We start from the raw sequence: 72089 nt of genomic DNA, 5'->3' as shown, positions 1-72089 counted from the left end.
TACAAACATATTGAGACCTAAAAGAAGCTGTGAATACTGCATGCTACACTCAGAACATTTCTTTGATTAATCAAGCAAAGTGTATGACACCCTACCAATTGTTCAAGAACAAGAAACCAACTCTAAATTTTCTTCATGTCTTTGGCTGCAAATGTTATATCTTGAGAAATCAAAATGATCAACATGGGAAGTTTGATGCTAAAGCAGGTGAAGGAATTTTTGTTGGATATGTTGTGAGAGAAGCATACAGGGTCTATAATCTGAGAACCAACATTGTTATGGAATCAATACATATTGTCTTTGATGATAAAAAGATTGAAGGACTGCAAGATGAAGATTCTCATGAGAGTCTCAAACTTGATAAGGTGGAGATGGTTAGTGATGATAGTAATGATGAAAGTGATCAGGAAACAATGGCAAAGGATAATGCAGAAAAATATACTACAAATGAAGCACAAAATTCAACATCTGTCGAGTTGGAAAATGCTTCATCCATCGGGAGACAATCTGCTTTATCCGTCGGGAGACAATCAGCCTCATCCGTCGGAACACAAAGTGCACCATCCGTCGGGTCATCAAAAGAAGCTGAAAGTCAGAATAGATCACTTATAGAAAATTCTCCTTTCTCAAATCAAAGATTCACAAACTCAGGGGAGGTTTCTAATAATCAAGAAACTCAGTCACACATCAAGAAAACAATGAGGCCTCTTCATCTAGAGCTAATCTACCTCAACAAAAAAAATGGACAAAAGATCACCCCTTTGAGCTCATCATTGGTGATGTGTCTTCTAGAGTTCAAACAAGGAGAGCAACTCAAGAAGAATGTCTATATAGCAGCTTTCTATCTAAGGAAGAACCAAAGAAGATAGAAGAAGCTTTGTTGGATCCTGATTGGATTTTAGCTATGTAGGAGGAGCTAAACCAATTTGAAATGAATAAAGTATAGAAGCCGGTACCCAAGCCTAAAGGAAAGAATCCAATTGACACCAAATAGGTATTCAGAAACAAGATGGATGAAAATGGCATAGTAGTAAGGAACAAAGCTAGATTGGTTGCTAAGGGCTATTGTCAACAAGAAGGAATAGATTTTGATGAAACTTTTGCTCCTGTTGCAAGACTTGAAGCCATCTAATTTTTTTAGCCTATGCAGCTCATGCCAATTTCAAGGTCTATCAAATGGATGTCAAAAGTGCTTTTCTGAATGGAGATTTGGAGGAGGAAGTCTATGTTAGTCAGCCTCCTGGTTTTGAAGATCCAAATTTCCCAAATCATGTCTACTATCTTTTAAAAGCACTTTATGGACTGAAGCAAGTACCTAGAGCCTGGTATGACACTTTATCAAAATTTCTTTTGGAAAATCACTTCACAAGAGAATATGCAGGTTGTAAAATATACATAAAAAGTACAACATGAACCTGTCAATTTTTAGGGAACAAGCTTGTGTCCTGGTTCAGTAAAAAGTAAAATTCAGTTTCTACTTCTACAGCTGAAGCTGAATATATTATTGCTGGTAGTTGCTATGCACAGATTTTATGGATGAAAAACCAATTGTTGGACTATGGTCTACAAGTGGATAGGATTCCTATTTTCTATGATAACACAAGTGCAATTGCCATCACTGAAAATCCAGTACAGCATTCAAGAACAAAACACATAGACATCAAGTACCACTTCATAAGGGAACATGTGATGAATGGTACTGTGGAACTGCATTTTGTTCCAAGTGAAAAGCAGCTTGCAGATATATTTACCAAGCCACTTGATGAATCCACCTTTTCAAGGTTGGTAAGTGAGTTAGGTATGCTTAATTTTTCTTGAATCATTTCAGATATTTTTGCAAGTTGCAATGTAGCCAGAAATTTAATTGATTTTTCTATTTTGGATGAAATTTTGGCTAAGTCAAAATTTATATCCCGACGGATATCATTATCCATCGAGTTTGATCATCCGTCGGAATACAATTTGTCAATAAAAATCAATTATTTTTCTGGAATATTTTATAACTCGACGGATAACTGTTTTATCTTCATCCGTCGAATTATCTCAATCCTAGCCGTTAATTCTCTGAACATTATCCATCGAGTATACTTACAGTTTGTAAGCATGACACGACGGATAAGTGACAGAATTTTTACAGTTTATTTCTTTAAACGGCTATTTTGGGCTTTATTGGTCCTTTATTTCACTTTATTATTTTTGTCAGTTTATCTCTGAGATAGTATAAAAGCTAAATTCTTTTTCATTCTTTTCTTTTATCATTCTCAAGATTCAATTGCTCTAATTTCTTTCTTCTCAAAAGCAAATTTTCTCTCTGCAAACTTTCAAATCTTTAGCAATGGCACCTGTAGTGAAAATCATGTCTCAAACCGGTTACATCTATGAGAAAAACAACTTCTCGGCTTTAGTAAACAATGAGATTCAACAGTCTGGTGATTATCACAAAATGATGGATTTTGTGAAGAACTGCAAACTCAACTATGCCATGCTAGAATCACCCATCATTTACTGTGAGGTTGTAGAGGAGATGTGGACAACTGCAGTGTACAACTCAATAGACAAGACCATCACTTTCACACTCTAAAAGGTAAGCAGTTTTGCATAAATTGTGATATTATCAAAGCATGCTTTAGGATTCCTCATAATACTATAACTGCTTCACACACAGACACTGACATTGTTAACATGCTTTACTCTATGGGCTATGCACTCACTACCTCTAAGTTAAGTGAAATAAGAAGGCTGGGTCTTAGGAAAGAATGGAATTATCTGTGTGATGTGGTAACTAAAGTGTTTTCTGGTAAAATTAGCAATTTTAATTCTATCAATATATCCATACTCAACATGCTTTACATGCTAGTTACTGATAAGTACTTTAATTTCAGTGACTTGGTTTTGTTAGGTCCCGAATTATCGTAGGGGGGGTTAAATATGATAATCACTAAATTAAAAATTCTTTCGAATCTTTAGCGGATAAAATATTTAGTGCTCGGTTAGTGGTTTCGTGTTCTTAAGAGGAATAGTATTTGGAACGATAAAAATGAGGAACACAAGATATTTGGGGAAATATATATTCGTATATAAATCCTCGAGGGTGTTGCTACACTCCGGTAAATAAATTAACCGGCTACAATCTAAGAACAACAAAGTTTCTAGCTTCTACAAAGATTTACAAATCAAATCATATATAATGATCTAGCTTTTGTTTGTCTAGGATTTAATTATCGGGTAACGATTATAATGCCCCTAAGAATATACAAGAATTAAATTGGGCATTATAACGTTACTTCGGTGAGAAGTTAAACGGATATACAAAAAGCTTGAGTTTCTCTGTAAATCAATGCTGCCATTTTCACTTCTCTTTTGGGAGAGAAGATGAACAGAAAATTGATCCAAAAATCAATGGCTCTTTTTCTTCTGTTGCAATTGTGTAGACTTTATCAATAAAATGTGTGGCTGAGGATTTTCTGGCGACAGGTGCTGTGTGGCGACAAGTGATGCTCTGTCTTGTTCTGTAGCGACAAGGTAGGCTCTGTGGCGACAAGGTAGTACAGGAGGGTGTAATTGATTTATGTGGCGACATCTACTAGTACATGCAAAATTGATTATTAATAAACTAACTCCCCTGTGGCGACACAGGGGGTTACTAGTTGATTGCCTGTGGCGACTAACTTAATCAAGTACCTATATTTGTACTTAACTGAAAACAACAAAAACAAAATAACAAACTTGTACGCTTTTGTCATTCCTATTATTTTTCTATTTTCTTTTTTTCTATTTTTTTTTCTATTTTCTTTTTCTTTTTCTCTTTTCCTTTTTTTGTTTCTTTTTCCTTTTTTTTCTTTTTTTTTCTTTTTTTTTCTTTTTGTTTTTTCCTTTTTAAGTTTAAATTGAAACTAAATTACCTTTTAAAATTAACTTAAAGATAATTTAAATAAATAAACTAATTTAGATTTATAAAATAAACTTATTTAAATTTTATAAGATAAATAATTTTAAGTTTATTAAATAAATTATATTAAAGTCCATTAAATAAATTTATTTAATTCAATAATTAAACTTTGAGCTTCGCCAGTCCCCTGAGCTGTTTAGTTGTATACCCCGCGCACCTCTTGTCGTACTTTAACATATAAACGTTCAATCCAAGTACGTTCCTCAACTTAACAATCCTTCTATAAATAATACCCAGATTCCTTTCACGAGCTGTTGACGCCTAGTGCAACTGGTGTGGTTCACAGACGACTAACCCCGATTCAGGTCTTCGTATTATTACATTGATTACATTGTTAAGCTTGCCTCAACTTTATTGCTTCAGACACTGACTGTCAATAAACAACTGTACTTTCACTGGAATCCTTTCTGATACTTTAGATAACGTCTTCATTAACCCCTGTCTATACCCTGTCTTCAATTCTTCAGATTCCTATGCTTCGAACACTGTTTATCTTCAATTAATGCCAATACACTAAAATCTTCCGGTAGCACTTGTATACTGAATCTTCAACATTTCTGAAACCCTGAAAGTCTTTAACCTTTGTTCTTCACTGAGGCATGATCATATTAATGAACTTCTTTCAGTGACAGTTAGACAGATTTCAGGCTTTCTTCTAATCTTCTGATTCTTTGTATTTGCCTTGTCTTCATTCTTCCTGATTTCTTGTGTAGACATAGTATTATTAACCTGTCTTGTTCTAGTGTTATTATTGTGTTGAGTTATCACGTAACTGTTCATACAACTACATAGTCTCACCAACAATCTCCCCCTATTTGATTGTTAAACTTAACAAACAAATTAAATAGAGAGGATAACTCAACTAAAAACTAGAAAAAGTAATGTACCAGGACTTGTAAATAATGCTACTGGTTTTCTGGATCAAATACTGCATTTCCAGATTTCTTGAGTAACCGAAATGGAAGATGCTTGTTCCTCTAGCACTAAACTGATCTTCAAGAAGTTTCATCTTCATTTCCTTGGTTTTTCAACTCTCTTCCAGATAATACTTCTCAGTCTTAAAGTAATGATCATCAGCTTCTTTTGTACAACCACATTTCCTGTTGAGAAGCACACATCTCTCTTGCTTCTCCCCTATGAGAATCAACTACTTAAAAGAGATCACCTTCGTCTACCACCTCTCCTGTACAATAGGATTCGCAGATAAGAACTGATGGTACTTCCCTTTTGGAAGACAGCTTCTCCCCTTATGAAGAATAGTGATGGACCAAACCACTTCTTCTGATGTTGTGTGATGTACATGTGCTTTACCTTTTTCCTCCTCCCTGCTATTTCTCCCCCTTAGTTGAGGAATCCTCCAAACCATTACTTAAGCTTTTATCTCCCCCTTAGAGAAGAAATGTATGATGTTGTGTGAAGGAGTTCTCATATGTTACTTGGTTGGAAAAGAAATAACAAGTCAGAGTCTGATCAACTATGTCCCTTTAAATTCTGCAAAATGGCATCACTGTTGATCATCCTATTCATCAATCTTCCCAACTCCTTATACCTCCCAAATATGAAATCACCAAGTGTTAACAATTGTGAGCTCCCAAAGGTCCCGAAGTATTCTAATTCAATATGTAAATGTTAGGTTCCTAAGAGTTAAGTTCCAATCATAAACAGAATCGAGACCCGAAGTATCAAGAACCATGTTTAAGGATAGGGAATGGGATATGGTGTTTCTGTCTTTCTTCCTCAATGTGAATGTGTGATTTTGTTTCGTGTACCTCACAAGTGTTTCACTCTTCTCTCCACTCGTGTTTACACTCATTCTCACAAGTGTATCACTCCTCTCATAGCTCCAAAATCCAGCTGTACCTGCAAGGAAAATCACCTTAGCCATCCTTAAGGAGGTCACAGGTGGTGCAATGGGAGTTCGCAAATCCCCAACCTTGTTAGACTCGTCAGATGAATCTGAGTCATAATCTACAATTTGCTAGTTTCCCTTTTAGGGTTCCATATTTGAACTCTGGGAAGGTAAACAATGATCCAAAGAATTTAGCATAAAGATTAAAGTTTCCTTCTAATGTCTGTGAAGACATTTCTTTGTGACTCATCAGGTAATATCTGAATCATTGTCGACAAGTTGCCGATCCGCACCTATGTCAGATCTACTATCCGTAGATGCATCCAGGTTTATTAGTCCTGGGGAGGTAGACACTGACCACTGACACATGGCTATTGGATCAGTATCCTCTCATAACACCTGTAAAGGCAATTGGTCCATTAAAGAACCTTGAACAATCGAATCTGACCGTAAAATGACCGAAACTCTTATTTCTGTCAACTCATCCTTTGTGTGTGTAACCTTTCCTTGTGCATCAAGAATTGTTTATGTTTGAGGTGGTGACACTACATCGGATATCCTGGCCGACAGGCGAATTTCAATAGACGCACCCTGTTGAGAGGATGAATCTAGTAACTGTTTAAGTGCCTTTTCAGCCATTACATCTTTTTGAGAAGATGTATGGGAGCTAGCAGTTGTCTTGCTTTAAATACTACTCATTTTTGTAGGAGACAGAGCTGTTGGGTTGACGTCAGAACCTTCCTTATGTGGTGAACTAAGACACTTTCTCCCTCACGCTCATTCATACTTCATTTTAGTGGTAAGAGAGTGTTGGTTGGTTCTGTTTCCGTGTTTGTCTTTACAGTCTGGGATAGAAGTTGTGGGTTTTCAACCTCATGACTATCAATGAAAGAATACCATTGGAGGCTGAACATGTATCACAAAGCATATGGAAATATAGAGATAAAATTCACTTAAGATCTATAATGAATGAAAAGTATGCATTTAATCTTTGAGAGAAATGATGTATAATAGTGATTTCAAAAAGATTTTAATGAAATAAGAAATCACCAATGTAGAAAAAAGTTTGATTTTCTCCTAAAATTGTTCGAGTGCACAAGTCTGTTTTTATGCCTAAAAAGATAAATGATTTGATAAGACACAGACTGATGACCTAGCAGTATTAAGAAGAGAAAGAGAGATTTTGTCTTTCAACATGAATGAGTTATTGTAAAAGCATTGATCACTTAGGGTAAAGTCCAAGTATTTCTCATTCATGTCAAAAGCTCCATAATCTATCTTTATAAGATTATAATCAACAAAATTGTTTATTGATAAATAACCTTAATAAGACTGATTATGATGCTGATTTCAAATTGTAGTGAATTTGTTAGATGTAGCAACTCATATAAATCTACTAGAACTTAAAATCTCACAATTATCTACAACAAAATATTAACAATGTATCATTGTCTGATACTTGTTAAGTACTTTTGATACCAATAATTATGTTGCATCCTATTTTAAATATTAAAATAAGATATCAATGAATTAAATACCAATTATCTATCAAAAAGACATCAGCATTCAATTTCATATATCGTACAATTGTTAACTCCTAACAACTGTAATATCTTAAACAATATTGGTTCGATAAATAAAGTAACATTAACCAACATTGACTTGTTTGCAATCCTAGAAAAATATTCTAAGTTCCATATACTTTGATCTATTGAGTATTGCATCTATTATCAAAGTGATTAAGAATTTGCAAATAAGTATAAAAATTATTCTAGGTGAACAATATATGGTTACTTCTAATATAGCAAAATCTTCATTGACCATAGTTGTACTGCAAGAGATATTTTTACACTTTTTATATTAGTATAAGTGACTGAGGATAAACATTGATTACTTAGAGGAGTTCCAAGTAATGTCACAAATACTAATACTTCACAATTAGTTCATAGTTAAACTCTTAACTAAGTATCATTGACTGATATGAGTCAAGAATTAGCACATAACTAATCATGTTACAATTATATTCTGATTTTAGTGAATTCTTGAGATATAAGCATTTCTAAATTCACTAAAACCAAAATCTCATGATTAACTTATAACACATAAGTTACAATCAATATACTAGATATCAACTGTTGACAAATTTAGTTATAATCAATCATACTGCTTATTTTATTTTAAGTTAGTTTGAATTATGGAGCAAAAAAAATCATTGAATTGCTTCAATTTCCATAATCCAAACTACCCAAAATAAATACTAAATAAATAAATACTAAATATCTATAAATTAGTTACTAGCACTTAAATATTTATAATTACCCTTGAATAATCACCAATAGGATATATGATTTATATACATGGCAATCACTCTCTAGATAATTAGTAATTTTAGAAATACTTTCTAAGCATATAAAATATTGAGAGTTTTATACACATGACTTAGAAAATACTTCAACTTTCAATATCATTGATTTTAGAAATAAGCATTGATTACTTTAGAACAAAAATTCTAAATAATATCACTAATACTAAAAGTATCATAATTATTCGTACAGGATACAAATAACTATGCTACATATTATTTTAACATAATTTAAATTATAAGACTGATAAGGAATAGAATTGTCTACAGTCATAATTTAAATCAATTAAAATAATATTCAAACTTAATGCTATAATACTTAACTACCATAAATGTATATGATATTGTAATCATGATAATCAAGATAGCAGCACTAAGTACGAGGTACTGGATTACTGATAAATTTACAAGTCCTTTAAATATTGAAGATTTAATACTTGTGAACTTATATTAAGAATTCCTTATAGATGGGATTTCCAACTAATATGCAATGAATGATATCCCACACTTACAAACCAGTGTTGAAAAATTAACTTTAACAAGTGATTTAGTAAATGTTTCCGCAAGTAATTCTTTAACTAAAAGACATGCTCTCGAAATAAATGATACATGGTGTGAAGGTGCCTTGTCATAGAGTGTTCACAGAGTTGTTGGATTTGAGGTTGTTTCTCATCATAACAAGAAATCAATCTTCTTCCACGAAGTTGACAGCTTCCTGAGATGCTTCTCCTGTCACTTAAGTTGACAGCTTTAGAGATGCTTCTCCTGTCTTTCTTACAACCTGCATAATCTGTATCTATATAGCCAAACATGTTAAGCATAATATCTTTAGGGTACTTTACTCCAAGAGTTGGTAGTCCATTAAGATATCTAATAATCTTGTTAATAGCTATAAGATTGGATTCTCTAGGATCCACTTGGAACCTTGCACATTGGCATCTTAAAAACATTACATATTGTCTATTAGCATTTGAGTAAAAGAGTGAGCTCGTCATACCTCAATAGCTTGTCATTATACCTGAGTTGCACTGATCAAGCTTTAGTGATTTCTGTTGGTAAGTAGTCTTAGCATGTTCAGAATCTTCCAAATTTTGCATCTTCAAAAGATCCTTAACTTACTTGTATTGCCATCATTCTTTTGTTTACTTGTGCTCCTAAAAGAATTGTTCTTTTGGCTTGTTTGAGCTCCTAAAAGAATTATTCTAATGGCCTGCTTAAAGTAATCCCAAAAAGAATTGCAACTTTCCAACATGCTCCTCCATACCTACTCTGCAATTACTTAGCAAATAATCTTGCACAAGTCTTTGTTAGTAGACCAACATATAACATTATCATTATATCACTGCACATATAAAACAATATGTTTGTGTCTAGTGATACGAGAGTTATTAATATGACGACTCTACTATTTCATATTTAACTACAACTTCAGTTAGAGTGCCATACCATGTCCTTGACGATTGCTTGAGTAGTATACTAGTTCATACCAACCTGAAGTGAGCTTATGAAGAAGAGATATACGTAGTCCAATAGATCTGCAACTGCAAAGTCCATGAACTATTGTGCATTGACTTCCTCTTTTGACTCACCAACCAGGAGTGCACTTGTACACATCTACTAGAGTCCAATTCCAAGTGTAATGTGCATCAGGTGCCTGATATGTCGTAAAATCCTCAAGTCTCGTCACTGGTGCTATCTGTTAGATACTGCTTCCTGATAATAACCTATCATCCAGTTTGGCCTTGTCCCTCGTAACAATGCCATTGTCATCCAGTTTGACTTCTGGTTATCCTTGTACCAATTACAATATTGTCATTTGATTTGGATACCGGCTTCCCTACAATTTGCTTGCTGACTGATTGAGTTCATCTTGCTTTGCAATCACCCAATCAATTCGGATCTATCAGAGCTTCTGTAACTTTATTAGTTTCTTCTTCAGATAGAAAACTAGAGAAATAATCATTCATACTCAGTAGCCCTGCTAATCATTACTCCACCATTTGGAACACTTAAGAACTAGACTCTGGGAATAATATTGACATCAAACCCTTTGTCTCAGCAGATATGTTCTTTAGTGTCCTCTAATATTCAATGTGGTGTTGTGTCTGACCAGTTGATCCTTCTTTTGCTCCCCCTAAGCTGTTGCTGGGATTTCCTGAAAATCCTTACCCTTGTTGACTGGCTTCATTAAAATAATGAGTTGTGTTATACGCTGCCATTCCACTGCTTGGATATGAATCATCAATACCATTAATTTCTCCTTTAACAACTTGGAGCATGGAGTTATTGAAATATGCATTTAGACTTTCAATCACCTTCTGTTGATCAACCACAAATTCCCTGTAGGTTGTAAACTCCACTGAGTAGCCATGGAAAATATTCTAACTGTTGAACATTCTCTCCAAACACTTTGAGGTTATCCAGTGTTTGCTCATGTTGGCCATTAACTCATTAGTGGTCTTCATGTATACATCCAGATCAAGGCTTGATCTTACTTGTTGCAAACTGTTTTAACTGCTCCAACTCTTTGGTATTTAGAAAGTCTTGATTAGATTGATATTTCTCTTGTAGCTTTAATCAAGTTCTAGTTCTTTCTTTGTACCACTCCATTCTGACACGGAGCTCCCAGTGCTGAATATGTCTCTACAGTTGCTTCCAGTTTGATCTCCTGATATGATCAATCACCATATGTGATGTCTTGTCTTGAGAACGCATGAACAACAACTTTGTTTGATAAGAGTAGTCAACCACCATCACTGAGGTATATCTTTACTTTGATGTGATATTGTCTTTGACTTCTCTTTCTGACATGCCTCATATTTATCATCTTCTGAATTTCTGATGAGGCAGTCCTCTCACTAAGCCCTTTTTACAAAAGAGTTCCTTGTGTTGATGTTCAAGGGTGAGAGCTTCTAACTTACTCTTAATCAGAGCAAGCTTCTCAATCTTCCTACTTCAGATGAGACACTAATCCTTCATTGAATTGATAATTTTGTCCTTTGATGCAGAACTGTCTGATAAGAGGATTTGTGCCTTGCTTCTCCAGCAAGGAAGTTGCTTCAATTGTTATCAGTGACTCCAATGATTAGTTGTTATCAGTGATAGCAATTGTTGAATCCATGATGACATCCCTTTTCTGCATAGCTTGTCCCGTAGTGAGAACCTTTGTTGTCATGTCCAAAGATTACTGACGGAATAGCTTTTGTTGATCACATTTGATTGTGAGGCTCTGTCTTTGATCATGTGCCTTGAGTATTAATTACCAAGAATACATATGAATCAATTAACCTGTTATGTCCTGTACTCACAAATGGATTAACAGTTCTTGGTACCTAACTTATCAGTTTGGGTCCAGATGGATTAGAGATATTATTATAAACAGAGATAACAACAGCTGCAGCCTTATCATGCTAAATCTTATCTTTGACTGACCATTTTCTCCATTTTAATACCCTTGACAGATTTGTCTCTAGGTTAGGGGAAAAATGGTTCCAACCTTATATAAGGAGGACTAGCAGTCTTTGCCCTATTGTAATCCTAATCATGCTTTTTCTACAATTAATGCAAGTACTAAGAGATGCATTCATTGCATTAAGAATAAGCAAACATTGTATTGGAAATACATGACATTCATTCAGAAACATTACACATAAGAATTAAGCAATATAGGCATGATATGGGAACAAACAGAATTAACAAATAAATCACTAATTCTATCTAGTCCAATCCTGTTGAAGAATCTCATCTAGTTATCTCAATCCAATTATAAACTAAACATCTTAACAAACAATTCAGAATAAATGAATAAATCACGATGTAATAGGATACATAGATTAAGTATTAACAAAGGTCTTATATGCTGGAAAACATCTATCTCACTAAAGCAATTAATCATGTTCAACAAGTATTTAAACACATTTTTAAGATCATCTAAAGTAACATGCACAAGTTAAACATCAGTCCTAGTTACCAGAAAAATAATCTAGTGAACTAATTCAGCATTATCTATGTGTGATGCTATCATGCTTGTGCGAGTGTTAAACATTTAAACACTAAGATCTTATCATGCATTGAATATTGAGAACAAAGTATTGCAGTGGTTCAAGAATTTGAAACCTGAGATATGTGAGTTGGACCATCTTCAGAGATTGCTATGAAAGCAAGATATTCATGATTTTCGTCAGTTGATCCATCCCAACTCTTTCCCGTGCACTATAAGTTTTGACTGGATGCTTCCCTAAGAAAACATTCCACCTTTGTCTCAACTCTTCAACTGAATCCCTACTCATCCTTGTTTGTCAAGCTTCTTGTTCTGTTGTAGCAAAACCCCTGATAGTTACTTGACACATATTGCTTGTCAAACCTGTAGCTATCAAATCTTGTTTATGTCCCATTCTCAGTCTTGTAATCACCCCTTGAATTGAATCTATAAGAATCACTGCTTTGGAATAGATAGGCTTGATCCTTGGATGTAGCTTATGTACTCCTTGTGAATCTGATGCGACTAAACTTCCCTGACAAGTGAAACACGGCCCTGACGTCCAGTCCCTCAAGTACTTCTACCTGAGCTTCCTCTGATTCAGCCATCAGTAACTCTTACATTTTGTCCTGAGGTTCCAACTATACTGCATGTAACTAAGATATTTGTTTGTCCCCGCTATTCTCTCTGACCTCCACAAGTCCTGTTCTTTCTGACCTCCACAACTCCTGCCTGTATGATCTCATTGATTCCCGGATAAATATAGCATTGGTACAAACCACTGTGTGACTGTATAATCTGGAATCATAGAGTTGTCTTAAAATCTCCAAGAAAAATTATACCCGTAGAAATTTCATTCAATTCCTGCATCTGAAAACCCAGTGGTATCCTATGGAGTAAGCCTTTGAGGAGGTTCCACAATTTTCATCTGTAGGTCTTGAAATCAGTTTCATTGGAGTAAGAAAACCATTATAAATAATTTTCGTATTCGGGAATTTTCCGTCTGAATAACACATGGTCTTCGTTTTCTTCAAAAGATTAAAATCCACTTTAAAAGCCCGGAGGAATCCTGAGTCTACAAATCCTTGAGTACCCTTAATTTAATATTTAAGAAAAATTTAAATTTCTAATATTTTTAATTTATAGAAAATAAATTAATCAAAAATAAATATTTACGTAAAATCTAATTTTCAAGAATTTCGCATTTTCTTAAAAATTAAATAGAATGTAAATTATTATTTAAGAAAAATTTAAATTTAAGAATTTTAAAATATTTATGGAAAAATAAATAAATCAGAAATAATTAATTAAGGGGCTACAAAATTTAAGTGTTATGTGGAGATCCAGTCTATTACGATTAGTAGGACAACAGAAGAGTACAAGGAAATGATCACTCAGCTGTGGCGATCAAACCAAATCGCAATATAGCCACTTTGTTTCCACGAGTGTAATCTGTGGTGACAAACCAGTAAAACGGCTGTGGCGACTCAAGTCTTGATCATCACTCAAGAACCTTGCTGTGGCGACATCCTTTTAACCTCCTGTTGATTTCTGTATTTGTTTCTGCGCGTGCAGTGTACCAGGCGGATGTCACATACACCAGCTTTCTTTGCGCGTCAACTGCAATTCCGCCTGGTTACCTTGTTTTTTTATTTCCAGCGCGTGTGGTACAGTCTAGACTCTACAGTCTAGACTCTTTTCTCTTGCGCGTGGTGCACAGTCAAGCCAACTCACGTGTACTGCCTTAACATGCCAGAATTCGTACAACTAAAAACTTGAACGCCGAAGTTAATTACATGACTCTGGCACCCTATTAACAATTTGGCAGCAAAAAAAATGAAACTGGCAGCTATAAATCTCGATGAATCAGAAAACTGGCAGGCAATTACCCAAAAAATTTATATTAATAATTTTATTTACAAAAATTTAAATAATAAATTTATTTAAGTCAAATTTATAAAATAAATTTATTTAAATTGAGTTCATAAAATAAACTTATTCAAGTTTAAATAATAAACTCATTTAAATTAAATTTATAAAATAAATTTACTAAATCAAATTTATAAAATAAATTTATGTAAAATCAAATTAATAAAATAAATTTATTTAAGGATTCTGATTTGTTTATCAATCAGTCAGCTCTGATACCAATTGTTAAGTCCCGAATTATCGTAGAGGGGGGGGGGGTTGAATACGATAATCACTAAATTAAAAATTCTTTCGAATCTTTAGCGGATAAAATATTTAGTGCTCGGTTAGTGATTTTGTGTTCTTGAGAGGAATAGGGTTTGGAACGATAAAAACGAGGAACACAAGATATTCGGGGAAATATATATTCGTATATAAATCCTCGAGGGTGTTGCTACACTCCGGTAAATAAATTAACCGGCTACAATCTAAGAACAACAAAGTTCCTAGCTTCTACAAAGATTTACAAATCAAATCCTACACAATGATCTAGCTTTTGTTTGTCTAGGATTTAATTACCGGGTAACGATTATAATGCCCCTAAGAATATATAAGAATTAAATTGGGCATTATAACGTTACTCCGGTGAGAAGTTAAACGGATATACAAAAAGCTTGAGTTTCTCTGTAAATCAATGCTGCCATTTTCACTTCTCTTTTGGGAGAGAAGATGAACAGAATATTGATCCAAAAATAAATGACTCTTTTTCTTCTGTTGCAATAGTGTAGACTTTATCAATAAAATGTGTGGCTGAGGATTCTCTGGCGACAGGTGCTGTGTTGCGACAAGTGATGCTCTGTCTTGTTCTGTGGCGACAAGGTAGGCTCTGTGGCGACAAGGTAGTACAGGAGGGAGTAATTAATTTATGTGGAGATAGCTACTAGTACAAGCAAAATTGATTATTAATAAACTAACTCCCCTGTGGCGACACAGGGGGTCACTAGTTGATTGCCTGTGGTGACTAACTGAATCAAGTACATATATTTGTACTTAATTGAAAACAACGAAAACAAAACAACAAACTTGTACGCTTTTGTCATTCCTTTTATTTTTCTATTTTTTTGTTTTCTTTTTCTATTTCTTTTTTTTGTTTTCTTTTTCTATTTTTTTTCTTGTTTTCTTTTTCTATTTTCTTTTATCTTTTTCTCTTTTCCTTTTTTTGTTTCTTTTTCTTTTTCCTTTTTTTTTCTGTTCTTTTTGTTTTCTTTTTGTTTTTCCTTTTTAAGTTTAAATTGAAACTAAATTACTTTATAAAATTAACTTAAATAAATAAATAAACAAATTTAGATTTATAAAATAAACTTATTTAAAGTTTATAAGATAAATCATTTTAAGTTTATTAAATAAATTATATTAAAATCCATTAAATAAATTTATTTAATTCAACAATTAAACTTTGAGCTTCGCCAGTCCCCTGAGCTGTTTAGCTGTATAGCCCGCACACCTCTTGTCGTACTTTAACATATAAACGTTCAATCCAAGTACGTTCCTCAAATTAACAATCCTTCTATAAATAATACCCAGATTCCTTTCACGAGCTGTTGATGCCTAGTACAACTGGTCTGGTTCACAGATGACTAACCCTGATTCAGGTCTTCGTATTATAACCTTCATTACATTGTTAAGCTTGCCTCAACTTTATTGCTTCAGACACTGACTGTCAATAAACAACCGTACTTTCACTGAAATCATTTCTGGTACTTTAGACAATATCTTCATTAACCAATGTCTATACCATGTCTTCAATTCTTCAGATTCCTATGCTTCGAACATTGTCTATCTTCAATCAATGCCAATACACTGAAATCTTCCGGTAGCACTTGTATACTGAATCTTCAACATTTCTGAAACCCTAAAAGTCTTTAACCTTTGTTCTTCACTGAGGCATGATCATATTAATGAACTTCTTTCAGTGACCTGTAGACAGATTTCAGGCTTTCTTCTAATCTTCTGATTCTTTGTATTTGCCTTATCTTCATTCTTCCTGATTTCTTGTGTAGATGTAGTATTATTAACCTGTCATGTTCTAGTGTTGTTATTATGTTGAGTTATCACGTAACTATTCATACAGCTATGCAGTCTCACCAATAGGTTTTGTTTGAGTTAGGCTTTAAGTTAGGAGAACTTAATAAGAGAGGTAAAAGTGTCTATTATGTTAGATTCTTTATGATGCTTGCTAACCATCTTATTAAGAATATTGTGATTGAGAACCTAACCAACAAGCTGAATTGTTGGGTTCAAGAAAGAAGAATAATTACAGATCTTAATAGAGCAAATCATCACAAGGAGGCACCCTTATACTATTTTCCAGTAATTGAGGGACCTCAGGTGAGTGAGGTAATTTCTACTGTCTCTACTCTTCCAACCTTACACATTTCTTTGCCTTCTAGTCTAGCTATGGTATCTGTGCCAATGACCAAACAGATGCCTACCCAAGCTGCCAAAACAAAAATTCCAAAATCCAAAGCCAAGAAAGCCCCCTCTGATTTCTTCTAAAAGAAATCAGTTGTAAAATCTACTAAACCTAAAGAGGGGAGTGTGAAGGAGGGTTAGAAAGGTGAGGGACAGGGTGAAAATAAAAGAAGCCCTAAGAATAAGGTTGGAGAGGTGAGTGTTTCCCAGCCTAGCCACACTGTAGTTTCTCAACAAACTGCAGTGCTTAAAAAAGATTTAAGCTCATTACTAATTGCATCCTCCCAAAAGGATGTGACTATTGAACAAAGCTCTCAGCCAAGAGCACGGGCCAAGAAGGTAAGGGACACAAGCTCACCCCAAACTTATATCAGAAAGAAGAAATCAAAAACCCTTTGGGATGCACAGGGCACACACTTAGTACAAACTGGTGCTAAAGACCCAGTCACTGCACCTCCTCAAAGTCAGGTTCATGTGGCTCCAATAAATGTGGAGTCACAACCAAAATCTCTCATAATTGAAGCACCAGATACACCAAATTCTCCCACACACTCACTGAATATTGACATGATCAATACATCACTTTTAAATTCTCCATCTTTAATTCTCTTGGAGAAGCTAAAAATCCAAGTAAGTGAGCATTATCTTTTAGATGATTTGTTGGCTCATTTACCATTCCTTTCTGAGACTGTTGAGATATCTGTTCCAAAAATTTTATCAATCTGCACAGATTCTACAATAGTCTCCACTCTAAACTCTTTCATTTCTACTATCCCGATGGATATTCATCATCCGTCGAGTAGTGATTGTATCTCGACGGATAAGCCTAACAGCAGTCATCCGTCAGATAGCCATACTACTAGCCCGATGGATATTCATCATCCGTCGGGTGTCTCTGCACAACTTCAAATTTCTTCAATTCTTACAAGTGCAGAAGACTTAGTAATAGTGCAATCACTCTTAGAACTGAGGGAAGTGAGTGATTTGAGTGAGAGTCTGGGTTGCTCCCAGGAAAAAGGAGAGAAAAAAGTGGACAAATGCAGTCCATTTCTTCAGGACAGGCAAAAGTGAGTGAGAGGAGTCCCGTCGTAGATGGTGAAGGTGAGGGTGGGGAGCCAAGGGGAGGCCTTGATGCAAAAAGAGAGAGAATTTAAGAGAAATATAGGTACAAAAGGAATAAGGGTGGATATTGTTAGATATATTTGATAATGTCATGGTTAATATGATTTATGTTTAGTTTTCAGATCTTACTTAAACAGGATAAATCAGTACTTACTGGAAGTCAGGACTTAAGGATATCAGTACTTATATTATCAAGAGATAATCATCAGAAGATGGATATCAGAACTTAAGTGCTGAAGGCGTTCAGAAAAGGACAGTAGCTGATTAAAGGAAAGAAGATCGAGATAAACATAAGAAGAGATTTGCATGAAGAAGGAATTCTATGAAGAATAGAATACTTGGAAGAAAAGATATCTGATTGATATATTTTATGAAGCAGAATTATATTCCATATCAATTAGAGATTATCTTGTAACTGTGTAATATATAAACACATACATAGGGTTTACACTATAAGTGTTATCATATTCGAGAAGATTATTCATTGTAACCCTAGCAGCTCTCGTGATATTTGTTCATCGCTGAGAGGTAACAGTTCCATACTGTAACATAGTTTATTGTTTTAATAAAGTTTGTTTTCTGTTACTTGAGATATTAAAGTTCGATTTGATTGTACTTTACACTGTATTCACCCTCTCTACAGTGTGTGTGACCTAACAAGTGGTATCAGAGCCTATCTGTTAACGCACATACAGTTAAAGATCCAAACACAATCATGTCTGACACAGAAACTCCAACTAAGCCTACCAAAACTGAAGAACCTCCAAAGACACAAATTCAAAGTCGGTATGAAACCATCAGAGTTCCCATACTGAGACCATCTGAATATGCCATATGTAAGGTGAGGATGACCATATTTCTGGAAGCTACAGATCCAGAATATCTTGATAGAATCAAGGAAGGACCTCACAAACCAACCAAGCTCGCTGTTGCAGTTGCAGTTGAAGCAGCAAAGACCGTACCAAAGGAGAAGAGTGATTATACTGCTGAAGATATCGCATCAATTGCTAAGGATGCTAAGGTACGACACTTACTGCATAGTGCCATTAATAATGTAATGTCAAACAGGGTAATTAACTGCAAGACTGCTAAGGAGATATGGGATGCTCTGGAAACAAGGTGTCAGGGAACTGATACAATTAAGAAGAACAGGAAGACAATACTCACTCAAGAGTATGAACACTTTGACTCAAAGGCTAATGAGTCATTGACTGATTTATATGATAGATTTGTCAAACTCTTGAATGATCTGTCACTAGTTAATAAGGAGTATGATCTTGAAGATTCAAACCTTAAATTCCTGTTAGCTCTTCTTGAATGTTGGGATTTGAAGGCAACAACAATAAGAGACAACTATAGTCTTGATGAAACAACTCTTAATGAAATTTATGGAATGCTCAAGACTCATGAACTTGAGATGGAACAAAGAAGCAAGAGGAAAGGAGGAAAGTCAAGGACAGTTGCTCTTACGGCTGAAGAAGAATCCCCCAAGGCAGCTACCTGAAGGAAAGACAAGGGTAAAGCTCTTTTCACAAAGTCTGATACTGAATCATCAAATTCTGAAAGTGATGATGACTCAGATTCTGAAAGCTTGCCTGAAACTGATGTTGATGAGGAGATGATGAAGCTGTGTGCTCTTATGGTGAAAGGGATTAAAAGATTGCATACAGGAAGTTCAGGAAGGGAAAGAAGTTTTCCAAGAAAGGCACAAGTTCTGATAAGAAGAATTTCAGAAGATCTGAGGGCAGAGGAGGAAAGTCTGATAGAGGAGATTATACCAATGTCAAATGCTATAACTGTGGTGAGAAAGGCCACATATCTCTTGATTGTAAGAAAGTGAAGGGTGACAAAGGCAAGGCTCTTGTCACAAAGAAGAAAAGCTGGACAGACTCCTCAGACTCTGAAAGTGAGGAGAACTATGCTTTGATGGCAAATGCTGATAAAGAAAGTGCTGAGAGCAGTTCTGAAGCTGTTGAAACAAAGGTACCTCAGACTACTTATGCTTTTCATACTGATGATATTAATGAGTTGAGAAGATATCTTAAAACCATGTTTGTTAGTTATAGAGATCAAACTTTAACATGTGAAAGATTAACTTCTGAAAATCTTGCTTTTAAGAAAAGAAATGATTTCTTAGAAAAAGAGTTAGTTATGTTCCATCAAACTCAGAATGATAGAGATGATGCTTTTTATGTTAGGGATTAAGTGCTAAAAATAAATGAATCTCTAAAAACTGAGTTAGAAAAGGAAAGAGAGATAATCAGGACTTGGACTAACTCTGGCAGAACAACTCAAAATTTGCTAAGTAGTGAAAATTGGAAAGAGGGCTTAGGTTATGGAGAAGATAAGAATGATAAAGGAATTGTAGAAATTAAGCCTGTTGTTAAGCAAAAGTCAAAGTTAAAACCTGTTAAGTTTGTAACTGAAAAGTCTGATAATGAGAAATCAGAAGTTAAAGAGGGATTAACTTCTAACAAACTAAAACAAGAAAAGACAGTTGAAGTAAACATAGGCTTAATGACTAAGAAGCAGCTTAAGCATAAGCTGAAAGATGTTAAGAATGCAAACAAGGTAAAATCACCTAGGAAAAATAGGAATGGAAAGGAAGGTGTGAATACAATCAATGATTATAAGCCTGTTCCTGATGCTCTTAGGAAAACGTGTCATAACTGTGGAAGTTCTAACCATCTGGCTTCTTTTTGCAGGAAGAATAAGAACATAAACTCCTTACCTTCAAAGTCAGGAGTTAAGAGTCAGTCTATTAGATATAAGCCACAAAATCCTTGTTTTCATTGTGGTAGTTTATGGCATTCCATTTATACTTGTAAGGAATATCATAGTTTGTACTATGATTATTATCAAATTAAACCTTCTTTAAAGAAAGTTTCCATTGTTCCTTCTAGTGTAAATTCTGATACAAAGTCTGATAGTATAAATTCTGATCAGAAAAATGTTAACATAAACTTTGATGCTAAATCTGCTGCAAATGTTAACAAACTTGATAAAGCCAAAGGATCCAAGCAAGTATGGGTCTTTAAAACTAATCATTACTGGTCTTTGTGATTGCAGGGCAACAGGAAATATATCCTAGTTCTGGATAGTGGATGTTCAGGACATATGACTGGAAATAAAGCCCTGCTATCAGACTTTGTGGAGAAAGCTGGCCCAAGTGTTTCTTATGGAGATGGCAACATTGGAAAAACTTTGGGATATGGCAATATCAATCTTGGGAATGTCATCATTAAAGAAGTAGCTCTGGTCTCAGGACTTAAACACAATCTGCTGAGTATAAGTCAAATCTGTGACAGAGGTTATCATGTTGATTTCTTTGAAGAACACTGTGAAGTTGTGAGTAAATCTAAAGGAAAAGTAATTCTGAAAGGATACAGGCGTGGTAACATTTATGAAGCTAAGCTTTCAACAAGTACTGATGGTTCTGCAATCTGTCTGATGAGTAGAGCATCAATTGAAGAAAGCTGGAATTGGCACAAGAAACTCTCTCATTTAAATTTCAACAATATAAATGAACTAGTCAAGAAAGATCTTGTTAGAGGACTGCCAAAGTCAGTATTTGCTCCTGATGGCCTTTGTGATTCTTGTCAGAAGGCCAAACAAAGAAAATCTTCATTCAAGAGCAAGACTGAATCATCAATTCTTGAGCCTTATCATCTACTACATGTTGATCTATTTGGTCCAGTGAATGTCATGTCAATTGCAAAGAAGAAATATGCGTTGGTCATAGTGGATGAGTTCACCAGATACACATGGGTGTATTTCTTGTACACAAAAAGTGAAACTGCATCTATCTTGATTGATCTTGTCAAACATCTGGATAAATTGGTCAAAGATTCTGTGAAAACCATAAGGAGTGATAATGGCACTGAGTTCAAGAATTTGATAATGGAAGAGTTCTGCAAAAACCATGAAATTAAGCAGGAATTTTCTGCTCCTGGAACTCCACAGCAAAATGGAGTTGTTGAAAGGAAGAATAGAACTCTCATTGAAGCTACACGTACAATGCTTGAAGAAGCAAAGCTTCCAACCTATTTCTGGGCTGAAGCTGTGCAGACTGTTTGTTTTACTCAAAATGCAACACTCATTAACAAGCAAAGAAAAACACCATATGAGATGGTGAAGGAAAAGAAGCCAAATCTAAAGTATTTTCATGTATTTGGATGCAAGTGTTTTGTTCTCAAGACTCATCCTGAACAGCTATCCAAATTTGATCTAAAAGCTGATGAAGGAATCTTTGTTGGATATCCACTTTCCACAAAAGCCTTAAGAGTCTATAATCTGAGAACAAGAGTGGTCATGGAATCTATCAATGTCTCTTTTGATGACAAGAAGAAGACTGGACTTGAAGATTTTATTGATCATGAACAGCTGAGATTTGAAATGAAGACTCAAATTCTGATACTGAAAATCCTGACAATCTAAGTCCTGATACTGTAAACTCTGATGTTATTGAAACTGTGGTGACTACGCCAAAGGAAGATGCACCTATGCAGGGGAGCATACTCAAGATCTTACCACGTCTCAAGAAGCATCTGAACATACATCTGGCTCTTCAAGATCTGATTCGTCAAATTCTGATAAGCCAAGTTCTGATATTTCTGAAAATCTAAATTCTGAAGAATCCAACTCAGAGAGCATAGTTTCAGGGGGAGCATCAGAAAATGAAGTTGAAGACATCATGGATCATGGGGGAGCATCCAGTTCTAGAGAAAACCTTCCATCTGCAAGGAAGTGGACTAAATCACATATACCTGATTTGATAATTGGAAATCCTGATGCAGGTGTCAGAACTAGAACAGGTACTTCAAACGAATGTCTTTACAATTCTTTTCTTTCTCGGACTGAGCCAAAGAAAGTGGAAGAAGCTCTTCAAGATGCTGATTGGGTGCAAGCAATATAGGAAGAGTTAAATGAATTTGAAAGAAACAAAGTCTGAACCCTAGTGCCAAGACCAAAGAATAGATCTGTTGTTGGTACAAAGTGGGTATTCAGAAACAAAACTGACAGTGATGGCATAATTACAAGGAATAAGGCAAGGCTGGTTGCAAAAGGATATTCTCAACATGAGGGAATTGATTATGATGAAACATTTGCACCAGTTGCTAGGTTAGAAGCCATAAGGATATTTTTGGCTTATGTTGCTCACAAAAAGTTTACTGTCTTTCAAATAGATGTGAAAAGTGCTTTTCTCAAAGGAGAATTGGAGGAGGAAGTATATGTTGAACAACCTCTAGGCTTTGTAGATTCCAAACATCCAGATTATGTCTACAGGCTTGATAAAGCACTTTATGGACTTAAGCAAGCTCCTAGAGCATGGTATGAGACTTTAGCTCAGTTTCTTCTGGAAAATGGATTTAATAGAGGAACTATAGATAAAACACTGTTCTACCTCAACCATGGAAAGGACTTACTTCTGGTCCAGATTTATGTTGATGATATCATTTTTGGGTCTACAAATGACAGACTTTGCAAGAAGTTTGCCAAACTGATGCAGTCAAGGTATCAGATGAGTATGATGGGGGAACTTAGCTATTTTCTGGGCATTCAAGTCAAGCAAAATGAAGAAGGCACTTTTATTTGTCAAACTAAGTACACCAGAAACTTGCTAAAGAAATTTGGAATGCAAGATTGTTCAAGTGCATCCACTCCCATGGCCACTGCAACAAAACTGGACAAGGATACTGGTAAATCAGTAGATATTACTGATTACAGAGGTATGATTGGCTCCCTACTCTATCTAACTGCTAGTCGACCTGATATCATGTATGCTACCTGTCTTTGTGCAAGATTTCAAGCAGATCCAAGAGAACCTCACTTAACAGCTGTGAAAAGAATTTTTAAGTATCTTAAGGAGAACAGCTGATCTGGGATTGTGGTATCCCAGAGAATCAGATTTAAACTAATAGGTTACTCAGATGCAGATTTTGCAGGTTACAAAATTGACAGGAAAAGCACAAGTGGAAGCTGCCAATTTCTTGGAGGCAGATTGGTTTCTTGGTTTAGCAAGAAACAAAAGTCAATTTCCACATCAACTGCAGAAGCAGAATATATTGTTGCAGGAAGCTGTTGTGCACAGATTATTTGGATGAAGAATCAGTTACTGGATTATAGGTTAACATATTTCAAAATCCCTATTTACTGTGATAATCAAAGTGCTATTGCTATGACAGGTAATCCAGTTCAACACTCTATGACAAAGCACATCAGCATCAGGTATCACTTCATCAGGGAGCATGTGGATGAAGGTACAGTGGAATTGCACTTTGTTCCAACAGATCAACAACTAGCAGATATCTTCATAAAACCATTGTGTGAAGCTACTTTTACAAGATTGGTAAATGAACTTGGAATGGTTTCAGGTTCTTTCTCTAAATCTGCTTAGTTTTGTTCTGATGCATCAGACTTTATGATCAGTATTTACAGAATTTACTCTCTTTGTGTATTCTGTGCTTAATTGAAAAATGTGCTTAAGTACTGACTGTTGTCTGATATATGTTTCTAGACTCTAAAAATGATATGTCTGTTTGTGTAACTATTCAATCCTATGAGGATAACTGTGCTAGATGCTAACTTAGTAGTCTTTAATAAACAAGGGATCCCATGTTAGAAGTAATTATTTCTGTGGAAATTCATTAACACAAACAAAATTCTGATATTGAGCTTAGTTGAGTTTACTTTGTCTATCTTATTACTAAGTCACAAACTAGAATATTGTTTCTCATCTGTTGAGTTCTGATGCTAGTAAATATGTTTGGATGTACTAAGTGCTGATAAACCTCACTTATCAAAAGAAAAGGAAAAAGAATCAAGAATTAAACTTTAGGTACTCCTTTGAGATCTAGAGTACAAATGTGGAAGGAACGACCCAAGTGCATTGCTGGTATTAAGTAAATATGCATCAGAAAAGTAAAATATTTTCTTGGTGACTTTTCACACTCTATGATTACTGGAGAAATACTCTGATAATAGCATAAATTCTGATAAGCAGTCGTGACTCACTTACACTAAGAAGCCACTGTAAAATGGAATTTAAAAAGATGCATAAAATTAGCACAAAACAGTTGAGGTGGACTCAAGCATGAACTCATTCAACAGTAGGTTTCAGAATAATGATAGCTCTTTAGCAAAGTTTTAGTTATGCCTTATTTCTAAGATGTACTGAAGTGAATCAGACTTTACTCCTTGTCTGATATTTAGCTTAATGCACACACTAACCACTCCATATGAATGATGAAAATCACTGTGGTGATCTATGTTATTTTAGATGAACAATTATTATGTCACATTGCACAAATTCTGAGGACAAGTTCTGATTGCATATTCTGATGATTAAGTTCTGAAGAATATAAATCAGAATTTGTGTGAGGACTTACTAAGATAGGCATTCATTTTTCGAGTTAAGAAACTATGGTCTGATGACAGTTAAGTTCTGATATAAGTTTAAGTTCTGATATTAAAGTCTGATTCTTTACTTGACTTATTTGTGGATAAAATTTAAAAACAGTCTCAGTTTACACCTGATATGTTGAAGTGGAAGATTAACAGTCACTATATTTAGGGATAGTGGTACTCGTACATGAACAATCAACTTTTACTTGCTTCGTGTGCGCATTAAACCATGTTTTTCCTTTCCAATGAATATTTTTCTTTTTCCAAGTCTGGGGAGACGAGGTAGAATTAATTCTACCTGTCAGCATTAAATTTCTTTGCGTCTCCTGGCATTCTCTTGCCTATATAAGCAACCACTTCACATCAGCCTTCCCATCAAATCTTTTATCACAAACTCACCTTCATATCAAAAACACCATGGTCAATTACAATATGTTTTTGAACTACGAAACATTCAACATGGAGCTGAGCTGTGCCGATCGGCAGCAGGAATGGCACGTTACTGCCATTCCTGATGAGATATGGGACTCCGTTCCCCATGAGTTACTTACCCACCTCCTGTTCTTCTACATGGACTACCATCGCCATCTGGAGCGATTGGAGGAGGAAAGGCTGGAAGCTCTCCGCCAGCAAGAGCGAATCATTCGACTCGCTATTCTGTTTGTCGAGAGTAGGAAGAAGAAATGATTTATTTTCTTCTTCCTGTTTTTCTTCATCATCAGCCTTACCCTGCTTCTTGAGCTAGGACAAAGGCTGTTGACGTTAGGTTTAGCAGCTTAGGGCAATCTTGTAAAAAGTTTTGATGTAATTTAAATTTCATGAATGTATTCAATTGATATATTGATGAAATTTGTTTTTGTTTCAAGATCTTGTCTCTGAGATATGTTGTAATGCATTGATAAATCCTGATACATATTCATATTCTGATGACCATATAAATTCTGTTTTAACTTAAGTTCTGATTTTACTTTATCAGTACTTGCTCATCTAATTTATTATGGTCATTTTCACTCGAATTTTTTTTCAGAATATTGTTGTTGCAGTGAAAAATAATTAAATAAGTGGGAACAGTTTCAATTTTGAATTAAAACTGATTCACCTTGATTAATGGAATAACTGGGTAAGTGGAACGGTTTTTCCTTGAAAAACTACAAGTGGGTAAGTAATGATTACTGTTTTCTCGTGCCCATTAACTATTCATTTTTACTGCATGTCTGACAGGTGTCCAACGGTTACATTTTTTTTAAAAGTATAAGTAAGACAGAGAGAGGATATTTTTTATCTTTTATTTCCTTTCATACTTTTTCTCTCTATTTGCTTTTACTCTCTTTCTTCTTCTAACGTTGGTTTTTCATATAGACATTCTATCAAACACCTAACAGGCACTTATAAATCTCGATTAATTTCATGGAACCTAAGGATTTAATCATTGATGGAGCTAAATTTGTTCCAAACAACTATGCTGCAATTCTTGATAATGCTGAAGCTCCGTCTGAATTGCATTTTGTGCAAGATCTTCTTGCACACAGTGAAATCGGGTATGCATTGACCTAACCTTCAGTCTTCTCAAGCCAACAAGTTCTGACATTTTGGAGGACTAGAAACTTTGATAATGGTGGTAAAAATGGTACTCCTAGTATTGTTTTCGAAGTGGGTGATTCTCCATATGCAGTCACTCCTGGTACAATACGCAAGGCTCTACATCTCCCAGAAGAATGTATTTTTTCAATTCCAGAGGAATCCGCTCTTCAGGAGTTAATGGCCAGTTTGGGATATGAACAGAGTTTGGCAAAGCTTGGGCAGTTGAAACGGGCTCGTATCAGAAGGGAATGGAGCTTCTTCTTCGACTGCATCACTAAAGCTTTTGGGAACAAGTGTTCGAATTTTGATGCCATCCCCATAATGAGTCAGCACATCGGGTATGCCATTATAAACCAAACTCATTTTGATTTTGCAACTGCTATAATAGGTTTTATTGGGGATAGGATGACAGAGGATAGGAATGTTGTCTACTTTGCTAGATTCTGTCAACTTATATATACTTTTTGTACTGATGAACCTCGACTAACCAGTACCTTAACTCCACCTTTCAAAATTGCAAAACGATACTTTAATGACCTGGTAAATGCTGACACTAAGAAACCAGTGGTTAGACCTTTACAGATTCCTCAGTCTGTCAAACAGATCTTAGTAAATGCTGATCCTGATTCTTATATATCTGTTTATCCTGATGTCCAACCAACAACCACCTCCCAAACATCACAACAACCATCAGCACCTACCACCCATACTACTCAACCAACACTCAGGCAATATATCAAATCCTATCTCTCCACTTCACAGACAGTTCAACCCTCATCCTCAGAACCTCTTGTGAAACCTTCATCTTCCAAGCCTAAGAGGACAAAGACTGTTCCTCAAACACCTCAAAAGAGAAGGAGGATTGCTTTGAGAGATGAATCAGATAGTGAGGAATAGGTTTCTACATCAGAACCTGTTGTCCAAGAAACTGAGAAAGTGACTTCTCAGAAGGATTCTGCAATTGGGGGATCTAGGCTTCTCAAGAGGCTTAGAAGAATGACTGTTCCTGAAACTCCCAAGGAATCCATATCTACAAAGAGATACAAGAAACAGAGGGCAAAAAGGCCAGTTTCAGATGATGATGAAGCAGCAGCTAAGGAAGGGGATCAGGAATCTCTGATCTCACAAGAAAAGGAATCTGTTCCAGTCACTACTTCTCCATCCACTCCAACTCAGGAAGCTGTTACTGAAAAGGCCAATACACAATCTGTGTCTCCTGTTCAAAAATTTGTATCTCCTGTTACTACAGGCACAAGTGCTGATATTGATATCCAGACCTTGGTTGTGCCTGAAGTAATTCTCTTAGAAGCTCCAACGGTAACTCATCCATCAACAACACCTGCTGCTCAAACTCCAGAATTATCTACTACACCTTCTCTGCATCTAGATGCTGATGATCAGAATATAGGTGAGCATCAGGATATGGCTGTTGATCAGAACTTAGAACCAGATCAGCAATTAGAGGATGCTGAAGCCTCCATTGCTACTCACACTGTTGTTTTATCAGAAGATACTGATTCTGTAAGTTCTGATGCTGCAAATGCTGGAGATACTGGTGATGCTGCTCCAAATGCAGATGTTGATGAAGCAGGTCCTTCAGGACATGCTCCTCCACAAACTATTTTTAAATCTGAACTTGTTAAGAAGTTTGTTACCGGAGAAGCACCAGTGCCTTGGAGTGAAACTCCTGGAGGACAAGAGTGGACTAAGGAATGGAACTCAGTTTCCTGTGTTCCAACTGCAAAGCATCTTGCTGAGCACTTGACTAAAGCTGATGAGATGTTAATTACTGATGATTTCAAAACACAACTTAGAGTTACTGCATTGAGTACTAAACATCTACAAGGTCTTCATTCAACTACTCATGCAGAGCTACACAAGATTCGGGAAGAATTTATCAAACAAGATCAAGTTCACAAGATTGATAAAAAATAGTTCTTCAAACCTACCTTTGACAGGATTGCTTATATTGAGAAGACTCAAGAGAAACAACAAACTCAGATTGATGATATTCTGAAAAATCAAGCTTCTCAGCAATCTCAACTTACTGAAATCCAAGCCTCAGTGGAATTGCTTGTCTCTCTTCTATTACCTGCTGATGCCAAAAAGGGGGAGAAAGTAATTAAGTCCAAATGCAAGACAGACAAGACACTGAAAGGGAAGGATGATGAGAAGGATGATCAAGGAAACTCAGGAATGGGTAGAGGTCATAGTCAAGGTAGAGATTTCTCATCAAGAAAAGCTGAAATCACAAGTCACAGGACAAGTTCTGATACTGGGAAAAGAATTAATTCTGCTACTGGTAAAAGCATAAGTTCTGATGAACTTTTAGATCTTGATGAAGAAATGTCAAGACAGTTATTTCTTCAGGAAAATCCAGGAATGGACTTGGAGAGTTTAATAGATAAAGAAGCCAGACTTAAATCAGAGAAAGTCACATCTAAATTTGAAGCTTCTGGTAAAAAGATACTTCCAAAACTCAAAGGCATTGTGATAAAAGAAAGGACAAATACTGAAGCAACAATGGCTAAATCACAACCGCAGATAGATCCAAGATCCAAGGGTAAAGAAAAGGTTGGTGAACCTATCAAGGCTTACGTGCCTCCTGTGAATGAAGAAATCACTGATGAAAAGAATGATCTTGCTCTGACTTCAAGAAAAGTTTTTAAGACAACCTCTAACATGGCTCAAGTTGTTCAGAGTCAAGAGACAGTAAGTTCTGATATTTCGAAGAAGCAAGTAACCTCTGACACAACTCAAGTTAACTTGAAATCAGAAGATAGATCAAAGAAACTCCTACCAGGATTCACTAAAGCAAAACAGACTCAACATTTGAAGACTGCTGCAAGTGGTTTTGAAGCAAGAGTAGTTACTGGAAAGGAAGCAAGAGATAAAACTGGATTGGGAAGTGCTGATAAAAGAAGAATACAGAACACTACGAATGATCCAACTTCCTTGAGTGAACCAGGTATTGGAGCAACTCCTGAGAGATTGAATCAACTGGAATCTGTACAAATGGTTTACCATACCTACTTGAAAGAACACATCTTGTTGTACTTCATGACAGATGGTAGGGTTTATCATATAAGACAAAATGCCATTCCCTTGAAGTATTTTGAAGAATTGGAGCATGTATTATTCTTACTTCAAGTGGATGACAGATTGACATAAAGTGTTGCAAACTATTTGAAGGATCAGATTCAGAGACAGAAAAGGCTTTATTCTGTTAAGTCTGACAGCACATATGTTCCAAAGTACAGAGATCACAAGGATGATATAGTTGAAATGAAGCCCAATACTACTAAGATTATAACTACCTTTCTGGGTTACAGGGCTGTGGAATTCAATCTTGAGTCTGATAAAGCTTATTTGATCAGACTGGATCAGGATATAAGAAAAGCTAAGATTAATGATCTCAGGGCTGCAATCTTTCAAATTGGTGAAGATATCGCAGAGCTTAAAGATGCCAAAAGGAGGATGATTGCTGAACTTAGATATGCTGAGAGATGTTTGTTAAAGAACTATCTCAGAACAACTCCTGACATCAGAGAGATCAGAAGATGAAGCCAAGTCAAGATCTACAACTGCTTAAATTCTAATATTTGTACAAACTGAAGCTGTTATCAGAAGTTAAATATTAGTAAAGCTTTAAGGATTGTAAGTTGTAGTTATCTAGTCTAATTCTCATGCATTTGTACTTAATGGTTTTGACATCATCAAATATTTGTTAAACTTGTATATTATGCTAATTTACAAGTTGGGGGAGATTGTTAGATATATTTGATAATGTCATGGTTAATATGATTTATGTTTAGTTTTCAGATCTTACTTAAACATGATAAATCAGTACTTACTGGAAGTCAGGACTTAAGGATATCAGTACTTATATTATCAGGAGATAATCATCAGAAGATGGATATCAGAACTTAAGTGCTGAAGGACGTTCAGAAAAGGACAGTAGCTGATTAAAGGAAAGAAGATCGAGATAAACATAAGAAGAGATATGCATGAAGAAGGAATTCTATGAAGAATAAAATACTTGGAAGAAAAGATATCTGATTGATATATTTTAGGAAGCAGAATTATATTCCATATCAATTAGAGATTATCTTGTAACTGTGTAGTATATAAACACAGACATAGGGTTTACACAATAAATGTTATCATATTCGAGAAGATTATTCATTGTAACCCTAGCAGCTCTCGTGATATTTGTTCATCACTGAGAGGTAATAGTTCCATACTGTAACAGAGTTTATTGTTTTAATAAAGTTTGTTTTCTGTTACTTGAGATATTAAAGTTCGATTTGATTGTACTTTACACTGTATTCACCCCCTCTACAGTGTGTGTGACCTAGCAGATATCATTGCTAGTGAGTCAATGAATGCCAATGATGCAGACATTGAGAGACTATCTCAGCATAATCAAGTTGTTATAAGTTCCATCTCTTTGGATGCTGAGGCATTTACTTATCCTGTTCCAGCATATCAAATTTTGGCTGGACAGGACAATGAACATGCAGAAAGAATACTGAACTTGGTGCACACCACCCAGTCAATGCAAAGAGCTAAGGATGCTATCACAGCTATGCCACCTAAAGCTGATGATGATGTTGACTATGGGACTGGGGAATCTGCTGATTTCTTTGGTGATGCAAGTGAAGAGGGGTCACTGGACATAGGGGAGAAGTAGGCCCTAGTTCCAGATCTGGTATGCCATCTTGGGCATTTTCAAAGCAATGTGATGAATACTATTTCAAGACCACCCTCATTCAACTTATAAGTCAGACACACTCTGCTCTTCAATCCATAACAAATGCCAGCACCAAGAAGCTCCTATAAGCACACATTGCTTCTCTTCAATTACAATAAATCCAAGGTTTTCAACACACTCAGGATGTCACTTCTATCAAAGGTGAAATTGATCAAATGAAAAAGGACATTTTTGAAAGGTTGGATTCTAAACTTCCAGAAGCTACAATGCATGATATTAAGAGACAACTCAGGAAGAATTCTGATCTTGCCACAAAGATAGATTCCTTGAATACCAGAATGACTGCAATGGAAGCTTCTTTAACAGCTATACATCTATATCAAGCTCAGCAAACTCAACTGCTACAACAACTATTGATGATAACAAAAAAGGGGAGAAAAGCTCAAGTAAGGGGGAGGGGGAGAAAGGCTCAAGTAAGGGGGAGCTATAGCTAAACATACAAGTCAACAAAGTGATTGTGCCAACAATTGCTTTCCCAAAGCCATCGGTGTTGGATAGCATTGATCTAATCCAAATAGCAGCTGAAAAGCTTGAGTCAAAGTCAAATCCTAAGATGCTTGATGTTACAGCTATAGAGAAGGAACTAGAAGAAAAATGGAGAAAGATAGATGCAAATATACAACAAAAGTTTGGGCCAACTCAGAAACCAGATAAAGTCTTCAGTCATCACTCTCAAGTAATGAAAATCTCTGTGAATGACATAAGTATGAACTATCTGGAAAAATGTCAAACTTCATGCATCAAATCTCCAAAAGGAAATTTCATCATGAAGCCTAAAAGAAACTATCCAAAGTTTTCAGACAAAAATCCTATGAATTCTTTGTATGAGACACCTAGGCCAGATGAGAAGAAGCTGTTAGTTAGGTCAATTGCATTTTACAAGGATCCAACAGATTCAGCACTTAAAAAGAGAATTTCAAAGATCTACAGAAATGGTAAAGAGATATGTGTGATGGCTGGACACCCTCAGTTTGTAGAAGCCAAAAGGGAAGCAAAAGAGAGAATAAGGCAAGAAAAGAAGCAAGCTGCCTTAGATGCTAAGAAGCTCAAACAAAAGAAGGAGCAAGCTGCTATCTTAGCCAAACCTCAAGTTGTGAAGACTACAACTGAGATCTCTGCACAACCATCTGTGATTGCTGAACCTCAAAATCAGAAAGTGCAAGATGAACCTCAATAGATAAAGAAACCAAGGTACAAGCAAAGAATCAAGAGAAAATTGGACTTCAGTGATGAGGAAAAGGAAGACTCTATTCCCAAGAAGCCTACAACTACAACTCAAACATCAAAACCCTCTGTGGTATTTGAAGAATTCAAAGTGTTGGATCCAACAAGGAATATTCATGGTGAGCCCATAATTCCTAAGGATGAGCCAGTAGACTGTGATAGTTTACCAATTCCTGAACTAAACTTTCCAATCTTCAACAAGCCAAAGATGACAAAGACTAGAGCAATCAAGAATTTGAAGCCTGTGACTCTCAGATCCAAGACACCAATCAAAGCCAAACCTACAGTCAACAAGAGATACATGTTATACATCTGTGATATCAAGGAGTTTTCTGACATAAACCTTTACTTAGATGAATTGGAAGAAGTTAGAGGAATTGATGCTCATATACATCTCCCTGAAAGGCTGGTATTCAAATACAAGGGAGGAAGAGAGATCATATGGCCACTTCACATGATTCTTCTAGAAAGCCAATATGTGCTAATAAAGGTCTACTCTTCATTCAAAAAGAATTTTGATTACAATGTGACTGCAAGAAGACTAGTTCTAAAGGAGATTGAGGAGCTGAGGATACTAGAGCCAAAGATGCACTTCCAAAAACTCTATCTATTCCCTTTACAGGAAAGAGAGTGCATCTGAGGCCCTATTAGCTGATGGAATTCAAGGATGAAAAAGGAGTTAGAAGATTCTTCAGATTGGAGGACCAATTGAGTATCTCTAGCAATGAGACTCTTTTGGAAATGCAGGAAATGCTAAATCTCTCGGAAGCTGATGAACTTGAATTTCACAGACAACTCCAGAATCAAATTGAAGAAAATAACAGAAGGCTTGGAAAGAAATCCAGACAATCAAGGAAATAGATCTATCTGCTCAGACTAGAGGAGCACCTTAATAATTATTGTGAGCAATTTCTTTGTATACTTCGCATTGTTCAATTTTTAGTAAATTGTAGCACTTATTAGTTTTATCTACTATTTTTGAATCTATATTTTTAGGATGTTTTGTCATCATCAAGTTTCTCTTAATTTATGACTACAATTCCAGTAGACATAAATTGGGGGAGATTGTTAGGAATATGTTGTGTACTTGATGATAAGCTAAACAAAACACATTAGTAGATTTAACTTAGTGAATTTTGTAGCACTCGACGGATGATCAAATACAGTCCCGACGGATGATTCAATATAGTCCCGACGGATGATGATTTTATATCCATCGAGTTAGTAGCTTATGTAATAATAAGTATAGCAGCACATTTCTGCAAATAACTTTGTGTAGATTCTGTAGTAGCATATGAGTCATGTTGACTACTAGTAGATATGCATAATAGGTTGATTAATTGTAAATATAAGATGTCTTGTAATTCTGCATAAGTGAAATGAAGTCAAGTGTCAAATAGCTACCCGACGGATGATCAACAAAGCTACCCGATGGATGAGCAACAAAGCTACCCGACGGATGTCAAGAATGTACCCGACGGATGATCAATTCAAATATCTGTTGACAGTGACAACACAATCACATGCGTTGGGTGTTTGCAAAAGAAATGTGGCAGCCTGTTTAGCAGGGTTTTGAGAACAAAGAAGCATTACCATTTCCATGCTATTATGAAGATATTCAAAGATACTGGAATATAGTAGTGAAGCAGCATGGATTTAGACTTGATATATTTGGTTTTATTATCCTGTCTTATTATCATGTAAACTTGGTGATATATAAACCAAGTGTAGCTAGTAGAACAAATAACTAAGCAAACACATTTTAGAAGAGAAATAAAAATAGATGTAAATGTTAAGAATTTCTCTGTAGTTTATTTGTTCACTTATAAAAGCAGCTGTGAGCTATTCAAGCTTCACAGGGTTCTCTCGATATATATATCTCTGGTGGATACATTCAAATCCACCAGAAAGTTTTAAAGACTTGTGTTTTTATTACTTGTATTTTGATTTATATAATTCTTTCATTCCACACTCTGCAAATCAAACACTTATATGTTATTGAGTTAGAACAGTTTTAAAAATCTCAAAAAGAAGCCAAAGTTACATTCAACCCCCCTTCTGTAATTTTTGTTGTATTGTTAGGGAATAACACTTCTTCAGTTCCTTCACATAGTATCTCAATCTTTTCTCATATTTTCTTGGCAGTGTCACAGTTGACAATGTTGTTGTACATCACATTGTCAAGTGACTCAATCAATATTAATTGCAAGCTACTGTCCAGGGAGAGTTTCTCCTTTTCAGGGTCAAAATACTCAGAAGGATCTTTTGGAGCAAAATAAGCTGGGATGACCATGTCTCCATCTGTAGATTGCTCAACTCTAACCATAGGAATGAAGGGTCCATTCTTGAGGATCTGAATGTAGAGTGGATTGGTCATCCTGATAAACAACATCATTTTCTTTTTCCAAAGAGTGTAGTTAGCTTTGTCAAAGGTAGGAATTTTGATGCTACTGATTTTCTGTGTATTCATTCTTCCAAGATCTTGTATTTGTTTAATTTTAGATTTTTCTATGATACCACTTGTTAGGAAATGAATAACACACAAGGGGGGGTGAATGTGTTTGACTGTTTTTAGGCTTTTCTTGAATGTTTTTGGCTTGGTTGAACAAAGTAAATTTAATCTTGTAGAAATGTGTTACTGCAGGAATTTAAACATGCAAGAATAAGGAACACAGATCTTTTCAAAACTCACTTATTTTGTATTAAAATTAAGAATATTTTGCTACAAAATTTCTAGACTCTTTCATGTTAAAGAGCTTAGCTTCTCCTTGAGAGTGTTACAAGATTTCTATCTTAATTGTTACAACTGACTAAGGACCAGTGTTAACTTTATAACTCAGTTAACTGCTGATTTACACAGTGTGTAATAAGACATGCTATTAGTTTTTCTAAACTGTCACTTGTCATTTCTATTTATACAAAAGTAGATCTTCCATTTCTGGCTTAGCATATCTTTAGCATCCCGTGTTCACTTTGATCTTCCTTTGTCAATTAATCTTCACCATTGATCTTGCACATTCCTCAAGCTGCTTTTTGTAGACTTGTCAATCCAGTTGTTGGATTGTTTGTTGATTGTTTATCTTGGATATTGAACTGATCTACAACTTTTTACTTTGAGATTTTACCTCGAGATCTCCAGTTTAGGTCTATAGAACACTTGACATCTCGATAAGTATATTGGCTTATCGAGATCTCTAGTACTCTATATTTAGTTTGGCTTGTAGAGGTCTTCAGTTCTCTGTAAGAGAATGTTGGCTTGCCGAGATCTCTAGTCTTCACATCTTCACTTTGACTTATCAATAACTCTTAGTTCTCTAGTAGCTTCTTGACTTGTCGATATCTCAAAGTTCTCTAGTCAGATTTAACTTGTCGATATCTCAGAGTTCTCTAGTCAAAATTTAACTTGTCGATGTCTCTGAGTTCTCTAGTGAATTTTGACTTATCGATATCTCAGAGTTCTCTAGTAGACTTAGACTTATCGATAACTCAGAGTTCTCTAATGAATGTAGACTCGTCGATAACTCTGAGTTCTCTAGTGAAGAAACGACTTGTCGATATCTCCAATCTTCATGTCTTCAATTTAGCTTGTCAATATCTCTAAGTTCTCTAGTAGCTTTCCTGACTTCTCGATAAGCTATTCTGGAGTTCTCGAATGACTTCTCCATAACATTAAATCTGTGACTTGTAGAGATCTTGATTTAGAGTATTTTTTCTAAAACAGATTTATTCAACTCCAAGCTTCTTCATAATTCTTCAGAGGCATGATCTTCTTGATCTTATTACAGATAGAATTCTTAGGTTTGACACTGTTTATAGAAGAAGGCTCCAGTTCGCTCCTTTGACATTTTTACAAACTTTAAATGTTACAAGTACAAAATACAGATTAAGATAACAATACAACTTACTTAGGGTTGACAAAATGTCTTAGTCTTGTTAAAGTGCAAGCATGTCTTTTAGAACATATTTTTTTAAAATAAATAATTACTTTACTTTTCTGAAAATATATTATATTTATCGTAATATTTTTATAAATGATAATTAGTTCAAGACTACAAAAACCCTTATTTTTTATATAATTATGTGAATATTACAAATATGATATATATATATATATTTATTATCATATGTTTACTCAAAGTAAAATAATTTCCTATTCTGAAATACAAATAATATATTCAAAAAATTATATTTTTTAGAGAAAAAATATTATAATTAGGCATAACTAAATGAATCTCAATATATATCCTTAAAAGTTAAATATAAGTTTCCAAATATTAGATCTGTATGGTTTTAGTTGTCACGTTTCTTTTTTTACCGGTTAAGTTGATCAAAAATTAAATATTATTCTTATATTATTTAAAAAACTAAAAATTATATATGTAAGTAAATTAAATACACTTTCCAATGATATAATTTTTTTTTAATTTTGCTTTACTATAAAATATTAATTAACTTGATTCAAATTTTGATCAATTTAAGTGCACAAGAGTCAAATGTCACAACTAACTTTAGATTTAAATTTATACTATACTATAATAATAATAATCAAAATATGGTATAATTTGTTTTAAATACTGTCCCCTAATTTTAGTTATTAAACAAATAAATAAATAATGTTATATATCTACTCAACTACTAAATTATTAAATTATTAAACATAGATATAATCTATTTATTCTACCAAACTACAACCACAACTAATCCTATTAATAAAAAATAAACAAATAATGTTATATATCGGCTAAATTAATAAATTATTAAACTACTACACATAATCTAATTATTATACTAAATTACGAGTACATGTCTGTTATAATTATAAATTTATAATTATTATATATATCTAAATATTTTAAAAGTATAATAGAACGGGATAAATAAAATTTTTAAATATTAACGGTAACCTATATATCACACGAGATTTAAACCCGTATAAATAATACAACAATTAAAACATATTATTTATTAAATGTAAATTTCAATGTCAAGCATAATTAGTATGTTTTTGGAGAAACATAGAATGTTAAACCAAATTCCGGATAGATTAAAGGTTATTTATATTGTTGAATAACCCTTTCCTAAGGTTTGGTATCCATATTTTGGTTTGGATATAATTTTTAACTTTAATTTGACTCAATGAACTATCCATTTTTAGGTTTGGTATTTATATTAAGTTTATAAAAGATCCATGTACTTATTATGACCCATTTTAATTATAAAAACTTTGCAATACAATTTTAAATATGAATTATGTTACTTATGGTAAGTTTTTAATACAAATTTGAAGTAAAGTTTAAATTTAATTAGATTTATTTATAGAAATAATCTCATAAAATATATAACATAAAAATAACATACGTAATAAAAGTAGTTCTTAAATAAATTTATCATAATATGTAGATGCAATATATTTATTATATAGATAATTTAATCTTTCATAATCATATTATTCAACTTAAATTATAAATTTATTTATTTATTTTATTAAATAATTTTTGAGATACTCGTGTGCGTAGCACGGAAACTAGTAATAATAGTATATCAAACTGAATTTACTATTTTTTGACCTGCATTTATAAACCAAGAAAATTTAAGTGAATCCTTTGAAAAAGAGAAAAGTAAGGTAGAGGGGAGAATAAAGGGAAAAGGTGCAGAAAGAGAAAAAGCCCCCCCACCCGCCAGAGTAATCAAAACAACACTCCCACTCCCCTCTCCCTCTCTCTCTCTCGCTCTCTCTCTCTCGTTTCTTACATTTCTCGGTCCTCATTTCTACATCTTATCATCTCGTGACACACATAATAATTAAATCATTCGGTTGCAGCAGATTGTTGATTTTAGTACTCGGAGGTTTGGCGGTGATTAGAGATACAACATTTCTTCTGTTTTTCCAGGTAGTCGTCTCTCTCTCTCTCTCCCCTTTTCTATTTCTATCTCTCTCTATCTCTCTCCCGCCCTCCCTCAGACACAGTCTCTCTCTCTCTCTCCCTCCCTCCCTCTCTCTCCCCCCTCTCTTCCTCCCTTAGACACACAGTCTCTCTCTATCTCTCTCGCCCCCCGCCTCTGACACACAGTATGTGGTAGAATTCTGTTTGAATTCTAATGTCAGTCTTTTGAGTGTATACATGACTAACAAGGCCTGTAACGTCTAATCAGCTGTAAAATTCTTAGCGAAGGTTTGATTTTGATGATTTCTTCGCTCAACACAACTAATTATTTGTTAGATCCCATTGATTATTTGTTACTACTATTTCTTTTTTCAAGTTCAGTGTTAAACTGTCACGATTTGTTTCTTTTTGCGTTTCATATAATCACTGTTAAGTGTTAACTGAGGTTTTACATGGAATTTGGACTTGTGAGTATTTTATGATTGTATAATTCACAGTATTACCTCTCGGAACAGCTTAATTGAAATAGGTGAAGTTCTAATATTACGGATTAGTATGTTATGATGTCATGTGTAGAATTTTCTAACCTAATACTACTATATGTACTAGTTTAATAACTAAACTTAAGGCTTATGGGTTTTAGAAAAGTGGACCATCAGGGCAATTCGTAATCATAAATAGTTCGAGTAATTTTGCTGTAATTGGGGGACTTTATGCTGATTAGTAAAAATATCACGCAAGATGAAGTTGTATTTCAAAATGTAAGGTTCTAAAGCAGAAAAATGACCTTTTTTTATTAGTATTAAATATTCTGTCAACTTATAGAGCAATTCTAGAAACTGGCATCTCTTTAATGTGTTCTAAATCTCAAAATATCCTTCGATAATTGCAGTTATGGTTGAAAGATGCATCACAGCTTAATTAAGTTTGGTCGTGTTTCTTCACTCAGTTAACATTCTTAAGACATTGACTTGAACCAACGTTATCTATACTATTTATCTGCCTGAACTAAATGGGTTTGGACTCTGGCATCTGTTGTTCTATTTTTAATGTCATAGACCTTCACTACTTAGCAGTTAGCATTTATAATTTAGTTTGTTATTCCATCTGGTTGCAGAGTTCATGGAGTTTAAACTAATACTTTCTGCAACTTTACCGGTCAGTTTTCTATGCTTTCAATTTCAACACCCTCTTAATGCTTTTCACAAATTCCTTCATTTACTAACAGACCTGCTATATACTTAACGTTAATTGTGTCACTTGTCATTAAGTGAGAATTTCTTAATCCTTGTTTTAAATTCTAAACACTGTTGCACACACCACAAAATATAGTTCCGTGGGGCAAGGGAGGAGAAATAAGTCAGGACTTTTTTTACCTGCATTCCTCTACATAATAATTATCTGCTAATAAATGGCTCAATAGAAGATAGTCATTGTGCAACCAAATGCTTTAGAATTTTGTTTTATTACTGCTAAAGTGCTTTGCACTTTCTTTACGATTGATTAGGAAGACAGGTGCTTTGAAGGTGCGGACTCTTGAATTTCCCATTTGCATATGGACAGTAAGACATATTAGCATCTGTGATACCTATCAGTCATGGCAAGCATAGGACATAGGAAAGTAGGCAGTTCGAGAACTGTTAATGGCTTTAATGAGTCATCTAGTTCAGTTGACTGGCTGGGGAGGGAAATGCTTGAGATGAGATTAAGGGACAAAGACAAGGTGGACCATGATGACGAGAGAGTAAGTTATTTGTGGATGTTATTATTTTGATCACAATGATTCGTAATTAGATTGCAAAATTCCCAAGGAATCTTGCTAAAAATGGTGAATCCTACTTATGGTAATTTGTCACAGCACGTCAAGTCTATTTCTCTACTGTGATATATGCTATTGTAGCTTAAGAAATACCTTTCATAGATTTCTGCATGTTGTTTATGGATTCTACGCACATTGCAGGACAGTGAACCAGAGTTAGTCAATGGTGTGGGAGCTGAAGCAGGACATGTGATAAGAACTACTATTGGTGGTCGAAATGGTCAATCTAGGCAGGTTGCAAAAATAAATGAAATGTGATGGTTGTGAATTTCACAGCTTCCATATTTTTACTTTTGGATATAAATTACTTTATCATATGTATCACATTATTTGAGAAATTGCATGTATTTGATAGGCTATCAGTTACATAGCGGAGCATGTAGTTGGAACGGGCTCCTTTGGTGTAGTTTGCCAAGTAATTTTTTTTATCAGATACTAATGGATCAGTTTTTTACTTTTGTTTTATAGCATTTTCTGTGAAGAGATGAAGAACAGAACTCTTCCGATTCTTTAGTATGGCTATGGTTTTTGGTGATATTCTGAATTGTTTTACAGGCAAAGTGCAGAGAGACTGGTGAGATCCTTGCTATCAAAAAGGTTCTTCAAGACAAGCGCTACAAGAATAGGGAGTTGCAAATTATGCAAATGTTGGACCACCCAAATATTGTCGCTCTTAAACATTCTTTTTTCTCAACAACAGACAAAGAAGAAGTGTACCTTAATCTGGTCCTCGAGTTCGTTCCTGAAACTGTTAATCGTATGGCAAGGCAATACAGTAGGTTGAACCAGCGGATGCCCTTAATATATGTCAAACTGTATACCTATCAGGTATGTTACATTTTCGCCTATCAGGTATGTTACATTGTCGAGTGTTGTGGTGATCGTTAAAGGAATTTTAAAAGAAGGCTATAGTTATTGATGGTTAACAAATTTATACTCATTGGGAAATTGTGTATTTCAAAGGTAACTCGAGTTATGGTTCCTTCTTATCTTCGGAAGTGCACCTAGTCCATTGCAAGTGCATTTGTTTGTATTGTTTAGTTCTTTGGATCCCCAAGGATTATAGAAATTTTACTCCAAGGATCACCTTTGCCTTCATATAGATGGCCGGGATCTGGATCCTTTTGACATTAGTTTAAAAGCTACGTTTTCCCCACGTTTGTGCTCTCTTGTATAATCAGGGAGCTTCTTTATGTAAATCATGTTAATATTCATAAATTATGAGAGTTGAATTATTGTTGATTGCACTAATTTTGGTGCCTTAATTTTGGTTCTTTGCCGATTCCTGTGGATGGGTTTTTTCCCTTTACTTACCCTTTATAATACCCTACATCAGTTGATATCAAATTGCCTTTGCTGGTGTTGAATAATCTGGTAATAACAATAATAACTGGTGTTCGATAATCTGGTAGATATAACAAAAAGCTTATTTGTCATTAAGAAATTATAATTACTTGATTTACTTATTTAATATGGACGGGTTACCTTCAGAGAAAGAGGTTTATCAAATACCTTGTATGGTTAAGGTCAATCACTAGAAATTTTAATACTTGCACTGTCTCCACTGTGACCTGAACTCTCTTGTTACCAACCAAGGGTATGGGTATCACTGGGCTACAATGCTTGGGATTTATTAAAAAAACTTTTCTTCTATATATGTCCTTCATGATTACATGTGATGTATGATGTCTTGGATCTCCATTCCTCAACATATTTTACTAATCTCAACATTGTATATAAATTTGATGCAGATATGCAGGGCCCTTGCTTATATTCATAACTGCATTGGTATCTGCCATCGTGACATCAAACCTCAAAACTTACTTGTGAGTTGTTAAGAACTCCATTATTTTATTTTATTAATACTATTGTAATCCCAATTATGCATAGGATTAGAACAAAAGACTATGAGGTTATTCCTCTATTTCCTAACTTCCGGTTTCCACCCAATTACGGAAAAATTATTTTACCATTATTCAAGTAGATAACAGTATTCTCATCATAAGTTGTCCAGATAAAACTTCTCAAGTGATCATCATGACTCCATGTCTAAATTATTAACTTACTGTAATTTCATGTGTATATTATATCTTTAGATACTACAAATGTGCACATAAAACCATTTTTCTTCCAACTCATTTGTTATTGTAAGTATTATTGATTTTGTGTTACAGTAGCACTGATGGTCTGATTTGAATTAGATCATTAACTTTAATCTGTTTAGTGTAATAAGATAGTACTATTAGAGAAGTACTAGGTGATTTGACACACGATACTGAAGTATTATTATGGGCGATGGCTATTTCATCATGTGGTGTGGGCTTAGATTCATTATTGGGAAGAATACCTCCTGAGTGAGTTGGATGAGGAATGTTAGAAGAGATATAGAATGGAAAATATTTATAGAACAGTTGTAAAGAAAAGACTTGAAAAGTAGCATATAATCGGGGATTGTAATTAGTCTACGTGGGGTGGATACATTACAGGCGAACCGCCTTATGTTTATTTTGTGTCCTTCCTATTTTGGTGTGTTTTCTTCTGCATACGGTCACTCCTTTTGATTTGTTACAGCATTAATGTTGATCTTTACTTATACAGAGTGTTACAGTGCATCTTTTATTTTCTCTAATGAGACATGGATTTCATTTTTGGTCTCCTAGAACTGGTTTTGGGATTAATTGTGTTTTTGAGCATGGTATGCAGACTGCAATGAAGGAACATTAATATAGAAAGAATCTTAAATCAATTAGTGTGTATTGCTTGTCTTCTGAATCATAATTGTCATGCATTTGGCGTGTCTTTTTCTCTGCTTGTAAGTTTATAGTTGATCAAAGTTTTGAGCGTGCTATTACATTAGCATTATAAATATAAGAATCATCTAATAGGAAAGAGTTTCTGTTACTGATCTAATGGAAGGTCTTGTACCGTAGAGATTTTTTAAAGATGAAAATGAAACAACTATACCGTTACTGTAAGCTCTTCTTATACTTTATATGATGATAGTTTTGCTTTATTGTAAACACTAGTTGAAATAAAATCTCTTCTGGCACTGTTTAGTATAACGGTTTTGTCAAGTTCCTGTGAAAAGACTAAAGTTGCTAATATTCTGTCCAGGTGAATCCACACACGCATCAGCTGAAATTATGTGATTTTGGAAGTGCAAAAGTGTTGGTACGTTTTTCAAGTGTGCTTTGTATGTGGTATTACTTGATCTCTAGTGTAAATTTGCGCTGTTGCATATATTCATCAGGTAAAAGGAGAACCTAATGTTTCTTACATCTGTTCAAGATATTATCGTGCACCAGAACTCATATTTGGTGCCACAGAATATACCACTGCAATAGATATATGGTCCACAGGTTGTGTGATGGCTGAGTTGCTTCTTGGGCAGGTTGTTTAATCTTCTTAAAGCATGTGCATTAATCATCATTTTGCTCAGCATTCTATATATCTCATTCAAAATTCCAAGTTTTTAAGTTAAATTTGTTCTCACAGCCCTTGTTTCCTGGAGAGAGTGGAGTGGACCAGTTAGTTGAGATCATCAAGGTAATTTAGCTGAATATTATGACACACTTAATAGACGTCTCTCGTCTATATATATGCATGTGTGTGTTTGTCACTTGTGTATTGGCGCATTCAACTTTAATATAACTACTTCATAATACTCTTGTAACAGGTTCTAGCTTCTTTTCTCATTGTTGCTAGTTGAATGTGTTGAACTCTAAAATAAAGAATTAAATTTAGTTTTGTCATTAGTGTGTATTTGCTATTTAGTTTGATAGTTGTTTATTATATTAACTGAATTATGGGTTGTTGAACTTTGTCACATTATTGAAGAACAAAAACGAACTTTTTTTAAGAATATAAATGCTTAACAATAATTCATTTTTCTTTTAATTGGAAATTGAAACTTGTCTAAACTTCTTCCTTTCATGAACTTTGTAAATTGCAATACATTTCACAGGTTTTAGGAACACCAACCAGGGAGGAGATAAAATGTATGAACCCAAACTACACAGAATTTAAATTTCCACAGATAAAGCCTCATCCATGGCACAAGGTACAGCCCTCTATCTTATCCTTATTTTGTTATCAATGTTGTCGAGTTACAAGACCAAATTATACTTCAATTCAAGTAGTGAACAATTAGTTTTTTGCTCCCCGTCCCCCTTCCTCGTATATGCACGTTTATGTTGACAGCAGGTCACCATATGGGACATATTTCTTTGATGTGTGGTGACTGCTTCTTATTTACATAGTGTGGTATGATGGGTCATGAGGATTAAATTGTAGCTGAATTCTGAATTAGAGATAAAAATGTAGGGACACTAATGATATCTGCTTGTTTAAGTTCTGAAATATACCCAGAACCTAAATTCTCTTGATGACAATTGTCATGATATATAATTCATATGGACCAGAAACAACTTTGCTAAGTTGAATCAACAAAATATGCTGACCATTTCTAAGAAACAATTTTCATGTTGATATATAGCTGTTGACAATTTTGATTCTGAAGTCTAAGAAAATAAAATAAATAATAATGGATGACCAAATGGTGTATATTTGACCGAAGGAGAAGATCAGAGAGTCTTTCTAGCTTAAATATCACAAAGATTATTCAGTTAGCCACAATGATTAAAGATATGAAGTTACACTCTATGTTCTTGCCTTTATTTGCATTGAGGGTTTTATCTACCGTCTTCTGGGTCTAAAAGTTAACAATATAAAGCTATCAACTTGTTAAAAGGGTAAAAGTTTAACTAGAAGTTGCTCTGTATAAATGTTACAGATGGGGCCTGTAGATTTAGTGTTACATCATAGGGTTTCAATGTAAATTTATTCTAATACACATTGATTTATAGGTTTTCCAGAAGCATTTACCTCCAGAAGCAGTGGATTTGGTTTGCAGATTTTTTCAGTATTCACCTAATCTGCGATGCACTGCAGTGAGTTTTCATAACTAAATATATGAGATATTGTGTATTGTGAAAAAAGAATGTCTAAATGTAATTCCCATTGGCTTTAGTTGGAAGCTTGTATCCACCCTTTTTTTGATGAACTGAGAGACCCTAATACCCGCCTACCAAACGGCCGTCCTCTTCCTCCGCTCTTCAATTTTAAGGCACCTGGTGAGTTTAACTCCTTGCATAGTACATAAGTTGTTCAAACTTCAGATTATTACACTGTTGTAACGTACTATGAAATTATCTGCAAACATGTTTTCTTGAAAGTAAATATTGTTATACTAGGTTGAATGGCTATGTAGGTTTATAATTATAGATATATAGTAGTTGCTAGAAATTTAAAGACAATATGCAAAGAAGTACTAGATTCAAATATGAAAGTCCTTTGTTTTGGGCTAATTAAGCTACGTGCGTTCCTTAAAACATTTTCTTTTGCTAAAGAGATGAATGACTTCGCTGAAGTTTTACAATGTAGAACGGAGACAACTCATTGCTTCTTAGGTATCTGACCTACGTATCTACAAATCTTTTTCTTTTGATAAATAAAACTTACACACACATCTTTTTTTTGAAAAGATTCGAACGCTCGTCAGCCCGCAAAGAGAGGAGAGGAAGGTAATATGGGGGTGGGGTCCAGATTGTAGTTTGATGAGGGCAAAAAAAATACAGTTAAGAAAGAATCAAGTTGTTTAATCATTTTTTAGTATAAAGTTTTTCTTAGTGATTATTTAAAGGTTCAAATACCTATCACTGCTCAACTCTTTAGATATAAATCTTTTATAAGAAGTCTGGAATATTAGTAGTTAAATAAGTATATGTTTACAGAAGAGGTACATAATATTACTTATATAACTTTTTATTTCTGAATTTGTTTTCCTTTTTATTGTTAAAAAATGGGAAGTAAGGATGTTCAAAGATGCCCCTAGTCCTTGTGAATATTTGAACATAGACCGTCACCACCAGGTCTTATCTGCAACAAATACAAAACACTCACAGTTGATACTGGAACGATAAAATAAGCCTTGATTGAATAGAAAATGAAGCCCAATTCGAGAAGAGGTCGCCTACCTATAGTTTAGATCTCAATAATACTTTTCATTACCTTACAAACCAAACTCATTTTATTTTAATATTTATAACCCTTTCCCTTGCTGCAGCTGCAGTTCTCTTTTTACCCTTCTGGTCAGACTTAAATAACTTTCTTCAATTTCTTTTCCTTCTTTCTTTCCACTCCTGTTTTCTTCTCTCAAAATTTCCCTTTCCTTTGAAATGTCATTGTAATTTGTAATTGTTGGACCTGTTGTATTCCTTGCATTATCCCTATAATATTTTTCAATGCTGTACTATGGTATCCATTTAATAATCACATTTAGTTTAGCAAAATATACACCTATCTAATGGATACAACTTTGAACTTGAAAATATTCAAATTATATAACCTTACATATCAGCTAAAGTATGAACTAATTTATTAAAATTGTCACATACTAAATTGTACTAATATGTAAAAGAACTAGCAGGGCTCACCCCATATTGTGTCCACCGGTACTACTCATTACTATTAAGTCACATTTTAGTAGCAATAGCTCTGAACAAGGAAAAAGGAAATAAAATACTATACTTTAACAATGTTGTTGCACTATATTTACTGCTAATGGTGATACGGATTTCTGTCCATGCTTTCAATATCTGAAAGTTAATCAGTTTTGACGAAACTTATGTTACTTTTGCCCGTACATTTTGGCTTTGCAAACTGTTTTTATTATTATTTTTAATTGGCAGAGCTTGCGGGAATCCCTGCTGAGATCCTCCGACGGCTTATTCCAGACCATGCTCGTAAGCAGAACTCATTTATGGCTTTGCATGCCTAGTGTGAGTCTACACCAGCCTTAGTATCGTCATAAAAGCAGCTATACTGTTTGACTTAGTTTCGTGCACTAGAGCTGTGTTCACTTGTCAGTGATATGGGTCTGTCCGTCATGTTTCATCTTTGTTTACTAGGCATGAGTAGATTTTGTAACGCCTGGTTGCAATTTTTGAAGATCGGACGACTAGAATCGAAGAGCCTCAAGACATTGATGTTTTTATCCAAGTCACTTAAGGAATTTTATACACCTACTTTAATACCGTTTTTCATAGTTTAAGGACGAAATTATATATGCAAGTGACTTCTCCACGCTTGAAAATGAACACAGTACATATTCTTCGGCCAATCTACATAATTTACTCCAAAATTGAGATGACGGATATTCCAATTTTTTGTTGTCAGACAGATATTCCCAAATTTGTCTCAAAACTTCTCCAAATATATGTGTTACTGTAACTGGTGAATGTGTAATATTCATCAATCAAAATGTGTCTTTAGAAAGTATTTTACTAAATTTTACGGGTAGGGTTACTGCCGTATTGCAATTAATTCACAAATGTTGTCACTTTTCGAAAATCTATATTGCTATCTTAATGTAATTTTATAATTTGTTGCAAGAGGGATATCTAAAATGATTTAACTAAAGTACTATAAAATAATGATTATCTAAAGTTGATTGATAATCTAATGAGATTGATTATGATTATTCGTCATATTTTAAAAAAAAATTATTATTATTTAACTTGTGTAAACCATACCAAATTCTAATAAGAAATTATTTGGTAGCCATTTTGGTATGGTTGGTCCCCCACCCTGAACTAATAGTTGCCCCGTTTGAATCGGGGTTGTCCCGTTTGAATCGGGATTTCTGGGAATTTATCATCAGGGACGGGGAGGGAGGTAGTTCTATAAATAATTCGGGAAATATTATTTTTATTAATGTGTACTTTGAGAGATCGTTCGTGTGAAGCACCGTTATTGATACAAGTTCAAGTTACAAGTGTAAGAAGAATAAAATGATTGTTTTGTTAACTAAATTATAGTTACAAGCAAATAAAATCATTAATTAATAATGAGAGAAAAATAATTCAAAAATCGGGATTCTTCAATCGGTTAAATCTTTAATTTATTGTGATGGTTATATGTTTTACTTTGATATAAAAAAATCACTATAATATATATAATGCTCTCTCCCAAGATACATTATAAATGAAAAAAAAATCACTTTTTTAGAAAAGGTGACAAAAATATCATATTTTAATTTTGGACCAAAATACCTCTCTCCTATATATTTATATAATGAATATTACTAATATGCATTTCACAAATCGGTATTACATGCAAAAAAGAAAAAATATAAAAATAAAATAAAAATTTTGGTGGGTTGTGATAAGGATTTATAAGACATGTATAATGTGTCGTGGAAAGAGTAATACGCATTTTTGTAATATATATCTCATTTTTCAATTTTTAAAAATTTCTTTTTTTTTTAATTTTATTTTATTTTAAATATGATACCCATTTTTTAAATATGTATTAATAATATCTAAACCTAGAAATGCGTAAAATAGAGATATTTTTTGTTAAAAGTTTCAAAAATGGTATTTGTGTCACCAAATTAAATATATATATATTTTTGGCCATCACCCATTATAATGTCTATAATTACATCTTGTCTACACGATCGGTCAAAATACAATAATATATTATTACAATTTTAAAATTTGCACGTCAATCTCCTAATATAAAATTTAAATTGTGTTTATTTTATTATGTATTAAAATTATAACTCCTTTGTTGGTTCGTTATAATTCTTAAAAATTCAATCAAAGATTTATGACTCCTCAAATGGTGTGAAGTGCTCAAAGATAGATTAGAAAAATTAGAGAAACAACATAATCAAACAAATATATTATATCAACGAATGATACTTAATTCTCATATTAAGGAATTAGTTATGCATAATTGTATAAGAAAATAAAAACATATGAGTAAACCAAACCATGATTACAAGAGTTATGGTAGAAAAATACAACTTCAGAACTCCCGTGAACTATGAATGAACTTCAATCATTTTCCCAATATCCCTTCTCCCTCTCATCTTCCTCAGGTATGACAGTCAATGATATATATGAGTTAAATCTTGACGTTTTTGTTGTAGACCACTTCTATGAAGATGACGTTTTTGTTGTAGAACAAGGAGAACACTTATGTTATGCAACTAAAATTTTGCATAAAAATGTTGCAAAACGTATTATTTTGAGAATCATGTTCTATAATGATTATTATTTTATTCAAAAACTTAAATATCATACATGTACTGCATGTAAAATATTACAAAATATTTTATTCTACGAAACATGTTTAATTTGCAGATTTTTTGTTTAGTTTGCGGAACATACACGTTCTAATTATTAAACTCAAAGGAGCTTTAACATTTTTAATGAATTAGTAATATTCATAAAACATATTAATATTCATAAAACATATTTCACAAAATAATATATTCTCCAGTGTTTTGATTGTGGTCTCCGAGTTCTCCAATGAAACAGTAGTCTCCATATAACTTTATATCTCTAATTCTCTTCTATATAATCTTATGATGCTTTTTGTCTGTAATATACGTAAAACTTAATATAGTAAGAGTTTTTAATATTTTCCAAGAATATATAAGTATATTTGATTCATCTTGTAGGGGCCATATAATACTCGTTAATACTTGTAGTGTTGGATTATACTTTGATAACTTCTCTATCTGCATTAAATTTTCCATGTACAAAACTTTTATTGTAATTAAGATAAAATATCATCACCTAATCAATATGTGGATGCATGTTGTACTGAAAAACTTTCACTTGAAATTCAAAGTAGGATCCGTATAAGAAGTCATGACTTTGCGGATATATATCTATCGGAGGACAAACTATTGAAAGACACTTTCTCTGTTTGCTATCCAAAACAATCAGTAATCTTAATCTGTTATCCTCATCTATCGTATAATAATTGAAAATAAACTGAAATAATTGAAAATACAGATAATGAAATATACCTTATACTTTCATGTGGCTTGTTTGTGAAAATCTGAATCGCATCGCAGACAAGGAACAAAAAACTGATCAACATCCGTTCTGAAGTTAACCCATACTTTTGTTTTTGCACCTTGAAACGATATCTTCGATATATTATTTATTCTGATATTTGTACGATTAAATATAAAATTTAAATACACGTAGATCTTCTCCATTAGGACATAATTTTAATTGATCCAAATCAAAGTCAAACGGTCAAACTAGCAAAAATATTTTCAAGACTACTTATATAAAAGAGATATTTCATTATTCTGAAACATCAAAATTATATCTTTATGAAATATATCTCTAAACAAATATGATCAATTAAAAACTATCAAAACATGATATTTTTTAGATCCCTGTTGCAACATCAATAAGGCAACAAACTCGAAAAAGGAATATATCAGAAATATTCTTTAGAAGTCTCGTGCTATATCAAAAATATTTTACTTTTCGCTCCAAAATATATTTTTCCATCCATCAAAAGAGTTTTTATTCAAATTTTATTAATATTCATGATTGAAATATTAATATCCATTTTTATAACCCATTATGTGTGTACTTTGAAATAATTTTCTCTCATTTCGTAAAATCAGCATTTCTCAGAGAAAATTATTCAAAAATACTCAAAAATATTTCCTACCATCCAAATATATTTTATATATTAGGAAATAAATTTTAAGTATATATTCAAGTCAAAACTTTGGTCAAAAGATCCATCTCTTTCGTTTCAAGACCAATGGTATTTTTATTCAGAAGTGAAGGCTGACAGAACCGTTTTAAATCTAGATAAAATACTTCCACGTATTAGAATGACTTGAAACTTGGTTTGGATCACTTAAATGGTATTTTCTATGCATGGTAAAAAATTTGTAACATTTCGAGAATTTTTGTTCGGGCACAAATTTTGAGGCAGTTGGTCCCACAATTGACTACGTTTGACCTAGTTACCACTGACCAAGGTTGACCAAAACTTGAAGGACATCATTTTATAATATTTAGGTAATTATCATATTTTTTATGATATTTATTTAAGAGTTTTTAGGGTGGTCATATTTAATGGTGCTTAATGTTTAATTAAGTGATTAAACAATGATTAAAAGAAAAGGAAAATATATATTTAACGAAATAAATCAGCTGATATTTGAGCTCCATAAACTTGTTTGTCTCATATGGCAAGTTGCAAAGAAACACAACTAACAGACTTTATTTTCCATATCATCAATCCATGTGACTTACATCATCCACCATCCATTTTCCTAAAATATCCACTATTCAATCCACCCGACTTCTCCTATAAATAAACCCCCACCCCAACCCATTTTTAAAAAAGCTAAAGAGTCAAAAAGTTTCTGGGATTTTTTCAAGAAGTATCTCTCTTCATCTCTTTCAAATTCTAAACACACACTTCTTCTCAAAAACCTTCTTTCTCTTAGATATATATACATATATACAAGGTTTTTGATTACAAACTTAGCTTCACCCCAAGTTTCATCCCACCAAGTGAGTTCATCCACTACCACTCTCCTACCTCCTTAAGGGTTGCCCAAGTTCGACCATAGTGCCGAAATCCGGCCGAACCTCCGGCTAACTTTTCCGGCAAACTTTTCCGACCGTTTTCCAAAAATGGTAATTTTTAGCTTCTTCTTTGAGTTTCTTTTATTTGAACTTTGTACTTAATTTCTCTACTTCATCTCAAGTTCTAATACTAGACCTCCTATAAAGAAGGTTCTCAAAGAAAAGAGAACAAAGATTCGAACTCGGAATTCGAATAAGTACCTGATCTTCAAAAAGAAACATATAAAGAAGAAGATCCATAAATTAAAAGTACTTCAATATCTATAACTTCTCACGAGTGAGATTTCATAAATCTCTATAATTCCTCACGAGTGAGATTTCATATTTGATAAACCTTGTGAGTTGTTCAATTACTTGCACTTTATTTATCTTGATCTTGGCCAAGATATTTCCTGAATATAGAAATAATTACGAAAGGTATCGTATAATCCCCACTAACATCTTTAGTGTTCCGTGGGATTATATCTCGGTCAATAGTAAACTTCATAATTTTGTCAAATATCAAAGACGGATTAAAACCACACGAGCTGGCCAATTACTTGCACTTTATTTATCTCGATCTTGGCCAACGAATAATTTGTATATATAAAATCATTATGAAAAGTATCGTATAATCCCCACTAACATCTTCAGTGTTTCGTGAGATTATAAATCGATAAATAGTAAACTTCGTAATCATCCGTCTAAACTTCAAAAGCACAAATTCAAAGCCAATTACTTGCACTTCTTTTATCTCGATCTTGGCTTATATAGAACCTATGAATTGTGCACGAAGTTAAAAGTATAATTTGGCTCTATAATTGTCAAAATACACTTATACTAAAATCCTTAAGCCTACGAGCTTAAAAATGATAAGTTACAATTCCGATATTGTAACTAAAATAGTCTTCGATTTATAAATACATAATCGAAAGAAGAAGAATATTGAAGAAGTCATAAGCTATATTGCTTAGATATATAAAAGACTTCTTATATTACTCCGATAAACATATAATCCATAAAGACGGAGTAATCGAAAGTATACATGACATATTATTCTATATCTCAAGTCAAGTATGCATAGTTAATATTTAGTATTCTTATTTGAATATTATATTATCTTGTGGGCTAGTACCGTAACATACTAGTTCAACCCATCTTTTCTCTATACGTTTTATTTTGTGGATTGTCTTATTAGTTTTGTAGTGAGGTGAAGTGACGTGAGGTAATTTTTGTTCTAAGACCCAAGTCCTATACGTACTAACAGAGAGTTAGTAGTATTTTCACCGTGAAGAAGAGGAAAGACCCAAGACCGGATCACTAAGATCGAAGACCGACAAAAGCTAAGAAAGCCAAGTCTATACAAGGGCTCTACATCAACTTTGAAGAAATAGCGGGGATATATTGTCTAAGATAAGTTATGTTGGTATTACATTTATTTTGAGGTGGTAACCCGTGTGTTACGCACCAAGACAAATATTTATAAGGGTGTAAAGGTTTCTCCGCCTCCTAAAGGAGCGAGTTTATTATAAGGGAAAATCCCGAGTCCGGGAGAGGAGCTCGAGGACTAGACATATTGGTAAGCGAATCTATTAGAGGTTGCGCCATCGCGAACCAGGATAAAATCACGGTGTGGTATTTTCTTTCCTTACACTTTATTTTCCGCACATATAAACTGTATAACTACTCGGTAAAGTTTTAAAAAAGGATAAATTATTTTAAAATGCCTTAATAATTTTTGTTAGATATATTTGATAATGTCATGGCTAATATAATTTATGTTTAGATTTCAGATCTTACTTAACAGGACAAATCAGTACTTAACCGTTGATCAGTACTTATACTGGAAGTCAGGACTTAAGGATATCAGTACTTATATTATCAGGAGATAATCATCAGAAGTTAGATATCAGAACTTAAGTGCTGAAGGACGATCAGATAAGGACAGTAGCTGATTAAAGGAAAGAAGATCAAGATAAATATAAGAAGAGATATGCATGAAGAAGGAGTTCCGTGAAGAATGGAATACTTGGAAGAAAAGATATCTGATTGATATATTTTAGGAAGCAGAATTATATTCCATATCAATTAGCGATTATCTTGTAACCGTATAGTATATAAACACAGACATAGGGTTTACACTATAAGTGTTATCATATTCGAGAAGATTATTCATTGTAACCCTAGCAGCTCTCGTGATATTTGTTCATCACTGAGAGGTAACAGTTCCATACTGTAACAGAGTTTATAGTTTCAATAAAGTTTGTTTTCTGTTACTTAAGATTTTAAAGTTCGATTTGATTGTATTATACACTGTATTCACCCCCTCTACAGTGTGTGTGACCTAACAAGTGGTATCAGAGCCTATCTGTTAACACACATACAGTTAAAGATCCAAACACAATCATGTCTGACACAGAAACTCCAACTAAGCCTACCAAAACTGAGGAACCACCAAAGACACAAATTCAGAGTCGGTATGAGACCATCAGAGTTCCCATACTGAGACCATCTGAATATCCCATATGGAAGGTGAGAATGACCATGTTCCTGGAAGCAACAGATCTAGAATACCTCGATAGAATTAAGGAAGAGCCTCACAAACCAACCAAGCTTGCTGTTGCAGTTGCAGGTGAAGCAGCAAAGACTGTACCAAAGGAAAAGAGTGATTATACTGCTGAAGATATAGCATCAATTGCTAAGGATGCTAAGGTACGACACTTACTGCATAGTGCCATTGATAATGTAATGTCAAACAGGGTAATCAACTGCAAGACTGCTAAGGAGATATGGGATGCTCTGGAAACAAGATGTCAGGGAACTGACACAATTAAGAAGAACAGGAAGACAATACTCACTCAAGAGTATGAACATTTTGACTCAAAGACTAATGAGTCATTGAATGATTTATATGATAGATTTGTCAAACTTTTGAATGATTTGTTATTGGTTGATAAAGAGTATGATCTTGAAGATTCAAACCTTAAATTCCTGTTAGCTCTTCCTGAATGCTGGGATTTGAAGGCAACGACAATAAGAGACAACTACAATCTTGATGAAACAACTCTTGATGAAATCTATGGAATGCTCAAGACTCATGAACTTGAGATGGAACAAAGAAGCAAGAGGAAAGGAGGAAAGTCAAGGACAGTTGCTCTTAAGGCTGAAGAAGAATCCCCCGAAGCAGCTTCCTCAAGGAAAGACAAGGGTAAAGCTCTTTTCATAAAGTCTGAAACTGAGTCATCAAGTTCTGAAAGTGATGATGACTCAGATTCTGAAAGCTTGCCTGAGACTGATGCTGATGAGGTGATGATGAAGCTGTGTGCTCTTATGGTGAAAGGAATCACAAAGATTGCATACAGGAAGTTCAGGAAGGGAAAGAAGTTTTCCAGGAAAGGCATAAGTTCTGATAAGAAGAATTTCAGAAGATCTGAAGACAGAGGAGGAAAGTCTGACAGAGGAGATTATACCAATATTAAATGCTATAACTGTGGTGAGAAAGGCCACATATCTCCTGATTGTGAGAAGGCAAAGGGTGACAAAGGCAAGGCTCTTATCACAAAGCAGAAAAGCTGGACAGACACCTCGGACTCTGAAAGTGAGGAGAACTATGCATTGATGGCAAATGCTGATAAAGAAAGTGCTGAGAGCAGTTCTGAAGCTGCTGAAACAAAGGTACCTCAGACTACTTATGCTTTTCATACTGATGATATTAATGAGTTGAAAAGATATCTTAAAACCTGTTTGTTAGTTATAGAGATCAAACTTTAACATGTGAAAGATTAACTTCTGAAAATCTTGCTTTTAAGAAAAGAAATGATTTCTTAGAAAAAGAGTTAGTCATGTTTCATCAAACTCAGAAGGATAGAGATGATGCTTTCTATGTTAGGGATGAAGTGCTAAAAATGAATGAATCTCTAAAAACTGAGTTATAAAAGGAAAGAGAGATTATCAGGACTTGGACTAATTCTGGCAAAATAACTCAAAATTTGCTAAGTAGTGGAAACTGGAAAGAGGGCTTAGGTTATGGAGAGGATAAGAATGATAAAGGAACTGAAGAAATTAAGCCTGTTGTTAAGCAAAAGCCAAAGTTAAAACCTGTTAAGTTTGTAACTGTAAAGTCTGAAAATGAGAAATCAGAAGTTAAAGAGGTGTTAGGAATATGTGTATTAGTTTGATGATAAGTTAAGCAAAACACTTAAGTAGAAATCTAGTGTTTGTAGCCTCAACGGATAAGACCATCTTGGCTATCCGTTGAAGGAGTAGCTTTACTTAGCAATAAGTTTAGTATTGTAGCACATTTCACTCTCTGGTTTCAAGCTGTAATTCTTAGATGTTGTTAGGAAATAATCAGTCATGTTGACTACTAATGGATGTACAAATAGGAGGGCTAATTGTAAATATTTCATGCCTTGTAATTTTGTATAAGTGAAGAAGTGTCAACGGATATTGAAGACCTTCAACGGATAAGAAACAAAGCTTCAACGGATGTCTCTAATGCTTCAACGGATAATATCCATCAACGGATAAGTGTTTCAACGAATAAAGACTTCAACTGATAATGCATCAATGGATAAAGCTTCAACGGATAAAGCCTCAACGGATAAGGCATCAACGGATGAAAGCCTCAACGGATGCTTAATTCATTAGCAGTTGATAGTGACAATTCACAAGTTGACATAGGCACATGGGTTGACAGAGACATGCTGGAATGTGGAAGCCTCTAGGAGGAATCAAGAAAATGCAGCATTTCCATTCTGATGCAAACAAGGAAGTATTCAAAGATTTACAGATTATCCTAGATTGCATTGGATAGAGAAATGAAGAAGAAACATGTGAAGAATCTTTTCAATTGTATTTTTACAGTTTGTCTTCACTTGTAATCTTGGTGATATATAAACCAAGTAGCAGCTAGTAATTAGATATGAATTTTCCTGAGCTGTTTAGAAATATCAAAAGAGAAAATCATCTAGTTTGTACTAGGAAGCAGCTGTGATTTAATTCTTTGAATCACAGATTTTCTGAAATAACACATCTCTGGTGGAACAACAAATCCACCAGAAAAGTTTTTAAGTTCTTTGTGCTCATTACATTTGTGTTTGAATATATATCTGTTTGCATCAGCTTCAAGCAATTCACACACATTTGATCACTCAAACACTTAGCCTTAGAAACTGCTCAAAACTTGAAAAAGTTTTGAGATTTACATTCAACCCCCCTTCTGTAAATCTCATTGTTAGTCCACTGGGAATAACAATTGGTATCAAAGCAAGCTCTTAACATACAAAGAGTTTAAAGATCTATTCTGCTAACATCATGAGTGCACAGAAGAATCCTCCTGCTACCATCATGAGTAGGAAGGATATTGGTGTAAAGATCCCAGTCCTGGAAAAAGATAATTATCATAACTGGAAAGTGAAGATGCATTTACATCTTCTTTCTCAAGATGAAAGCTACATCAACTGTATTGAAAATGGTCCTCACATCCCTCACAAAGTAGCCACAGCTGCTACTGCAACAGTTGCTGTTGGACAGTCTATTCCCAAGCCAAAAGCAGAATGGACTATTGAAGACATGGAAGAAATCCGCAAGGATAAGAGAGCCATGAACATTTTGTTTAATGGCTTAGATCAAGATATGTTTGACAATGTCATCAATAGCCAAACTGCAAAGGAAGTTTGGGATACTGTATAAATCATCTGTGAAGGTACTGAGCAGGTCAGAGAGAACAAGATGCAGCTTCTTATTCAACAGTATGAATATTTTCACTTTGAAGAAGGTGAATCATTAAATGATACCTTCAACAGGTTTCAGAAACTGTTGAATGGATTGAAGCTGTATGGTAGAGTGTACCAAGTCAAGGATTCCAACTTAAAATTTCTTAGGTCTCTGCCAAAGGAATGGAAGCCCATGACTGTCTCTTTGAGAAATTCTCAAGATTATAAGAACTTCACACTTGAAAGATTATATGGAATTCTGAAGACTTATGAACTTGAAATGGAGCAGGATGAGCTGTTGGAAAAGGGAAAGAGAAAAGGAGGAACAGTTGCTCTTGTAGCTGACAGTGAGAAGATGGAAGCCAGGAATGAGGAGAAGACAATGCCAAGTCTCAAAATTGGCACAAGCAAATCAGAATCAAGCAAGGGTAAAGAGCAAGTTGCTGAGGATGAAGACAATTCCAGTCAGGATGAATCTGATGATATTGAAGAACATTTGGCCTTTCTGTCCAGGAGGTTTGTAAAAATGAAGTTCAGGAAAAACACAAAATTCACTAAGCCAAACAAAAACATGGTGGACAAATCAAAGTTCAAATATTACAACTGTGGCATTAGTGGACACTTTGCAAGTGAGTGTAGGAAGCCAAATTCTGAGAAAAAGAAATTTGAGCAAGTTGATTACAAAAAGAAGTATTTTGATTTGCTCAAACAAAAGGAAAGAGCTTTTCTCACTCAAGATGATTGGGCAGCAGATGGGGTAAATGAAGATGATGATGTGGAATATGTCAACCTAGCCCTGATGGCTAATTCTGATGAAAATAAAACTAGTTCATCAAGCAACCAGGTAATTACTACTGATCTCTCTCAGATTTCTAAACATGAATGCAATGAAGCCATAAATGATATGACCAATGAATTATATCATTTGCGTGTTTCCCTTAAATCACTAGCAAAAGAAAATACTAGGATCAAGGAGAATAATGTGTTTTTAAGTGATAGGAATGCTGTGTTAGAGGATCAGGTAATTGAGCTTGAAAAGATAAAACTTAAATGCTTGACTGTTGAGAGTGAACTAGTAGAAGTTGTTAAGAAAGTAGAAATTCTTTCTAAACAGTTAGAAAGTGAGCAAGAGGTAATCAAGGCCTGGAAAACATCTAGGGATGTTAGTGTTCAGATTGCAAAGGTTCAGGGAATTGAATCATTCTGTGAGGATGCCTGGAAGAAAAACAAAAAGGAGTTAGAATTAATTGATGGATTGTCAACGGATGTGGAATCAACGGATGATGAAAGTTATCCGTTGAAGGAAGAAAAGGAGCATCCGTTGAAGGCTCATCAATTAAAACAGGCAAGTTCTTTTAAAAATAAAAAATCTCAATAAAAAGAATGATTCAACTCTCAAGAACTTTGTCAAAAAAGGAGCTAGCACATCCAGAGATGTCAGTAAGGTGAATATAGGACACATGACTTTAGATCAGCTAAAAGATAGGCTTAAGTTGGTTGAGGATAAGAAGGAAACTAAAAGAAAATCTAAAAGAAATGGGAAGGTGGGGATTAATAAATATAAAAATTACACACCTGATAGGTATGCTCCTATAAAAAGCTGTGTGCATTGTAAAAGTGTTAATCACCTATCTGATAATTGCAAATCTGTTAAAAATGCTCCCATGCCTTCAAATCCCTCCATGCCTAACATGTCTATGTCACCTCTGCATGCTATGCCTGTTATGTCTCACCAAAATCCCCATGCACATTTTGCAAACATGCCATATGTTAACAATCCTTATTTTACTGTATTTAGTATGCCTCAAATGCCATACAATATGCCTATGTGGAATAACATGTTTGCACAACCTATGCGTTATCAAATTCAATCAAATGTGTTAAATGATTCTGTGACTAACCCTACACTTCAACCAACCACATCTGAGACCAAGGTTGACCCAAAGTTACCTAAGTCAAAAGATGCAGGAGGAATGAAGTCTAGGAAAAAGACTAACAAGGATGGACCCAAGGAAACTTGGGTACCAAAATCAACTTGATTGATTTTGTTGTGTGTAGGGACAAAGAAGGAATCTATGGTACTTGGACAGTGGTTGTTCAAGACACATGACAGGAGATTTCACCCTGCTCACAGAGTTTAAGGAGAGAGCTGGCCCTAGCATAACCTTTGGAGATGACAGCAAATGATTCACTATGGGATATGGCTTGATTTCAAAAGAAAATGTCATCATTGATGAAGTTGCATTGGTTGATGGTCTCAAACACAATTTATTGAGCATCAGTCAACTATGTGACAGAGGGAATACTGTTTCCTTCAATTCTGAAACCTGTATTGTCACAAGTAAAAAGGACAATAAAGTGGTTCTAACTGGAGTTAGAAAAGGGAATGTGTACTTAGCTGATTTCAACTCTACAGATGCAGAATCCATTACTTGTCTTCTCAGCAAAGCAAGTCCAGTTGAAAGTTGGCTACGGCACAAGAAGCTGTCCCATTTGAATTTCAAGACAATGAATGATCTAGTCAAAAAGGACTTAGTTAGAGGAATGTCTCTAGTGGAATTCACAAGGGATGGACTGTGTGATGCTTGTCAGAAAGGAAAGCAAAAGAAAGTATCATTCAGTAAGAAGCTTGAATCTGCAATTGATGAACCACTACAACTTCTACACATGGATCTTTTTGGACCAGTCAATGTATTGTCAATTTCAAAGAAAAGATACTGCCTAGTGATTGTAGATGATTTCTCAAAGTTTTCATGGGTCTATTTTCTTAGATCAAAGGATGAAGCTAGTGAAATCATCATCAATCATATCAAGCAAGTCAACAATCATCCTGATTTCAAAGTAAGGAATATTAGGAGTGACAATGGAACTGAGTTCAAGAATTCAACCATGAAGTTGTTCTGTGAAGAAAGTGGGATCATGCATGAGTTCTCAGCTCCAAGAACTCCACAACAAAATGGTGTGGTGGAAAGGAAGAACAGATCACTAATTGAAGCTGCAAGGACAATGCTTGAAGAGTCAAAACTCCCAACTTATTTTTGGGCTGAGGCTGTTAACTGTGCATGTTACACTCAGAATATTTCTCTAATCAATCAGGCAAAATGCATGACTCCCTATCAATTATTCAAGAGAAGAAAACCAACTTTAAACTTTCTACATGTCTTTGGTTGCAAATGCTACATCTTAAGGAATCAATCTGATCACAAAGGGAAGTTTGATGCAAAGGCTGATGAAGGAATATTTGTTGATTATTCTGCTGGAAAATCATATAGGGTCTACAATCTAAGAACCAACATTGTCATGGAATCTGTACATGTTGTGTTTGATGATAAAAAGATTGATGGACTAACAGATGAGGGACATCATGAAGGACTCAAATTTGACAACATTGAGATTTACTGTGATGATAGTGAAGATGAGAATGATGAAGAAGGCATCTCAAGAAGAATTCAGAATCTGCCTTTGGATAATGCACAGAATGCTGCATCCGTTGAAAGTCATAATTCAGCTTCCGTTGAAAGAAGCAATGCAGCATCCGTTGAAAGACAAAGTGCATCATCCGTTGAAGTTCATAATGAAGCATCCGTTGATCACAGTCTGTCAACGGATAATCAATTCACTTCATCAGTTGATAGAGCTCTCAATTCCTTTCAAAGGATCAGCAACTCAGGGGGAGTTTCAACTAATCAACATTCTATCTCACATCATGACAATACTGAGGCAACCTCATCTAGGGCTAATCTACCACCTCAAAGGAAATGGACCAAGAATCACCCTTTTGAACTGATCATTGGTGATGCTACATCAAAAGTACAAACTAGAAGGGCTACTCAAGATGAATGTCTGTATAGTAGCTTTCTATCATAGGAGGAACCTAAGAGAGTGGAAGAAGCTCTATTGGATCCAGATTGGATTTTAGCAATGCAAGAGGAGCTAAACCAATTTGAGAGGAACACAGTATGGAAGCTGGTACCCAAGCCAAAGAACAAGAGTTCTATTGACACAAAATGGGTATTCAGAAACAAGATGGATGAAAATGGCATTGTCATAAGGAATAAAGCCAGATTGGTTGTTAAAGGCTATTCTCAACAAGAGGGAATAGATTTTGATGAAACATTTGCTCCAGTTGCCAGACTTGAAGCCATCAGAATCTTTCTAGCCTATGCAGCTAATGCCAATTTCAAAGTCTATCAAATGGATGTCAAGAGTGCATTTCTAAATGGGGAATTGGAGGAAGAAGTTTATGTAAGCCAACCTCCAGGTTTTGAAGATCCAAATTTTCCAGACTATGTGTATTATCTGTTGAAAGCACTCTATGGACTAAAGCAAGCACCTAGAGCCTGGTATGAGACTTTGTCAAAGTTCCTTCTAGATAATCACTTCACAAGAGGTACTGTTGACAAAACTCTCTTCTTTAGAAATGTTAATGGCTCTAAGATACTTGTACAAATTTATGTAGATGATATTATATTTGGATCTACGGATGATAAGCTTTGTAAAAACTTTGCTAAATTAATGCAAAGTAAATATGAAATGAGCATGATGGGAGAGCTAACTTACTTTCTTGGTTTACAAGTTAAACAAGTTAGTGGTGGAATTTTCATTAGTCAAACTAAATATATTTATGATCTTTTAAAGAAGTTTGACTTAATGGATTGTTCACCTGCAAAAACTCCCATGGCCACTGCCACTAAGCTTGAATTAAACAAGGCTGAAAAGTCTGTGGATATTACAAGTTATAGAGGTATTGTTGGCTCACTTTTATATTTAACTGCTAGTAGACCTGATATAATGTTTTCTACATGTCTCTGTGCTAGATTTCAAGCTGAACCTAAAGAATCTCACTTAGTGGCTATTAAAAGAATTTTCAGATATCTCAAGGGGACTCCAAATCTAGGAATTTGGTACCCTAGAGAGTCTGGTTTTGATCTAATTGGCTACTCAGATGCAGATTATGCAGGTTGCAAAATAGACAGGAAAAGCACAACAGGCACCTGTCAATTTCTAGGGAACAAGCTTGTATCATGGTTCAGCAAGAAGCAGAATTCTGTTTCCATATCAACAGCTGAAGCTGATTACATTGCTGCTGGTAGTTGCTGTGCACAGATACTATGGATGAGGAATCAACTATTTGACTATGGTCTGACTGTTGACAAAATTCCAATATTCTGTGACAACACAAGTGTCATTGCCATTACTGAAAATCTAGTGCAGCACTCAAGAACCAAGCACATTGATATCAAGTACCACTTCATTAGGGAACATGTGATGAAAGGTACAGTGGAACTTCATTTTATTCCAAGTGAAAAGCAGATTGCAGACATATTTACCAAGCCACTTGATGAATCAACATTCACAAGATTAGTAAGTGAGTTAGGTATGCTTAATTATTCATAATCTATGTCATCTATATAATCTGTCTTGAAGCCTGAAATGAATTTGCTGCAAGAACAAAGCTGGCTTTAATTAAGACTTATCCTATCAACGGATATTCTCTATCCGTTGAAAGCCAAAATTGTTCTATCAACGGATGTTCATTATCCGTTGAAAGATAAATACAATTCTGGTAATTTTATCCTTCAACGGATAAAATGGTGTTTTTCATCAACGGATAACTATTTCCCTTATCCGTTGAAGTGTCACGTCAGTTACTATAAGTGAGTCACAGCCGTTGATTCTTTTACTCAACCGTTGATACAGATATACAGTGTTGTATGTATTTATATTTAAGGTAGTTTTCAGAATTTCTACAGTTTTATTTATTCTTGAATGGCTGTAACTTACTTAAAAGTATCATTTAATCATTTTATTTATGTTTTAATTCAAGAAAGTATAAAAGCCCAATTGAAATCTTATTCTCACTTTACGCTTTCTTGCAATTCTTATTCTCTTTCTCTCTAAATTCTCAAGTTTTTCTCTGCAACCTCTACTCACAACAATGGCACCAGTAGTCAAAATTATGTCTCAAACATGATTTGTTTATGAAAAGAATAATTTCATAGCCTTGGTTGAAAAGAATGAAGCCCATTCTGATTATCACAAGATGATGGACTTCATCAAGAACTGCAAACTAAGCTATGCAATGCTGGAAGCCCCAACCATCTACTGTGAGGTGATTGAGGAGATTTGGACAACTGCAGAGTTCAACTCCACAGATATGACTATTGCCTTCTCTCTCAAAGGTAAGGACTATTGCATTAATTGTGATGATATACAATCTTGCTTTAAGTTGCCTGAGAATAATGCCATGACACCACACACTGATAAAGATGTCTCTGCTATGCTTTTGATTCTGCTAGTTTAGGTAGTATTAGAAGGAAAGGCCTTAGGAAAGAATGGAGTTTTCTTGGAGATGCCTTTATTAAGGTTTTCTCTGGGAAGATTAGCAATTTTGATGCTATCACTTCATCTCTTGTTAATATGCTCTATATGCTAATTTCTGATAGGTACTTTAATTTTAGCAACTGTGTTATGCTAGAATTAGGTTCCAGATTAGGTAACAAAGCTAATAGACCACATAACATCTACTATGCTAGATTCTTTATGTTATTGGCTAACCATGTTGCTGAAGGTTTGGTTATATCCAATGAGAATAATAAACTCAAATGCTGGGCACAAGAGAAAAGGGTCCTTGCAGACCTTTTGAGAATGAACCTCAACAGCCAGGTGCCATTGGTATACTTGCCAATTATGAATGCACCACAGGTAAGTGAGGTAAATACTTCTATAACTCCTACTATTTCCAACCCCAATGTTTCTTTGCCTTCTAGTGTGGCTATGGAACCTGTGTCTTTGTCCAAACAGGCTCCTACCAAAGCCACCAAATCTAAAGTTTCCAAAGTCAAGTCAAAGAAACCTACCTCTGTTGTTTCTCAAAAGACAACAGTTGTAACAACTACCATAAACCCTGAAGGGAGTGAACAGGGTGTGAGTGGTGAGGGGAGGGGTGAACATCAAAAATCCCCCCAGGATAAGGTGGGAGAGGTGAGTGGTACCCAAACCAGCCAAGCCACAGTCTCTCAAAAGACTGTGGTGGTTCAAAAGGAGTCCAACACATCCCTAGTTGCATCCTCCCAAAAGGGTATAACTATTGAAAATAGTCCCCAACCAGGGACACAGAACAAAAGAGGGAGGGACACTGAAGCCACACATTCACCATTTAAAGCCTTTTCAAGGAAGAAGAAGGCCAAGACCCTAGTTTCCACACAAGGGACACACAGAGCACAGATACATCCACCTGTATCTGTGCCTTCTCAAATTCAGCTTGATGTGATTCCAGCAAATGTGGAATCACAGCCCATTCTCTCAATATAGAAACACACCATTCATCAAACTCTCCAACACCCTATCTGGATGTGGATATGATATTCACATCAATTCCTGATTCTCCCTCATTAAAACTGAGGGAGGAGCCCCACTCAAAACCTGGTGATCATCATCTTTTAGATGATTTGTTGGATCATCAGCCAATTATTTCAGATGTAGTTGCAGAATCTGTGTCACCACACTTAAAATCAATCCACACAGATTCAACAATTATGTCACTTTCTATACCTACATCTTTTCCTTCTTCAATGGATATCTCTCATCCGTTGACAAGTGGTTGTTCTTCAATGGATAAGCTTAACAGCAGTTATCCGTTGATACCATCAGTTTCCACTTCAACGGATATTCCCTATCCGTTGATGGTCTCTACACACTTAACAGAAACAATTCCAACTGTAGAACACATGGCCACTGTACAATCACTTTTAGGTTTGAGGGCAGGGATTGATCTTTTGAGTGAGAGGCTGGGTTGCTCCCAGGCAAAAGGAGAGGTTGAGAGTCACCATATGCATGCTATTTCTTCCAGCATGGCAAAAGTGAGTGAGAGGAGTGCCACCTTAGAAGGTGAGGGTGAGGGTGTGAGGGTGTGTGTGAGCCAGGGGAGCCCCTGATGCAAGAACAGAGAGAAATTGAGAGAAAGGCAGGTACAGAAGCTATAAGGGTGGATCCATCCATTGCTAGTGAGTTAATGAAAGTGGATGATACAGAAAAGGAAAGACAATTTCAGCAACATTACAAAGCTGTCATTGATAACATTTCCTTGGATGCTGACACTTTTACTCACCCTATTTCAGCCTATCAATTATTGGCTGCACAGGGCAATGTGGAGGCAGAACAGACACTACACATTGTACACACTTCAGAATCTCTTCTCAGAGACAAAGCTGCTGTCAACAGGCTGCCTTCTCAAGCTGGTGAGCCATCTGAAGAATTTGGAGTAAATTCTAATGATGATGACTCTAATTCTTTGAATGAGAGCATGAACTTAGGGGGAGTAGCAGGCCCAAGTTCTGTTCCTGATCTTCCTGAATGGGCATGGGCAAAACCATCAACACCAGGAGAGTTTGGTGTCACTTTGGTCAGACAAGTCATGACAATTCAGAAGGCCCTTCAGGAGACTCAAGATGCTGGTACCAAGGCAATTCTTCAAGCTCATCTGGAATCTCTGCATCTCTTGCAATTGCAGCATTACCAGCAAAATCTAAGTGTGGATGAGCTCAAGCAGGAAATTGCTGATCTGAAATCCTACAATGCTGAGAAATTGGATTCAGTTATACCCTATGGTACCATGCAAGATTTGTTGGGGAGACTGAAGAAAGCATCTGATGCTGACAAGAGGCTGGCCAGATTGGAAGATAGGGTTCATATCATTGAAGACTCTATGGTCACCATTCTTCAGAATCAACAAACTCAAACAAATCTACTCATGTAGCTGGCAAAAGCACAAGGCTTGACCCTTACCCTTGATGATAACAAAAGGGGGAGAATAAAGGGGAAGGGGAAGGAGAGCCATCTACAACAGTTCAGATTTCTCAAGTGCTAGTTCCTGTCATCACAACTTCTCCAACTATTCAAGTCAAAGGAAAGCTAGATGGAATTGATCTAATCCAGATAGCAGCAGCTGAATTGCAAGTCAAAGAGCAAAGGAAGAAGATTGATGAAAAGATGCAACTAATATTTGGTTCTACAACTTCTCAATCACAATCTGTGAAGCATAGCACAAAAGTGGAATCAATTATTATGGAACTCAAGCCAGTAGGGAGGCATAAGGATGGAGAAACTTCTTCCAAAGATCTGCAACCTATGGTTCTCAAGCCCAACAACAGATCCAATAAGGACTCTACAAAGAATCCTCTAAAAGAGGTGGATTTTCCTCTTCCAAAAGCTGATGAGGAAAAGCTTTTAGGTAGAAGTATTGCATATCTCAAAGAGACCATGGATGAGGCTGTAAGGAGAAATATGGCTATTATCTTCAGAGAGGGAAAGAGCATATGTATGATGCAAGGACATCCCAAATTCTCAATAGCCAAGAGGGAAGAAACCAAAAGGTTGAAGGAAGAAGCCAAACAGCTAAAGGCTGACAAAAGAGCACAAGCAAAGCTTGAAAAATAGCTAAAGTCAAGTCAGGCTGAAGAACAGAAAGAAATTGAAGACAAAGGTGAAGATGAAGCTATGGGGGACATGGTTGGTACTGAGATGGAGGAAAGAAGTAAGGAAGAATGGCAGAAAGGGAAAAGAAAGAAGGTCAATGCAAAGAGAAAGAAGGTAGATAAGACTGAAGAAACCCAATCAATATCCAAACCACTACCCTCTATTCCTGAACCCATTGTACCTGATCCCTTCATGAACATTCATGGTGAAACAATCATTCCCAAGGAGGAACCAATTGATTGGGACACCATCAAATTGCCCACCTTCCTAACCTCTTCTCCACCATCAAAGAAGCAGAAAAGAAGAATCAAATCAACACCCTCTAAAGCCTCAATCAAATTCACACAGAAGCCTAAGCCTAAACCTCAAACCTCTAAAGATGATTATGTTTACATCTGTGACATAAAAGAATTTTCAGACATTGAACTCTATCTGGATGAGCTGGAGGATGTAAGGGGAATAGCTGCCTATAGACAGCTACCAGAAAGACTAGTGTTCAAATATAAAGGAGCTGAGGAAAGAACATGGCCTCTTCACAGAATTCTGAATGAAGGCTACTCTACCTTGATCAGAGTCTACTCAGCCATACAAAGGGATTCTGGCTTTACCAGGACTGCCAAGACTGAGATTCTCAACAAGATTGCCAACATAAGGAAAACTTGGAGGGAGCCCAATGCTTTGCCTAGAACTTTACTCATTCAAGAAAGAGGAATTATAATTCACAAATCACCTCATTGGTTGATGGAGTTCAGAGACAACAAAGGAGTCAGAAGATTTTTCAGAATTAAAGATCAACTAAAGATTGCCAGTAATGAAACTCTCAAGGATATGCAATCTAAGTTAGATATCAATGAAGAAGATGAAGCTGAATTCTACAGACAACTTCAACTTCAAATAGAGGAGAATGACAGGAGGCTAGGAAAGAAAACCAGGGATCAAAGGAAAAGAAAGTAATTTGCTCAGGCTAAAGGAGCACCCTTGGAAACAATGTAATTCTTCAGTTCCATCTCAGCATATACATTTTTGTAGCACTATTGAATTTCTGCTTTATTACAGTTTATAAATTTGTTAAGTGTTTTGTTATCATCAAGCTAAACCCAAATTTATGCCTACAGTTCTAGTAGACATAAATAGGGGGAGATTGTTAGGAATATGTGTATTAGTTTGATGATAAGTTAAGCAAAACACTTAAGTAGAAATCTAGTGTTTGTAGCCTCAACGGATAAGACCATCTTGGCTATCCGTTGAAGGAGTAGCTTCACTTAGCAATAAGTTTAGTATTGTAGCACATTTCACTCTCTGGTTTCAAGCTGTAATTCTTAGATGTTGTTAGGAAATAATCAGTCATGTTGACTACTAATGGATGTACAAATAGGAGGGCTAATTGTAAATATTTCATGCCTTGTAATTTTGTATAAGTGAAGAAGTGTCAATGGATATTGAAGACCTTCAACGGATAAGAAACAAAGCTTTAACGGATGTCTCTAATGCTTCAACGGATAATATCCATCAACGGATAAGTGCTTCAACGGATAAAGACTTCAACTGATAATGCATCAACGGATAAAGCTTCAACGGATAAAGCCTCAACGGATAAGGCATCAACGGATGAAAGCCTCAACGGATGCTTAGTTCATTAGCAGTTGATAATGACAATTCACAAGTTGACAGAGGCACATGGGTTGACAGAGACATACTGGAATGTGGAAGCCTCTAGGAGGAATCAAGAAAATGCAGCATTTCCATTCTGATGCAAACAAGGAAGTATTCAAAGATTTACAGATTATCCTAGATTGCATTGGATAGAGAAATGAAGAAGAAACATGTGAAGAATCTTTTCAATTGTATTTTTACAGTTTATCTTCACTTGTAATCTTGGTGATATATAAACCAAGTAGCAGCTAGTAATTAGATATGAATTTTCCTGAGCTGTTTAGAAATATCAAAAGAGAAAATCATCTAGTTTGTACTAGGAAGCAACTGTGATTTAATTCTTTGAATCACAGATTTTCTGAAATAACACATCTCTGGTGGAACAACAAATCCACCAGAAAAGTTTTTAAGTTCTTTGTGCTCATTACATTTGTGTTTGAATATATATCTGTCTGCATCAGCTTCAAGCAATTCACACACATTTGATCACTCAAACACTTAGCCTTAGAAACTGCTCAAAACTTGAAAAAGTTTTGAGATTTACATTCAACCCCCCTTCTGTAAATCTCATTGTTAGTCCACTGGGAATAACAAGAGGAATTAACTTCTGACAAACTAAAACAGGAAAAGACAGCTGAAGTAAACATAGGCTTAATGACAAAGAAGCAGCTTAAGCATAAGCTGAAAGATGTTAAGAATGCAAACAAGGTAAAATCACCTAGGAAAAATAGGAATGGAAAGGAAGGTGTGAATAAAAGCAATGATTATAAACCTGTTCCTGATACTCCTAGGAAAACATGTCATAACTGTGGAAGTTCTAATCATCTGGCTTCTTTTTGCAGGAAGAATAAGAATATTAACTCCTTACCTTCAAAATCAGGAGTTAAGAGTCAGTCTGTTAGATACAAACCATAAAATCCTTGTTTTCATTGTGGTAGTTTATGGCATTCCATTTATACTTGTAAGGAATATCATAGTTTGTACTATGATTATTATCAAATAAAACCTTCTTTGAAGAAAGTTTCCATTGTTCCTTCTAGTGTAAATTCTGATTCAAAGTCTGATAATGTAAGTTCTGACAAGAAAAATATTAACATAAACTCTGATGCTAAATCCGCTGTAAATGTTAACAAACTTAATAAGACCAAAGGATCCAAGCAAGTCTGGGTCCTTAAAACTAATAATTAGTGGTCTTTGTGATTGCAGGGCAACAGGAAAAATATTCTAGTTCTGGACAGCGGATGTTCAGGACATATGACTGGAAATAAGGCCCTGCTATCAGACTTTGTGGAGAAAGCTGGCCCAAGTGTTTCTTATGGAGATGGCAACATTGGAAAAACATTGGGATATGGCAATATCAATCTTGGAAATGTCATAATTAAAGATGTAGCTCTGGTCTCAGGACTTAAACACAATCTGCTGAGTATAAGTCAAATCTGTGACAGAGGTTATCATGTTGATTTCTTTGAAGAACACTGTGAAATTGTGAGTAAATCTAAAGGCAAAGTTGTTCTGAAAGGATACAAGCGTGGTAACATTTATGAAGCTAAGCTTTCAACAAGTAATGATGGTTCTGCAATTTGTCTGATGAGTAGAGCATCAATTGAAGAAAGCTGGAATTGGCACAAGAAACTCTCTCATTTAAATTTCAACAATATAAATGAACTGGTCAAGAAAGATCTTGTGAGAGGACTGCCAAAGTCAGTATTTGCTCCTAATGGCCTTTTTGATTCCTGTCAGAAGGCCAAACAAAGAAAATCTTCATTCAAGAGCAAGACTGAATCATCAATTTTTGAGCCTTATCATCTGCTACATGTTGATCTATTTGGTCCAGTGAATGTCATGTCTATTACAAAGATGAAATATGCGTTGGTCATAGTGGATGAGTTCACCAGATACACATGGGTGTATTTTTTGCACACAAAAAGTGAAACTGCATCTATCTTGATTGATCATGTCAAAAATCTGGATAAATTGGTCAAAGATTCTGTGAAAATCTTAAGGAGTGATAATGGCACTGAGTTCAAGAATTTGATGATGGAAGAGTTCTGCAAAAACCATGGAATAAAGCAGGAATTTTCTGCTCCTGGAACTCCACAGCAAAATGGAGTTGTTGAAAGGAAGAATAGAACTCTCATTGAAGCTGCACGTACAATGCTTGAAGAAGCAAAGCTTCCAACCTATTTCTGGGCTGAAGCTGTGCAGACTGCTTGTTTTACTCAAAATGCAACACTCATTAACAAGCATGGAAAAACACCATATGAGATGGTGAAAAAAAAAGCCAAATCTGAAGTACTTTCATGTATTTGGATGCAAGTGTTTTGTTCTCAAGACTCATCCTGAACAGCTATTCAAGTTTGATCTAAAAGCTGATGAAGGAATCTTTGTTGGATATCCACTTTCCACAAAAGCCTTCAGAGTCTATAATTTAAGAACAAAAGTGGTCATGAAATCTATCAATATCTCTTTTGATGACAAGAAGATTACTGGTCTTGAAGATTTCATTGATCATGATCAGCTGAGATTTGAAAATGAAGACTCAAATTCTGATACTGAAAAACCTGACAGTCTAAGTCCTGATACTGTAAACTCTGATGGATTAAACTCTGATGTTATTGAAACTATGATGACTACGTCAAAGGAAGATGCACCAATGCAGGGGGAGCATACTCAAGATCCTACCACATCTCAAGAAACATCAGAACATACATCTGGCTCTTCAAGTTCTGATTCGTCAAATTCTGATAAGCCAAGTTCTGATAGTGTTGAAAAATTAAATTCTGAAGAATCCAACTCAGAGAGCATAGTTTCAGGGGGAGCATCAGAAAATGAAAATGAAGACAACATGGATCATGGGGGAGCATCCAGTTCTAGAGAAAACCTTCCATCTGCAAGGAAGTGGACAAAGTCACATACACCTGATTTGATAATTGGAAATCCTGATGTAGGTGTCAGAACTAGAACAGGTACTTCAAATGAATATCTTTACAATTCTTTTCTCTCTCAGATTGAGCCAAAGAAAGTGGAAGAAGCTCTTCAAGATGCTGATTGGGTGCAAGCAATGCAGGAAGAGTTAAATGAATTTCAAAGAAACAAAGTCTGGACCCTAGTGCCAAGACCAAAGAATAGATCTGTTGTTGGTACAAAGTGGGTATTCAGAAACAAAACTGACAGTGATGGCATAATTACAAGGAATAAGGCAAGGCTGGTTGCAAAAGGATATTGTCAACAGGAGGGAATTGACTATGATGAAACATTTGCACCAGTTGCTAGGTTAGAAGCCATAAGGATTTTTTTGGCTTATGCTGCTCACAAAAAGTTTACTGTCTTTCAAATGGATGTGAAAAGTGCTTTTCTCAATGGAGAATTGGAGGAGGAAGTATATGTTGAACAACCTCCAGGCTTTGTAGATTCCAAACATCCAGATTATGTCTACAGGCTTGATAAAGCAC

The 72089-nt window shown here is 34.9% G+C and overlaps 1 protein-coding gene across 3 annotated transcripts; it reads left to right on the top strand.

Moving 5' to 3' along the window:
• Positions 1-38263: 38263 nt before the first annotated feature.
• On the top strand, positions 38264-47508 carry LOC141704036 (shaggy-related protein kinase kappa). 3 transcript variants are annotated; one of them, XM_074507383.1, is made up of 14 exons: positions 38264-38515; positions 39627-39667; positions 40017-40253; positions 40470-40562; positions 40684-40743; positions 40884-41156; positions 42080-42154; positions 43443-43499; positions 43579-43719; positions 43824-43874; positions 44293-44388; positions 45194-45277; positions 45358-45460; positions 47078-47508. In XM_074507383.1, the coding sequence occupies exons 3-14, from the start codon at positions 40107-40109 to the stop codon at positions 47164-47166; spliced, it is 1269 nt and encodes a 422-aa protein (XP_074363484.1). In that variant the 5' UTR covers positions 38264-38515; positions 39627-39667; positions 40017-40106; the 3' UTR covers positions 47167-47508. The 3 variants fall into 3 exon arrangements, with proteins under 3 accessions (XP_074363484.1, XP_074363486.1, XP_074363485.1); XM_074507384.1 differs by lacking the exon at positions 38264-38515 and adding an exon at positions 38683-38797; XM_074507385.1 differs by lacking the exon at positions 39627-39667.
• Positions 47509-72089: the final 24581 nt, after the last annotated feature.

The sequence above is a fragment of the Apium graveolens genome, unplaced genomic scaffold (genome assembly GCF_009905375.1).
Source record: "Apium graveolens cultivar Ventura unplaced genomic scaffold, ASM990537v1 ctg733, whole genome shotgun sequence".
Lineage (NCBI taxonomy): Eukaryota > Viridiplantae > Streptophyta > Magnoliopsida > Apiales > Apiaceae > Apium > Apium graveolens.
This window is presented reverse-complemented; position numbering and strand designations above follow the sequence as displayed.

Coding starts and splice junctions, on each gene's coding strand:
- LOC141704036 (XM_074507385.1), top strand. CDS start 40,107: ATGGCAAGCATAGGACATAGGAAAGTAGGCAGTTCGAGAACTGTTAAT. Junction 40,254..40,469: donor TGGACCATGATGACGAGAGA/GTAAGTTATTTG, acceptor CGCACATTGCAG/GACAGTGAACCAGAGTTAGT. Junction 43,875..44,292: donor AGTTAGTTGAGATCATCAAG/GTAATTTAGCTG, acceptor TACATTTCACAG/GTTTTAGGAACACCAACCAG.